The sequence below is a fragment of the Triticum aestivum genome, chromosome 1A (assembly GCF_018294505.1).
Source record: "Triticum aestivum cultivar Chinese Spring chromosome 1A, IWGSC CS RefSeq v2.1, whole genome shotgun sequence".
Lineage (NCBI taxonomy): Eukaryota > Viridiplantae > Streptophyta > Magnoliopsida > Poales > Poaceae > Triticum > Triticum aestivum.
In genome coordinates, this window is record NC_057794.1 from 584,147,306 (window position 1) to 584,219,394 (window position 72,089).

Consider the following 72,089-nt stretch of genomic DNA (forward strand, 5'->3'; position numbering starts at 1 on the left):
AATAATTTTATAAAGTTCCTGCCATTGGCTCTGTGCATTCATCTTTATTGTGTGAATCCTGTTCACGATTGTTGTTTTCATGCTGTTAAATACTGAGAAACTGTTGGAGTAGTGTTCCTCCCAAGGACTCTAATTGATTAGTGCATTTTCAAATTGAATCTAGCCCGGTTGGAAATGATGTGAACATGCTGTTTTTTGTAGTCATGATTAAAAGATACTGATTGATAGATCATTGTGTAGCTAGCCTTAAAACATGCTATGTAATGTCAGACTTCGTTGTGGAGGCAGCTGTTTGAAGATATCTACATTCATAGCAGATGGATCTTGCTGTTTGACCCTGTTCTTATATAGTACAGTTTTGTTTGGAAGATCTCACAAACTGATAGTAGAGTTAGAGCATATTCATGAGTGCCTTGACTTGTCCTATTGCCAGTAGATTTGTGAGAGATGTACAAGGTCATTAAGCTGTATTTGTCTTCCTGGCTTTTGCATAACTGTTGTAGGAGCCTTCCTGGTGGTTAGTGTCTTTGTTAGCTTTCTGAAATAGCATTAAGAACATGCTCACATATGAATAAACTGTTTGACTCTAATAGATTGGTGTCCCTTACAAGTTATGTTGCATGTTTCTGCTTCATTCTATGTTTTTATTGATGGTAGATCATTAGTCCCATGGTTATGGATGTTTATCTAGTTTATTGGTGTCTTTTCTGCAGTTTTGTTGGTTAGGTTTACTCTTTTCTTTATTACCATGCGAGTAATATTGTTGATGAGCCAGTAGTTTCAAGGCATTTGCAGTAGCTTCCGTTGTGATTTATGATAGTCAGCTAAGGTTCACCTGACTTCAAAATATTGTCTGTTTTAATGTGCTGATTCCAGCTGTTTTACTTGTGTGAAATCTAGATCATGAGATGTATTGTCTCTAATGTTTAATCTGGGTGCATCAGGCCGCTCTTTCCCAAGATCGTCGATTTGCTCATGGCGGAAACCCAAAAGCAGGAATTGAAGCAGGTTAATCGCTCCAGTAAGTTCATGAATGCCTGTTCCTTTAGTTTCTCCAGCACAACCTAGAGAGTTTGCTGGGTGCGAATCTTACCCCTCTAGTGTGTTGTGTTCACAGGGTCTCTACAGGGGTACTCTCGCTCAGCGTCGAGCTCTTCAGCGGGCAACCAGGCAGCACCTGCAGCTGGATACGAGGAATGTGGATTCTCTGGCAATGCAAGTTTACAGGGAGCTCAAGAAGACTGCTATCCTGGGTGACAAGGTCCTGTCCCCAGTTGACGTGGCCAGGGTCCTGAAGGCTGAGGCCGATGTCTCGGGCCTGCATCCTAATGACCTGAAGACGTGGAAGCTGATAAAGGCCTGCACGGGAAACATCAACAGCGTCTCTGGCGTGGTCAGTACTGCGGGTTCTGCTGGTGGAGCCATATGGACCCTACGTCAGTGGAACACGAGCTATCCCATGACTGAACTGCCTGAAGACTTCTTCTGGTAGAAGACTTGCCTTCGGTAGACTTCAGTTTGATCCTTTTGCTAGAACAGTCCAGAGCCCTTCTTAGCTTGCCAGACCCCCCATCATGCCAGGCGTAGGTACTTTTTGCCAGACCTTGATTTGGAAGCCTCATTTTGCTAGACTGATCTCTTTGTAGTTTGTCTAGACCCCATTATGCCAGACTTTGCCTCGTTTTGCAAGTATTGTTTCAGATATGTAAGACATGCTGCAGTTTTGCATCCGTGAAACATGGAGGTTTTAAGAATGGTGTACTAGTTTTTCTGGTCTGTGTTTTTGATTCAAAGCTGGTTTGTTGTTTGTCCAGATTGTGTGGTAGGCTGTCTCTGTTCACTTTGAATTCTCTAAAGCTGCAGTGAAGATATTAATCCCAAGGTTCTGAATCCTTCTCTGATGTTGGTTAAGACATCTCATAGATATGTAGGTTCCACTTCATTTGCTTCTCGATTGATATGGAAGATAGATCGAAAACTGGAGCATACCTCCTGAATCTCATAGCATATCTACTCTTGCAAAATTAGCCTCATTTAGCATTCGCACAACATCTTTTTTGATGATCACATTGAGGTGTCCCAAGATCTAGAGTAAGATGAATGCCATTACGGAGCGCCAAAGCACAAAGTCGATACCAAATTGCTTGTGCTTGAACTACCGCCAAAGCACAAAATCGATACCAAATTGCTTGTGCTCCAAAGGGTATATCTTGGGATTCTAGGGTAATGTGCATTAGTTCTTCCGGGTTAAAGTGCCACTATCACTATGTGTTGTTCTATATTCTTTGCAGATGAATTGGACAAATTGGAGCTTCAGAGTTACCAAGATATCCCTTGTTTTTTGATACATTCCCAATCTCTTAATCTCAAACTATTCTTGCTTTCTTCCCTCCACACCTTGCTATGCCCAACAGTAATACTGAGACCCTATGTTGCTACCATTGCAGTCTGCATAATCACGAGTGTTGTGGTCCGTTGACAAAATTGATACTAATCAAAATGCAGGTGGAAGTTGAATAAACGAAACTTCTCCAACTCAGTTAACAAATGCTTTCCTAAGGATGGCAATGGGTAGGGTATAGGCAGGGTAGAGCAATACCATACCCATACCCGTATAGTCAGGGTACAAAATTCTACCCATACCCGTATCCATGGGTATGAATACCCATACCCATACCCGACGGATACCCGTACCCATTGGGTACCCATCGGATAGAACAAATAGTACACGAGTTGTTCATATTTTTACACTCATTGATAGCACATTTGACAAAAAAACAATTATCTTAACTCAATAACAGGTAGATGAGTACAACATACTCATAAGTCAATAGGAATAGACAAGTCACATGACAAATTAATGATTAATTGATGAACACTCACATTATTTCACAAGCGGGCAGGGTATGGGTATACCCGCGGGTATAAGGTTATACCCGTACCTTACCCATGACTTAACGGATAGGGTATGGGTACTACCCATGGGTATAAAAGTGTGCCCATACCCTGCCCACGCGGGTACGGTACCCGTGGGTAAAATTGCCATCCTTGAGCTTTCCTCATCAATATGTATATCTTTTTGATGTTGTACAAGGATGGGTTTCTGCCGGTAGATTGGATTGATCGTGCTTGGGTTAAGATACCACTTCGGGCCCTGATCTACACATTATTTCAGGTAATTGTCCTTTGGGTTATATGCATTTCCTCCACATTCCTGTTTGAATCAAGTTATTCTGCTGTGTTTGAAATAGTTTCAATGACTGGCAGCAAACAACACACTAATTCCCATTTACCTCTTGAACACATCCTTTATAAAATGACTAGTTATAGTGCCTTTGAACTTATCTGATTTTCAGTAAATAGTCAAAATCTTCTCTCTTTCTTTTGTCAAAAGTAAGCTGCATAGAAAGCTCCATGTATCATTTGTCGTATGTCGTATTTGTTCTCTGCGAAGAGTAACGCGTACCTGATCATTCAAATGGAGCATTATAAAGATTATAGCAATATTTCACAATTTTTTTCCTGCAAGAAACAAATATACTTTAGTGCAAACCTTGATCCACTCACTGCAAAACACTGATGTTAATTACTCAACCAGCAAGTTCTACTAATCTTTTCTCTCTTATTTTGGGTCAATGGAAGATTGGAAGTTGTATAGTTGCCTGTTCTGATAAACAACAGTGAATACTACATATCTATGGGAATGGTCATTTCACAAATTAGTATGTTTCTGAATTATGCTACCATGTGACCTTTTTCTAAATATCAGATAGTCCAAGTCAATAGGCATTGAATAGCTGACATTTCTAGGAAAGATGTCATGTATAGATTAAACTATGTTGAGTTTTATTTTTATCGTTTTCAAACTATAACTAACCAAACTGTAGTAGTTGGAACAAGTAGCATTTTTTCAGACAACATAGCTAAAGCCAGACGGAGCTGTCTTTGATGCTATGTTTTCTTGCATTTTGTTCTCAAAACCCTAGAGAGCATTTTGTTTTTTCATCGCCTCTGGTCTTACCTAAAGCCAGCATAGCTGCAGTGTACATCTAGCTAGCAATCATGTGTCTGAGAATGATTAATTTGTCAGTTTCTGCTGATCTGGAGCCTCTGATTTTAAACTTGAGTTCCCATGTGCAGTTCTGCACTGGTAAGAGCAGAGACATTGCTTTGGCAAGTATGTAAATAGAGCCTGAACTTTTGATTACTTGATCTCTGTCGTGCTAATAGCCCATATTCATCCATTTTTCCCTATACATGACATACTTGATGAGTGACTAGTATTTTTTTTTTTTGCTGCTCTGAGTTGCGTTCTACGAAGCAAGGATGGAGGATTGGACTGGTGATTAATTTGTGAAACTAAGGTATTGTCATTGAGGGTGATAGTGCAACCAGACATTCCATTGTCAATTTAATGAAACTGCATAGAGGACCTGTTTTTGCTAATGACATGTTGGAGTTCGTTGGCAGCATGCCGATAGACACATCTGAAAGATAAAAGTTTAGTATGCTTACGTACATAAGGGCCAAATGATACATGATCATGGTGTCTATATTCTATCTGAATGTTGTTTTGCTCTATCACTAATTATGCACTACATTCCAAGTAAATATTTATTTCCTGTTTGAGTTTAATATTTGTCTTAATCTGACAAGCTAGATGAACAATAATTTTTAATTGCGATCAGAAATAACAGATGGAGCAAATATATATGTTAATTTTTTCATCATCCACCTATTGGTTTCTATTGATATTCATGTCAAATCTTGACAAGATAATTATTGTTGTGATTCAAACAAGACAATGTAGGACGTACCTGAAGTTCAGAACATAAGTGCAAGGAGGTCATCTTGCAGTTTCTGCATTTTTCAGTGTCGGATGAGAGAATTGGATCGCTCTTGCATGTTTTGCATATTTCTAAGGGACCTTTCTGCAGCAGTCTCAGACTCTCTGTATTGTCAAGTCCCAACGTTGAATGTTTCGGCCTCCATAATCTGACAGATCTGTATACATAACAGGAACTCGTACTGAATTTTGTTCTCCGACTGTATACATAACAGGAACTCAAAGGACCGCACATTATATTTCATACTATAAGTTATTTGTCGTCGGCCCCTTCATGATAAGCTCATCTCTGAAGCCTAGCTTTTGCTACACCAATGTCTTTCTGCAGATAAACATATTTCTGCAGTGAAATTTCTGATAAAGCTTCAGCCTTTTGTGATTTTTTAATTGTAAATAAGGGGTAAGACCTGTTGAAATGCTTTCTCCCTTGGTTCACCATTTGGCATCTACTCCCTCCGTCTCATAATATAGGACGTTTTTTGACAAAGTGTCAAAAAACGTCTTACATTATGGGACGGAGGGAGTACTTAATAATAACTAACCTAATGCATGGAGACCTCTGATAAAGCTTCTTGGAAGTCCTCGGTTGGTATCAGAACCTTAATTCATGCAGGCCTTCAGAATTATGTATGACCGTTTTCCTATGGGTTCTAGCATTTGCCATTGCTTAGGTGTTGGCAATGGTAAAGGTATGGGTTTGTCGGATCGGTAGTGTATATCATTGCTTTTCTTGAAGAGACTGTAAACTCAGTGTGTACTTGAAATGTTAGTGACACTGCAAGTCATATCGTGTTGTCGCTGCTTGTGAGTAAAGGTGATGTTCTGGTTGCTAAGTTGAATAGGAGGAGTATGACGGAACACTTAACATGTGTGACTCTCATCTCATGTCAAGCTAATTCAAGCTTGAGCGCGTACTCCCTCCCATCTGACTAATTCCCACAAAAGATCTCAAACAAAAACGACCAGACAAGGGAAAACAAACAAACAAAAGTTCAGATAGCAATACTGAAGACTAACATAAATCATCAATGAAGCCTAATTTCGGGCTGATTAGTGATCACTCCAGAATCCGGAATAATGTGGACTCTTCCTTATTTTTCTCATCCCCCATCGTCGCCTCTTCCCCAACTCGATCTGCCGTAGCGCCTGACCTTTCCCCGCGCTAGAGCTTTTATGCATGATCATGGTGTTAGCGCACTTGCCCTCCCGCAAAGGAAGACGATAGTGGGCGTCGGAGAGGGAGGACGCTCAGAGAAGAGGTGGCGGATGGCGGAGAGCGGCGGTGCTACAAGCTGACGTGACGTGACGTGGCATGCCCCCATGTTACCCCTACTTACAATCTTGTATCTTCAAAGATTTTATAAATCCATACTGATGCCCATGCACCAATTCCAAAATCCTCCCCTGGTGTCTATCCGCTGGCAGCTTGGTTAAAAGCTTCAGACAAGAATTTAACAATGAGATTGGCCTGTAATAGTTTGGTGACTCCGGACTTGCATTTTTTTGGGATTAAAGTGATTATCCAAGAATAAATACTCGACAAATCAACAGTGCGCTGATGAAAATCCCTACAGAGCTTGTAGAAATCCCCTGAAGGCCTTGTTCGGTTACACCCCTCCACAAGAGGATTGGAGGGGATTTGGGGAGGTTTTGACTTGCAGGGGATTAAATCCACTTCAATCCCTGCCAAACCCCCTTCGAATCCCTCTCAACCGAACACAGCCCAAGTGAAGTTAACACCCTCTACTTGATAGCTATGTTGATGCACTTCTGAAGCCTGAAGGAAATATACATGCATAGTGGCAGTGTTTTGTTTTAGTTTCTTTTCCTGCAACCTATATTTGTTCTTGTGATTCCTGTATTTGTTTGAACACTTGGAAGTCAAGGGTTTTGCAAGACTCCTACTGCCAAAAAGATGGCGGAATTCTTTATTTCAGCTGGGTTTCATTTTGGAAGTTATGTTCTTGTCCAAAGTTAATGTGTGGTTGTGATGTTTCATCCCGAGCAACATCGGTCCGGAGGACTACGTGAAGGATACATGCTCACAAAAATTGTTCATCAGGCTATGCAAGGCACCAGACTTCTCACACAAAGATGGAGTCGCCGCAACTGCAGAAACAATGGCATTGCCGGCATGGCGTGGTTGAGCTGCTGCAGGAATTCGATGATATTTGACCTATAGCCAATTACATGGAAGATAACCTAAAATTTAGAGTTCATATGTTCTTGTGATGGAAAAGTTTTATTCCACGTAATAACTAAGATACAGAAGGGATTTAGGATGATACAACAAGCAGAGAAATCAAATTTCAGAATGTTTCAACATTTGAACAAAGCTCACATGTTTCCATATAAGCAGGCATGACAATATATACTCAAGAGGACCAACCTGAAGTTTTCTGCTCACAAGAAATAAACATGACAAGTTACCTAAAGATATCGCTGGATTTTCTGTTCTCTTTCGTCACATAAAAGTTAATTACCACTCCAACTTCAGGCCGATTCTATTACCGTTGCCAGCATCCAGCAAAACCTACAACTACAACTAGATGTCATATTACTAATTACATAAGCTCAGGAGACTTTCTAGACTTCTAATATAAAGCTAGTTCATATCGTTCTTTGGCTCGGAGACGAAATTGGCTTCACTATTCTTGCTTGTAGCGCCATCTTCTTTCATGTTAGTTGCCACGCAGTAGGCGAGCAGACCAAAATATCCCAGAGGAAGACATATAGTGTTAAAATCGTTGAGTCTTCTTAGTTGTCGAAACCTGCGCCTGCGGGGTGACAAGAGCAGAAAAGGCTCTCAGACAAGAAATGGGGAAAATAGAGCATAGTCATGCATATGTTTGAGATTACATACCAAATTGGGTCATGAGGCCTAGGCTTCACTTGAGCAGCAAGGTGAGTGATGAGCCGATGAGTTTGGATGTCTTCCCAGGACAACTCTGGGTAAAGTTCAGAGCTTTTCACCGCTACAAGCAAATCATACATCTCTTCTTTCTTCTTATTGAATCGCATTTCCAGCAATTCCAGCTCGCCGTGAGGCGCTGCACTAGATGTCGGCTGGCCACAAGAGACACAACATGATTAAATTAATATTAATTAGCATAGTTTTCTTCACAGAATGTATCTGTCATATATTAGTGGTCTGCTGAAAGAAAATTATACATGGCCTTATGACATGGTAGAGGCTATCATCATTCTTAATTTCTCACAAGGTTGAGGTCTTAATCTCCAGCCAGCAACCGATTGCCGGATCTCAAGAGCAATCAATCAATGGCTGCAAGTGACTCCTGATCGCCGGCAATCAAAGATTTTTTTTAAAAAAATTCTTCGTCGCAAGTCATCAGGTGGCCGGAAACAAAGCCAACGCCGCTACTGCTTGAGAGGGCAGCCGTACCCTCGGAGGCCTCCGACGGCAAATCGGCTGGATCTGGGAGGGAGAGGGGTCGAAGGTCGGAGAAAAGAAGTACCTTGCCACTGATGGAGGAGGTGGACATGGGCCGGCGGGCAGGGGAAGCGCCGTTTAGCAAGAGCCGCCGAGGTCCCTCCGCCACGAACGAAGGCCTCACCAGCGCTCCTCACTGCTGGAGCGCACGCTCGCAGAGCCTCTTCGCCGCGTGCCGGAGCGCCGCCATCGCTCTCGCCGACTCGATCGATCCGCTTCTTCTTCGTCGGTTTCCTGCTGGGGATTGCTTTCGCTAGCAAAGTACAGGGGCGTGTCCGTCGATTTGGGGGGGCCTCCAGTGGATATAGGCCCGCCCCGGCCCGGCCCGGCAGTCCGTCTCTCTGTCTGTCTTGTTTTCGAAACGGAACTCTGTCTGTCTTGTCTTGGTGATTTTATGAATTGTGATCGGTTTGCAGCCTTGGCACGGAAGAAAGAGAACTCCGCAACCGGCTCGCTCTCCGTTTCCACTTTGGACCCGTGACTGTAAAGGTTTTTTTTTTCGCCTATAAAAAATTCTTAAAAACACGCGCCGGATACGTTTGTGGACGCAGATGCAGGAGCCGGTGACCCCAATCATGTGCACCAAACGTTCGTCTAGATATATTTTTCCTATGCGGGGAACGCTCAAAATATAACGAATAGAAAATAGTACAAATAATCCATTAATAGCATGCACATATTCTAGTGCCCCTTGAGCCAAGTGTTGTTCATCCATAGTTCAAAAATATATATTGCGCCCGGAATAATCGTAGGAAGACTACCAGGTAGAATTGGTGGAGAGAAATTCTTAGGATTGCATAGAAATGCTTTTCAGGCAGGCCCAACAGAAACCTCAAGACAAAGCAATTCCAAAGTTGCTTACACTGCCCTTCTTCATCACCATGAATCATTTTCATGGCCAACCTCCTTGCCCTCTGCAACTTCATCCTTCCACGTGTCATGTGCCATTCTTTTTGAAAAATCCTCGAAATTTTCATAAGGTTCATGTCTTGGTCTGCCCTAAAGCTCTCCAAATATTTATGTGCAAGTAAAGGAGCTGTGAAGGCCTTGATCTTCCAGTTCTTGTAGCAAGTGTGCTCATCCGCATATATCTTGATCATGAAAGCCTTTGTCCTGCTATCATATGGATCCTACAAGTACCAAGTGCAATCCTCATCACACTTTGCTTTCAACCTTAACATGTCATTCACTTGCATCTTCAAATCAACATGTTGACAAGAATGCTCTTTGATTGCTTTCCTCAATAGCTCCACATCTCAAAGACTTGTCCAACATGGAATCTTGGCCTGCGGAGATCCTCTGGTCTGAATGTTTTGAACTTAAACTATATCTCTTAATCATCTAAATCACATGCCACAGATCTTCCTCTTCAGACAAATCTTCATCAAAATTGTAGTTTTTTGCCTTTTATCTTGTCTTTTGACTTGTCCTTTATCTTCTGCTTTGTTCTTTCCTTTGTCAGTTGGTTTGGAGATTGGTTAATTCACCTTCTTCTGCTCAGGTTCATCCTCATCTACATTTTCTACATAAAGATCATCATCTCATGACCTATGTCATTGTCACTATCAATAAGTACATCAGGCTCATAGTCCTCATCATCTGAATCACTATCCATTTCTGCATCCTCTGTTTCCATGTGATTTGTGAAATTGCTTTGCATTGCACTCCTTCTTAGTCTTGTGATGCATGCATTCTCTTCCTCAATGTGCTCACTAGGCATTTGCTGAATAACCTGTAGTACAACGGGCTCCGGTTCAGTTTTGATGTTCCTCAGGTGCCTCAATGTTAGCAAATGTGGATGACCTTCTACTAAAGATAAACTAGGTAGTTCCTATCCACTTCTGGATACACAATCTGTATAGGTACATGTGCCACTTGCTCTGCTTCTCTTTGCTCTGCTTGTATGTACATCACTAGCTTAGATGGGCTCATCACTGTAGGAAGGGTTGCTCTTGGATTAAGAACAACATCATACACATTAAGGTGGGCATGGAAGCTATCATCATGATCCAAGTACAATTTGAATGATTGGTGTCCAAATGACAGGAACTGCATCATAGTATCTATATCTTCCTCGCTCCTAATTTCCTTCAGGCTGTTCCTGCCAATTGTAAATATAGGCACACAACGGTATACATTGACCCTGCTTGCCATCTCCCATCCAATCTCCTCAACAATGTTATGTACCATAATCTAAGACCAGGTGATGTTATATAGGTAATCATAAGAATCAACTCTGCCATTAACATAAGAATGGTTGTTGCCTTCACCAAGAAAATAATCACCATGGTTGAATTGCACAGAGAACTCATTGTTGCGAGGTCTTGTTGACGAACACATGCATCAGAATTGAAGCAAACATCATTTCCTCAAACCACCATAAACTCTAACCCCCAATCCTGCAAACCCTGCATATAAGCGAAGCCAAATGTGCGTTGTCAGTGAGCCCGAGAGGGCTTTTTTTGCAAAATATCAGAGCCTCCCATGCGCTTTTGCATACGTGGCGGGCAACAGAGGGTCATACCGGGCTCATAGGCGACATTTACATGCGCGTCAAATCATACATAGTGACCGTACCGGGCGTATTTTGAAGTGCAGTGATAGTGTGCATCGAGGATAAATTCATTGAGCGCGGTTGTATTTATCTCCTCACTTCCTCACAGAGGTGACACCGAACGGCACCCCCGTATGTTGATGATCAGTTCCCCGTGTGGTCGATGAACCGGAGGAGGACGAAGGAGGAGGCCTCATGGGCTCTAAGATCTCACCGTCGGCGAGGCTCAACACTGGAGGGCTGCAGTGGTGGCAACCTCCACCATGTGAAGCAATGGTGATCACGGCAGTCTTGCTTGGTCGTTTGAGTATTTATTTCATTGCAAGAGCTATGGCAAGGAGGCGATTGTTCCCTCGGTTGGATTAAATTCATTTTCTCTTCGGCCTCTTCTGTTGTTATGTTAAACAGAGTTCCTGGTAAAAAAAAGTGCTTGCATACGTGGTGTTAGGCAGGGGGGATCCGTTATCTCCATTACTTTTCGTTGTTGCTCCCATCACTTTCCTGGACATGAGTTTCCGGTGGTTCAGTATGCGGACGACACGTTATAGTACATGAAGCTTCGTTTTTTCAGCTGTGCGCTATAAAATATATTCTATTGGTATTTAGGAAGCCACAGGTTTGAAAGTAAACTTCAACAAATCATGTATGGTACCGATAAATGTGGATCCAAATCAAGCTAGGCTGTTGGCAGATCATTTTGGTTGCATTGTGGGGCCGCTGCCCTTCACTTATTTGGGTCTTCCCATGGGAAGCACCAAGTCGAGAATCAATGAGCTCTTAACCACTGGTTAGCACGTTGGAGAGGCGACTTGATGCTGCTTCAAAGTTTCTCAATTATGCTGGTCGACTGACCTACGTAAACTCTGTTCTTTCTACCCTACCAACATTCTTTATGTGCATGATCAAACTTCAAAAAACAGTTATTATTCATGTGGAACTTCATACATTTTTGGTGGAGCTGCGCATTGAGTCTCAGTCTGATGCCCAGCTAGATATTTAGCCGTTTAAGCGCACTCGATCGGGAAGTCTCTCTTCCGCGGGATACTACCAATTGATGTTTCCTGCCTTGAGGTTTGTCCATTGTATGATCTTATGTGGAAAAGCAAGTGCTAGCAGAAGGTATTCATGTGGCTTTTAACTGTCGATCGGCTTAACATGAGATATAGTATGATGGATCGACGACATTGGACGATCGAGTCTGGGGTAAATTGTGCTCTCTGCCAAATCAGAACCAGAGAGACTAGAGACCGCCTGTTCTTTAACTGCAGGTTCACTCAGCGATGCTGGAGAAGCATCAACATCCAATGGGGGTGGGGGTGGGTTCGGACATTATGGCTCTGCTTAAATCTGCAAAGGATGAGTTCAATGGCCCTTTGCTTCATGGGAATCATTTCTTCTGCCTTGTGGAACATTTGGAAACAGAGGAATGTATGTAAAATCCTTGTACTCGCTGTACTTAATGAAAATTATAACATAGGGGATTCCCCTACTGTTTGCCCATAAAAAAATCACTTCATATTTTGTCGATGCTGGATACACCCCAAAGCTACAGAATTTAAACTGATATCAAAAGTACAGACTTCACGTACAGCATCACTGCTTCCTTTTCTGAAAATAGATTCAGCCCCAAACAAGTTGGGGTAGGCTACAGTTGAAACCCATAATAAATCAAAACCAAGTCATGGTTCTGGCACATGGATAGGTAAATAGATAAACGGTAAGCTAAAGGGTGATATCACATGAACATAACTGTAAGCATAAGTAACTTATACTGTCAAAGATAAACAGGATTTGAACAATTGCTATCAAAAGTACAGATTTCGCAAACAGCAGCACTGCTTCCTTTTATACTCTATTGGACAAAAAGGGTAATGGTACCCAGAACAGCTAGAGGACTAAACTAAAGGGACAATTACGCAAACTAGGACACCCCCTTGAACTAGAACATGCGACAATGATAGTACAGTAGAAACTGGAAATGACTCATGCACAATGCCCTTTCAGAAAATTGATTCACAACCAATTGGAGACAATAGAACATGAAAACACCTCCGGCCATCCAATATATTTACAGTCATTTTGCTGTAGTGATGTTGTCGGTCCAGAATTAATTTCGAGTGTACTTGCTCGATACAGCGGGAACGGCATCACAGTCAGTTTCTCAAGTTCTTAACAATGCATGTATGCGTTAAGCAATCAGCAGAACTTGGTGAACTTGCATTTTTTACTGAAGTACAGATTGGAGCATAATTCAAATTTGAGTCAGACAGTACAGCAAGTAGAAATATTTTGGCAAAGATAAAGCAGGATGTCCCAGCAAACCTAGAAAGGAAAGAAAATGTTGAATGATAGTATTATACAAGCAAAGTAACAATTTATAAAAGGAACATTAAGCAAATTTGTACCTTCACATGGTTCTCTCTCTCTCCACTAAGTTGTGCAGGACTTCACATGTGCAGGTGGTGACTGGTGACACTGAAAAAAATGTTGGGATAACACAAACTAGTTCTAGCTCTCACCAACTGATTACACAACAGATATATGTGACTGGAACACAAATACCTCGACAATGAAATAGATTGCAGAGCAGAGAACATACAGAGAAGCAGTGGAATAAAAACCCAAACCTACAGAACGGAACTATGTAACTCATATAACTGATTTTTCAGCCTCCATTGTTTCTGTCCTAAAAAATCAGAATATTGTTCCAACAGCAGTGAGCATGACAGACCATATGGTGTGCACCAGAACCTAGCTTAACTCAATTGTGATGCCAAGAAAAAATTGATGAAGTTCTAAAGGAGTGCAGCTTCATAGTAGTAAATAATGTAGCCAGTACAAGATTCAGCCAAGGACCTGGTAGGCTGCTAAGTCCATCTCCCAGTCAAGCTGTAGAGTTTGAAACACAGATGCATATATTACACATGAGCAGTCCCAGTAGTCTCTACTCTCAAAGCATAAATAACAATATGCAGCAATGGAATATGCACAACATCTTCTGCGGTCTGAGACTCTCTATCTAAGAATGATCAACATTGTAGCATCATTTATTTATAGTATGACAATAGCAATACGATAGCATTACAGCCAGCCAAAACAGAGTAGAACCAGGTTCAGGACTGCATTACGGCCATTTCCATTTCCCCAATTTCCCAGTGCTTGGTTTAGGGTCCAGAGTACAGTTTTCATTACAATCACAATCTAATCCTGATAGTATCACGTAAAAAGATTCAACAAGTTAGCAAAATAACAGCCAAAGTGTGGCAGCAAAACAACGTAGAGTGAGCGAGACATGACACACAGAACCAACCAGAACAATAGCAATAGATAGCATTAGAACGGGATTCAGGACTGCATTACAACTTACCATAATCGCAATCTTAGCCTGGACTACAAGATTACACAAGATAGCAAGGCCGCAACGAAAGAGAGGCGGTAAGAAATAACTTAAGAGAGAACGCTGCTGCTTATTATCATTATTATCATCACGAGTTGAGGATTTCATCAGAGTACAACAAACTCATGCAACAAAGATTTGCAGCCAACGACAGTTTTAACCAACCATACACGATTAAGGCACAAGGATCCGCAGATGCTGCGAGCAAACAGGGTACAGACGCATGGCAATCGTGGTGGCGCCGGCGTCCCATCCCGGTGGCGGGGGCGGGATCCGGCGGCGCCTCTCCTGCTACTTCTTGGCGTCCTTGCCCTTGGCGTCCGTGGAGGTGCTCCCGGAGGCCTGCGCCGCCTTCTTGGCGTTCTTCTCCTCCAGCGCCTTCTTGTCCCTGCGGATCGGCGTCAGTCAGGCCAAGATTCGATCAATTCAGTCGACCGTGGCGCGGCGGATTGGATCCGATCGGGAAAGATAAGGGAAGGGGAAGGGGACGAACCTCTCGCGGCGCTGCTCCGGGGTGAGGCCGTCGCCGCCGTTCTTGGAGTTGGGCTTCCGCGCCGCGGCGCGCTCGCGGTCGCGCTCCCTCTGGCTGCCCCGTGCCCGCCCGCAGAGAAGAAAGTCAAGGAGGAAACAGATCGAGCATGACGAACAAGGAATATAGCAATAGCAAACAGTAATTCACAGATCCAAATTGTGATGGGAGATGGGGAGGATATGAGTCATCTTCTTGCTTGATTCCCTTCCGCCGGCGGCGACTCTCTTCTTGTTGGGGGTTCTTTCTCTCCTCTGTCTCTCCCTTCCTCCTGCTTGATTCCTTCCCTTCACGCGGATTGGGTTGTAGACCACCGCGGGAGAGATGGCAAGCGGCAGTAGCCGGGCCTGGGCCTGGCACGCTGCACCGAGGCAACAAACGTGGCCCAGCAGACACGAGCAAGCCCTCCCCGCTGAAGTATTTTTTGGACGAAATCACTAGTTATGGTTTAGGACATCTTCAGCGCCGCCCCTCAACCCATCTGCATCTGTCTGTGCCAAGTGACGAGGACGTATTTTATCATCCAACATGGGTATTCTATTGGTTCGCGGGCCGGTCAAAAGTCCGTTTGCCCATAAATAGGAGGCAAAGTTTGGGGGCCATTGCGAGACATGCCCGACCCACTTAAGTCCTCTCGGTTCACTTTTCTTTCACTCAGCCACTGCCTGCTCCCTCCTTCTTTGCATCCGCACCCTCCTCATCCGACATCGCCGATGTACCTCTTCGGCTGCCACGCTGGCATTGTAGGATATCCACGGCCCCTAGCAACGCGCTACCTGCCTTGGACTACGCCGTCGTCCACCCAGGATCCCTTCGCAGCCAAGTACCCTCCCCCGATCGACGACATCCATGATGGACACCATGCCCGAAGGTGTTTGGTCAAATGCCATTGAGCTCTTTTGTTGAACTTCTCGTCGTTTTCTAGAGTAATTTGGCGGCGTACTCGATGATGGAGAATGAGTTTCTATGCTATGTGTGGTTGGTCACATTTTTGAACTTGTAGGCAGGAACTCAAGGGGCTCACTCTTTTGGCAGCGCGTGCATGCTTCATTTCATGAGCAAAAGAATTTCGCACCCTGCGACATGCACATCATCCATGACCCTATAATTCACTGAGTGGAGACAATGTGGCCATTGGGCTCGTCAACCATAGAGATCGTAATATTTCCTTCATGTTGCTCTATATGTTGGCTAATTCATTCATTCACTCAATGTTGCTATATATATTGTATAGCATGCTCGCGTTGCAGTGATGTGATGTACTACAGGACCAAGGGCAAGCCATTCACGCACATACAGTGTTGGATGAATCTCAAGGGGCAGTATGTGTGGGATGAGATGTGCCGGCCCTGACTCTAGTGTCGTTGAATTTGAAATCGAAGAATTTGAAAAACTTGTTGAACATACAGTTATCTCAAATGTAATATTCACATTTGAACGATATTTGCATGTTATTTATGGATAAATTGTGTTAGTTTCTATAATTGTCGGATCAACATGGCTTCCAAATCGAGCTTAAAAGACTTCCTCTCGTTTTCCTCCCCTAACTCTAGGATGCTAGGGCAAACTCTCCCCTCCAGGCTTCACCGGCGAGAACGTGGATTCGCCTTCCCTCTGCCTGCCGCTCTGGCGGATGGTGACGGGGTGGGGGGGGGATCCCGGTTACTTCGCTCTGATTAGTAGTTTAGGTTAGGCTTTTTTAGTCCACGCAAGCCCAATGTTCGGGTAGATGGTACCAGTTCTTCTTCGAGTCTGTCTTTCGGGCTTCGATCCTCCTCTAGTTTGTCTTTCTGGATGTAGTCAACGAAGCTCCGACATAGATTCATGTCGCCTCCTTAGGACTGTGAGGTTAGGGTTTCTTGTCATGTGGTGAGATTTGGTGTCAGGTGCTTCAGATCTATGCAAGGCTCCAGGGCGCTGGTCCTTACGGGCACATGTACGAAGACTTCCCGGACGATTCCGGTAGGGGAGCGGTGACAACGACACGTCGGTGACTTGTTTTGACGGCAGTAGTGGTTGTTCGGTGGTCTTAAAAGCTCAATGTAAATTTTATTATGTTTAAGATGCTTTGTACTCTCTTCGATCCATATTACTTGTCTTAGATTTATCTAGATACGGATGTATCTAACGTGTCTAGGTACATGTGTATCTAAGCAAATCTAAGACAAGTAATATGAATTGATGGGAGTACCATCTTTATAATAGAATTGTTCCTTTTCAAAGAAAAAAACGCATGGCTTCCAATGGAAGGATCTTCTCCATCGAGCAACACGTGGATTCTTTTAGAGCATCTTCAATAACTTCCCAATGAATATCCCCCAATAAGTCCCTAATAACTACAACGCTCAGGAGATTTTCTAGACTTCTATCTAATATATAAAGCTACTTCATATCATTCTTTGGCTCAGAGACGAAATTGGCTTCATAGTTCTTGCTTGTAGCGCCATCTTCTTTCATGACAGATACCACGTTGTAGGAGAGCAGACCAAAAATCCCAGAATGGTGCATATACTGGTAAAATCATTGAGTCTTCTTGTTCCTCGAAACCTACGCCTGCATGCGGGGTGAGAAACAACAGACAAAACTCAAAAACAGAAAAAGGGTGGTGGGAATAGAGCATAGTTATGCATGCGTATGTTGAGATTATACCAAATGGGATCATGAGGCCTAGGCTCCACTTGAGCAAGTTGAGTGATCAGCCGATGAATTTGGATGTCTTTCCAGGACAATTGTGGGCAGTGGTGAATTTTGGAGGAAAATCAAGGGCAGGCTCAAAGTCAATGGCGTGAAGAAAAAGCCATCAAGTCTCAATTCTGTTGTTCAAAGAAGGCTAGAATTTGCCATAATACTACTAGGAACATGTACTATTAACTACTAATTTCCTTTTTTCATTGCTGGAGGGCAGACTCAAGCCTATTAAAGCCTGCCCAGTTCATTCGCCACTGATTGTGGGTAGAGTTCTGCTATTTTCACCTCTATGAGCAAATCAAACAACTCTTCTTTCTTCTTCTTGAATTCCATTTCCAGCTCGCATCGAGGCCTTGCACTAGATGTCGACTCGCGACACAACATGATCGATTCATATTAGTAATGGTTTCTAGACAGAATTGTATGTCTCACATTAGTATGGTTTCTAGACAGAATTGTATGTCATAGTATGAGATATATCGTCAGAAAAATATGTAAAAACAAACCCTGTCATACATAGTTTAGAGACAGTGGCTTTTTTTAGAGAAAAGGCATCATACCCGACTTAAAATTAATGAAGCCATCAACTGCCTAGGGGATACAATGGTGTTGCAAACATTGGTACAGACTTGATACAAGAGAGAAGAGAAGGCGGTTAGACCAAGATGCTGAGTAGAGAGAAGGTCACACACAACTGCCACTAAAGAAAATTACAGGATCAAGTCGAAGATGAACTCCAAGCCGCAGAGGATCAACATGAGAAGAGGCCGTAGAGACGCGCCAGATGGAGGGTGATAGGGCCGCCACCGCAGGAATGAGCACCGTCGCAAGATTCAGGGCAGCAAGAGCCAAGGACGGAGAAGAGACCACCATCTCTCCTCACATGTTGCCGGAGGGGAGACCTCATCTTCGGTCGCCCCACAGGAGTGCTGGGGAACGTAGCAGAAATTCAAAATTTTCTACGCATCACCAAGATCAATCTATGGAGTAATCTAGCAACGAGGGGAAGGAGAGTGCATCTACATACCCTTGTAGATCGCTAAGCGGAAGCGTTCAAGTGAACGGGGTTGATGGAGTCGTACTCGTCGTGATCCAAATCACCGATGATCCTAGTGCCGAACGGACGGCACCTCCGTGTTAAACACACGTACAGCCCGGTGACGTCTCCTACGCCTTGATCCAGCAAGGGGAGAAGGAGAGGTTGGGGAAGACTCCATCCAGCAGCAGCACGACGGCGTGGTGGTGGTGGAGGAGCGTAGTACTCCAGCAGGGCTTCGCCAAGCACCGCAAGAGACGAGGAGGGAGAGGGGTAGGGCTGCGCCAAGAAGGAGATTGAATCGTGTCTCTGGCAGCCCAAAACCTCAAGTATATATAGGGGGAGGGGAGGGGCTGCGCACCCACCTAGGTTTCCACCCCTAGGGGTGGCGGCCAGCCCTAGATCCCATCTAGGGGGGCGGCCAAGGGGGGTGAGAGGGGGGCGCACCACTAAGTGGGCCTTAGGCCCATCTGAGCCTAGGGTTTGCCCCCTTCCACTCTCCCTTGCGCCTTGGGCCTTGGTGGGGGGGCGCACCAGCCCACCTGGGGCTGGTTCCCTCCCACACTTGGCCCATGCAGCCCTCCGGGGCTGGTGGCCCCACTTGGTGGACCACCGGGACCCTCCCGGTGGTTCCGGTACATTACCGATAAAACCCGAAACTTTTCCGGCGACCAAAACAGGACTTCCCATATATAAATCTTTACCTCCGGACCATTACGGAACTCCTCGTGATGTCCGGGATCTCATTCGGGACTCCGAACAACATTCGGTAACCACGTATATCTATTCCCTATAACCCTAGCGTCATCGAACCTTAAGTGTGTAGACCTTACGGGTTCGGGAACCATGCAGACATGGCCGAGACAACTCTCCGGTCAATAACCAACATCGGGATCTGGATACCCATGTTGGCTCCCACATGCTCCACGATGATCTCATCGGATGAACCACGATGTCAAGGACTTAATCAATCCCGTATACAATTCCCTTTGTCTATCGGTACGATACTTGCCCGACATTCGATCGTCGGTATCCTGATACCTTGTTCAATCTCGTTACCGGCAAGTCTCTTTACTCGTTCCGTAACACATCATCCCGTGATCAACTCCTTGATCACATTGTGCACATTATGATGATGTCCTACCGAGTGGGCCCAGAGATACCTCTCCGTTTACACGGAGTGACAAATCCCAGTCTCGATTCGTGCCAACCCAACAAACACTTTCGGAGATACCTGTAGTGTACCTTTATAGCCACCCAGTTACCTTGTGACGTTTGGCACACCCAAAGCACTCCTACGGTATCCGGGAGTTGCACAATATCATGGTCTAAGGAAATGATACTTGACATTAGAAAAGCTTTAGCATACGTACTACATGATCTTGTGCTAGGCTTAGGATTGGGTCTTGTCCATCACATCATTCTCCTAATGATGTGATCCCGTTATCAACGACATCCAATGTCCATGGTCAGGAAACCATAACCATCTATTGATCAACGAGCCAGTCAACTAGAGGCTTACTAGGGACATGGTGTTGTCTATGTATCCACACATGTATCTGAGTTTCCTATCAATACAATTCTAGCATGGATAATAAACGATTATCATGAACAAGGAAATATAATAATAACCAATTTATTATTGCCTCTAGGGCATATTTCCAACAGTCTCCCACTTGCACTAGAGCCAATAATCCAGTTCACATTGATATGTGATTAACACTCAAGGTCACATCCCCATGTGACTAACACCCAAAGAGTTCTGGGTTTGATCATGTTATGCTTGTGAGAGAGGTTTCAGTTAACGGGTCTGCAACATTCAGATCCGTATGTACTTCGCAAATTTCTATGTCATCTTGTAGATGCAACTACTACGCTACACTTGGAGCCATTTCAAATAACTGTTCTACTTGGAGCTATTTTAAATTGTTGCTCCATTATACGTATCCGGTATCTCTATTCAAAGCTATCCGGATAGGTGTTAAGCTTGCATCGACGTAACTCTTTACGTCGAACTCTTTATCACCTCCATAACCGAGAAACATATCCTTATTCCTCTAAGGATAATTTAGACCGCTATCTGGTGATCTACTCCTAGATTACCTTTGTACCCTCTTGCCAGATATGTGGCAAGGCACACGTCAGGTGCAGTACTCAGCATGGCATACCGTATAGAGCCTATGACAAAAGCATAGGGGACGACCTTCGTCCTTCCTCTTTCTTCTGCCGTGGTCGAACTTTAAGTCTTAACTTCATACCTTACAACTCAGGCAAGAACTCCTTCTTTGACTGATCCATCTTGAACACCCTCAAGATCATGTCAAGGTATGTGCTCATTTGAAAGTACCATTAAGCATTTTTGATCTATCCTTATAGATCTTGATGCTCAATGTTCAAGTAGCTTAATCGAGGCTTTCCATTGAAAAACACTTTCCAAATAACCCTATATGCTTTCCAGAAATTCTACGTCATTTCTGATCAACAATATGTCAACAACATATATTCATCAGAAATTCTATAGTGCTCCCACTCACTTCTTTGGAAATACAAGTTTCTCATAAACTTCGTATACACCCAAAATCTTTGATCATCTCATCAAAGCATACATTCCAACTCCGAGATGCTTACTCCAGTCCTTAGAAGGATTGCTGGAGCTTTGCATACTTTTTAGCATCTTTCAGGATTGACAAAACCTTCCGGTTGTATCACATACAACCTTTCCTCAAGAAAATCGTCGAGGAAACAATGTTTTGACATCCTATCTGCAAAATTTCATAAATAATGCAGTAATCGCTAATATAATTCCAACAGACTCTTAGCATCGCTACGAGTGAGAAAGTCTCATCGTAGTCAACTCCTTGAACTTGTCGGAAAACATCTTAATGACAAGTCGAGCTTTCTTAATGGTAATACTTATCATTATTGTCCGCCTTCCTTTTAAAATCCATATGTACCTAACAGCCTTACGACCATCAAGTAGTTCTTCCAAAGTCTACACTTTGTTTTCAAATATGGATCCTCTCTCGGATTATATGGCCTCGAGCCATTTTGGAATCCAGGCCCACCATCGCTTCTCCATAGCTCGTAGGTTCATTGTTGTCTAGCAACATGACTTCCAAGACAGGATTACGTACCATTCTGAAGTAGTACGCATCCTTGTCATCCCACGAGGTTTGGTAGTGACTTGATCTGAAATTTCATGATCACTATCATAAGCTTCCACTCCAATTGGTGTAGGTGCCACAGGAACAACTCCCTGTGCCCTGCCACACACTAGTTGAAGAGACGGTTCAATAACCTCATCAAGTCTCCACCATCCTCCCACTCAATTCTTTCTAGAGAAACTTTTCCTCGAGAAAGGACCCGATTCTAGAAACAATCCCTTATTGCTTTTGGATCTGAGACAAGAGGTATACCCAACTGTTTTGGGTGTCCTATGAAGATGCATTTATTCACTTTGGGTTCGAGCTTATCTGCCTGAAACTTTTTCACATAAGCGTCGCAGCCCCAAACTTTTAAGAAATGACAGCTTAGGTTTCTCTAAACCATAGTTCATACGGTGTCTCTAAACCATAGTTCATACGGTGTCATCTCATCGGAATTACGTGGTGCCCTATTTAAAGTGAATGTGGTTGTCTCTAATGCCTAACCCATAAACTATCGTGGTAATTCGATAAGAGACATCATGGTATGCATCATATCCAATAGGGTGCAGTTATGATGTTCGGACATACCATCACACTATGGTGTTCCAGGCTGTATTAGTTGTGAAACAATTTCCACAATGTCTTAATTCTATGCCAAACTCGTAATTTAAATATTCATCTCTATGATCATATCATAGATATTTTATCCTCTTGTCACGATGATCTTTCAACTTCACCCTGAAATTACTTGAATCTTTCAATAATTCAGACTCGTGATTCATCAAGTAAATGTACTCAACATCTACTCAAATCATCTGTGAAGTAAGAACATAACGATATCCACTACACGCCTCAGCACTCATTGGACTGCACACATCAAAATGTATTACTTCCAACAAGTTGCTTTCTAGTTCCATTTTACTGAAAACGAGGCTTTCAGTCATCTTGCCCATGTGGTATGATTTGCATGTCTCAAGTGATTCAAAATCAAGTGAGTCCAGACGGTCCATTTGCATGGAGTTTCTTCATGCATATACACCAATAGACATGGTTCGCTGTCTCAAATTTTTCAAAAACGAGTGAGCCCAAAGATCCATCAACATGGAGCTTCTTCATGCGTTTTATACCGATATGACTTACGTGTCAGTGCCACAAGTAGGTGGTACTATCATTACTATCTTATATCTTTTGGCATGAACATGTGTATCACTACGATCGAGAAAAAAACATTCATTTTAGGTGCAAGACCATTGAAGGTATTATTCAAATAAACAGAGTAACTATTATTCTCCTTAAATGAATAACCGTATTGCGATAGACATAATCCAATCATGTCTATGCTCAACGCAAACACCAATCTCGATGGTAGAGGGAGCGTGCGATGCTTGATCACATCAAGTTTGGGAAAAACTTCCAACACATATCGTCAGCTCACCTTTAGCTAGTCTCCATTTACTTCGCAGCCTTTTATTTCGAGTTTACTAACACTTAGCAGCCGAACCGGTATCTAATACCCTGCTGCTACTAGGAGTACTAGTGAAGTACACATCTAATATAATGTATGTCCAATACATACTTCTTTCAACCTTGCCATCCTTCTCATCTACCAAGTATCTAGGGTGGTTCTGCTTCAGTGACCGTTCCCCTCATTACAGAAGCACTTAGTCTCGGGCTTGGGTTCAACTTTGGGTTTCTTCACTAGAGCAGCAACTGATTTGTCGTTTCATGAAGTATCCCTTTCTTGCCCTTCTTGAAACTAGTGGTTTTACTAACCATCAACAATTGATGCTCCTATTTGATTTCTACTTTCGCGGTGTCGCGAATAGCTCAAGGATCATATCTATCCCTGATATGTTATAGTTCATCACGAAGCTCTAGTAGCTTGGTGCTAATGACTTCGGAGAAACATCACTATCTCATCTGGAAGATCAACTCCCACTCGATTCAAATGATTGTTATACTCAGACAATCTGAGCACAAGTTCAACAATTGAGCTTTTCTCCCTTAGTTTGCAGGCTAAGAAAGTCGTCGGAGGTCTTATACCTCTTGACGTGGGCACGAGCCCGAAATCCCAATTTCAGCCCTCGAAACATCTCATATGTTTCGCGACGTTTCAAAACGTCTTCGGTGCCTCAACTCTAAACCGTTTAACTGAACTATCACATAGTTATCAAAATGTGTATGTCAGATGTTCGCAACATCCACAGACGACGCTCGAGGTTCAGCACACTGAGCGGTGCATTAAGGACATCAGCCTTCTATGAAGCAATGAGGACAATCCTCAGTTTACGGACTTAGTCCGCATAATTGCTACTATCAACTTTCAACTAAATTTTCTCTAGGAACATATCTAAACAGTAGAATTGAAGCGCGAGCTACGACATAATTTGCGAAGACCTTTTGACTATGTTCAGGATAATTAAGTTCATCTTATGAACTCTCACTCAGATAGACATCCCTCTAGTCATCTAAGTGATTACATGATCCGAGTCATCTAGGCCGTGTCCGATCATCACGTGAGATGGACTAGTCATCATCGGTGAACATCTTCATGTTTATCGTATCTACCATACGACTCATGCTCGACCTGTCGGTCTCTTGTGTTCCGAGGCCATGTCTGTACATGCTAGACTCGTCAAGTCAACCTAAGTGTTTCGCGTGTGTAAATCTGTCTTACACCCGTTGTATGTGAACGTTAGAATCTATCACACCCGATAATCACGTGGTGCTTCGAAACGACGAACTTTCGCAACGGTGCACAGTTAGGGGGAACACTTTCTTGAAATTTTAATGAGGGATCATCTTATTTACTACCGTCGTTCTAAGCAAATAAGATGTAAAAACATGATAAACATCACATGCAATCAAATAGTGACATGATATGGCCATCATCACTTTGCTCCTTTTGATCTCCATCTTCGGGGCTCCATGATCATCATCATCACCGGCATGACACCATGATCTGAAGGAAATATGCCCTAGAGGCAATAATAAAGTTATTATTTATTTCCTTATTTCATGATAATATTCATGCTATAATTGTATTAACCGGAAACATAATGCATGTGTGAATACATAGACAAACAGAGTGTCACTAGTATGCCTCTACTTGACTAGCTCGTTAATCAAAGATGGTTATGTTTCCTAACCATAGACAAAGAGTTGTTATTTGATTAACAGGATCACATCATTAGGTGAATGATCTGATTGACATGACCCATTCCATTAGCTTAGCACCCGATCGTTTAGTATGTTGCTATTCCTTTCTTCATGACTTATACATGTTCCTATGACTATGAGATTATGCAACTCCCGTTTGCCGGAGGAACACTTTGTGTGCTACCAAACGTCACAACGTAACTGGGTGATTATAAAGGAGCTCTACAGGTGTCTCCAATGGTAGATGTTGGGTTGGCGTATTTCGAGAATAGGATTTGTCACTCCGATTGTCGGAGAGGTATCTCTGGGCCCTCTCGGTAATGCACATCACATAAGCCTTGCAAGCATTGCAACTAATGAGTTAGTTGCGGGATGATGTATTACGGAACGAGTAAAGAGACTTGCCAGTAACGAGATTGAACTAGGTATTGGATACCGACGATCGAATCTCGGGCAAGTAACATACCGATGACAAAGGGAACAACGTATGTTGTTATGCGGTCTGACCGATAAAGATCTTCGTAGAATATGTAGGAGCCAATATGGGCATCTAGGTCCCGCTATTGGTTATTGACCGGAGACGTGTCTCGGTCATGTCTACATTGTTCTCGAACCGTAGGGTCCGCACGCTTAACGTTACGATGACAGTTATTATGAGTTTATGCATTTTGATGTACCGAAGTTAGTTCGGAGTCCCGGATGTGATCACGGACATGACGAGGAGTCTCGAAATGGTCGAGACATAAATATTGATATATTGGAAGCCTATGTTTGGATATCGGAAGTGTTCCGGGTGAAATCGGGATTTTACCGGAGTACCGGGAGGTTACCGGAACCCCCCGGGAGCTATATGGGCCTTAGTGGGCTTTAGTGGAAAGGAGAAAGGGGCAGCCCAAGGTGGCCGCACGCCTCCCCCCTCCCCTAGTCCTATTAGGACTAGGAGAGGTGGCCGGCCCCCCTCTCTCTCTTTCCCCCCTCAAGGAATCCTATTCCAACTAGGATTGGGGGGGGGGGGAATCCTACTCCCAGAGGGAGTAGGACTCTCCTGGCGCGCCCTCCCTTGGCCGGCCAGCCTCCCCCCTCTAGTCCTTTATATACGGAGGCAGGGCACCCCAAAGAACACACAAGTTGATCCACGTGATCTATTCCTTAGCCGTGTGCGGCGCCCCCAGCCACCATAGTCCTCGATAATACTGTAGCGGAGTTTAGGCGAAGCCCTGCTGCTGTAGTACATCAAGATCGTCACCACGCCGTCGTGCTAACGGAACTCTTCCCCGTCACTTTGCTGGATCGGAGTCCGGGGATCGTCATCGAGCTGTACATGTGCTAAGAACTCGGAGGTGCCGGAGTAACGGTGCTTGGATCGGTCGGATCGGGAAGACGTACGACTACTTCCTCTACGTTGCGTCAACGCTTCCGCAGTCGGTCTGCGTGGGTACGTAGACAACACTCTCCCCTCTCGTTGCTATGCATCACCATGATCTTGCGTGTGCGTAGGATTTTTTTTTTGAAATTACTGCGTTCCCCAACATGATCTCCATCATCATGATTTCCATCATCGTGTCTTCATGAAGTTGTCTCGCCAACTATTACTTCTACTACTACAGCTAACGGTTAGCAATAAAGTAAAGTAATTACATGACGTTTATGTTGACACGCAGGTCATAAATAAATTAAGACAACTCCTATGGCTCCTGCCGGTTGTCATACTCATCGACATGCAAGTCGTGATTTCTATTACAAGAATATGATCATCTCATACATCACATATATCATTCATCACATCCTTTGGCCATATCACATCACAAAACACTTGCTGCAAAAATAAGTTAGACGTCCTCTAATTGTTGTTGCAAGTTTTTACGTGGCTGCTATAGGTTGCTAGCAAGAACGTTTCTTACCTACGCCAAAACCACAACGTGATATGCCAATTTCTATTTATCCTTCATAAGGACCCTTTTCATCAAATCCGATCCGACTAAAGTGGGAGAGACAGACACCCGCTAGCCACCTTATGCAACTAGTGCATGTCAGTCGGTGGAATCAGTCTCACGTAAGAGTACGTGTAAGGTCGGTCCGGGCCGCTTCATCCCACGATGCCGCCGAATCAAGATAAGACTAGTAACGGCAAGTAAATTGACAATATCGACGCCCACAACAACTTGTGTTCTACTCGTGCATAGAAACTACGCATAAACCTAACTCATGATGCCACTGTTGGGGAACGTAGCAGAAATTCAAAATTTTCTACGCATCACCAAGATCAATCTATGGAGTAATCTAGCAACGAGGGGATGGAGAGTGCATCTACATACCCTTGTAGATCGCTAAGCGGAAGCGTTCAAGTGAACGGGGTTGATGGAGTCGTACTCGTCGTGATCCAAGTCACCGATGATCCTAGTGCCGAACGGACGGCACCTCCGTGTTCAACACACGTACAGCCCGGTGACGTCTCCTACGCCTTGATCCAGCAAGGGGAGAAGGAGAGGTTGGGGAAGACTCCATCCAGCAGCAGCACGACGGCGTGGTGGTGGTGGAGGAGCGTGGTACTCCAGCAGGGCTTCGCCAAGCACCGCAAGAGACGAGGAAGGAGAGGGGTAGGGCTGCGCAAAGAAGGAGATTGAATCGTGTCTCTGGCAGCCCAAAACCTCAAGTATATATAGGGGGAGGGGAGGGGCTGCGCCCCCACCTAGGTTTCCACCCCTAGGGGTGGCGGCCAGCCCTAGATCCCATCTAGGGGGGGGGGCGGCCAAGGGGGGTGAGAGAGGGGCGCACCACTAGGTGGGCCTTAGGCCCATCTGAGCCTAGGGTTTGCCCCCTTCCACTCTCCCTTGCGCCTTGGTCCTTGGTGGGGGGGGGGGCACCAGCCCACCTGGGGCTGGTTCCCTCCCACACTTGGCCCATGCAGCCCTCCGGGGCTGGTGGCCCCACTTGGTGGACCACCGGACCATCCCGGTGGTCCCGATACATTACCGATAAAACCCGAAACTTTTCCGGCGACCAAAACAAGACTTCCCATATATAAATCTTTACCTCCGGACCATTCCGGAACTCCTCTGACGTCCGGGATCTCATCCGGGACTCCGAACAACATTCGGTAACCACATATATCTATTCCCTATAACCCTAGCGTCATCGAACCTTAAGTGTGTAGACCCTACGGGTTCGGGAACCATGTAGACATGGCCAAGACAACTCTCCACGGTGGATGAAAAAACAAAATCAACACTATATGCAAGTTATTATTCCCGCGGTCAGAAACCCCCCACGGTGCACGCCCACCTGGCAGACAAGCCCCTTACACTTGACGGGGAGGGCGGACCCCTGATGGGAACGCCCCTGGTGGAGGGTGGCGAGTACTCCGATATACGATGGAGCAATGTTGAGGCTCAATGGATTCCTTGTTTTTAAAGTGCTCCAAATCACTGTTGAACCCAAATATTGTGTTTTTATAATATGAAAGAATAATCATATACTAGTGGAATTTCGCTTAAAAAGAGTTGCCTAAGAAGTACCGAGTTAGCGGCATATAATAGTGAAGTTTTCAAAAAAGTAAGTTTCCCGCGGCATGGATATTACCCTTAAAAAAGAAAGAAAATAAAAGATAAAAAATATTTTCTAAGAAAAAATGAAATAGTGGCCTTTTAGAAGAAAAAAAGAAAACACACACACACACAAAACGAACTAGTAAAGAAAAATAAAAATAAAAGCAAAACAGAAAGATAGAAAATAGGAAGGGGAAGGCTTGGTCACACCTGGTAATGGGTTCGGCCCGTTGGAATCGACTCGTCAAATACATCAGAGAATAAACCGGAAAAATGGGTGTGGCTAGGTCTCACTCGACTGATACTTAATCAAGTCTCAGTCAAATGATATAATATGTAAGAAAAAATAAAAATAATTGAGAAAAAATTAGACGGATCTCAATATAAGATCTGACAAATATAATATCGATTAAGATATAATTAAATCTTAGTCGACTGAGATTTGACGAGACTGAAAAAAATAACAGAATGTATAGTAAAGCAAGATCATTAACACACTAAACCGACCGACACAAAATAAAATTTCAGACGACATACATATAGCTAAATTAATAAATAAAATAAATGGGAAAGACGTTTTATATAGGAGTACTTAAGAAAAAGTAAGCAAGCTGGTGTAATACGATTTTTTCCACCGTGCGGGAGAGATGAAAAAACAAGGACGCCGATAACTGCCACACGTGTGGGCGTTAAGGAATCTGCCCAGACGTTCTGTGTGGTGCCTAAGAGGACCAGCCCACACGTCTGTATGTGGGCAAAACAATTAGCGCCCACACGCCTCCTTTTTTCCCTCCCGGTCCCTCTTACACGCGTGCGTGTGGGCGAAATAGATAACGCACACACGCCCGGTACGTCAGGCCTCGTACCTCGTGCTCCCGCACGCCCCACGTGACACTTTACCGCGCGCCCCGCAGTTGCCATGGGCCGGACCCTCGTCCATGTTCGTTTAAGTGCAGTTGCCATGTCGCTGAACTACGGTTGCCATGTCGGACAACTACAGTTGCCATGTTTGCTCAACTGCAGTTGCCATCTCAGGTCAAAGTTCCAGATTGCCATTTTTTGGACAACTACAGCTGTTGCCATGTGTGGTCTGGTCTACTGCAGTTGCCATGATTTCAAAACTTTAGGAGTTGACACCTACTAACAGTAGGCAGTTGCCATGTAACGCTACAACAAAAGGCATGGCAAAAAACATGTTCGGGTAAAAAGAGAGAGTTGCCATGTGCTCACAAGCACGCTAGGGCAGTTGCCATTTAAAAGGAAAGAGTTGTCATCTGCTTATGTGCACGCTAGGGCAATTTACCATGTACCATGCAAAACATATGGCAACTAAGAACTGACATGTTCGAGTAAAAAAAAGAGAGTTAGTCATCTGCTTGCAATCATACTAGGGCAGTTGCCATGTACACTGCAAAACGTATGGCAACTGGCAGCTTGGGTGTGAGAGAGGAGGCGGGTGTGTGGGCGAGATGGCAAACGCCCACACACCAGCCCTTGTGCGTGATTGAAAAACTGATGTGTGGGCGAACTGTATGCTGGGTGAGAAACGACAGACAAAACTCAAAAACAGAAAAAGGGTGGTGGGAATAGAGCATAGTTATGCATGCGTATGTTTGAGATTGTACCAAATGGGATCATGAGGCATAGGCTCCACTTGAGCAAGTTGAGTGATCAGCCGATGAATTTGGGTGTCTTTCCAGGACAATTGTCGGCAGTGGCGAATTTTGGAGGAAAATCAAGGGCAGGCTCAAAGTCAATGGCGTGAAGAAAAAGCCACCAAGTCTTAATTCTTTTGTTTAAGGAAGGCTAGAATTTGCCATAATACTACTAGGAACATGTACTATTAACTACTAATTACCTTTTTTCATTGCTGGAGGGCAGGCTCAAGCCTATTAAAGCCTGCCCAGTTCATTTGCCACTGATTGTGGGTAAAGTTCTGCCATTTTCACCTTTATGAGCAAATCAAACAACTCTTCTTTCTTCTTCTTGAATTCCCTTTCCAGCTCACCTCGAGGCCTTGCACTAGATGTCGACTCGCGACACAACATGATCGATTCATATTAGTATGGTTTCTAGACAGAATTGTATGTCTCACATTAGTATGGTTTCTAGACAGAATTGTATGTCATAGTATGAGATATATCGTTAGAAAAATATGTAAAAACAAACCCTATCATACATAGTTTAGAGACAGTGGCTTTTTTTAGACAAAAGGCATCATACCCGACTTCAAATTAATGAAGCCATCAACTGGCTAGGGGATACAATGGTATTGCAAACATTGGTACAGACTTGATACAAGAGAGAAGAGAAGGCGGTTAGACCAAGATGCTGAGTAGAGAGAAGGTCACACACAGCAACCACTAAAGAAAATTACAGGATCAAGTCGAAGATGAACTCCAAGCCGCAGAGGATCAACATGAGAAGAGGTCGTAGAGACGCACCAGATGGAGGGTGATAGGGCCACCACCGCAGGAATGAGCACCGTCGCAAGATTCAGGGCAGCAAGAGCCAAGGACAGAAGAGAGACCACCATCTCTCTTCACATGTTGCCGGAGGGGAGACCTCATCTTCGGTCGCCCCACAGGAGCACCACCACCGGCCAGCAACTCCACAACACTGCTCGAGAGCGAACCACAGCAACCGGAGCTGGAAGCTTAAGGCGGCTACACACCAACATCCCCAGCAACCGACAAAGAAGAAGCGAATCGAAGCAGGGGGTTTCTGATTCGCTTCTTCTTTGTCGGTTGCTGGGGATTGCTTTCGCTAGCAATGTACGAGTGTGGCGTATCTGTCGATTTGGGGGTGGGGGGCCTCCAGTGTATATATATGAAGAAAAAATAAGTAATTCCAAAAAAATGATGAAACATTTTGAGAAATAAACTTCACCTTCTGTTGTATTTGTATAAAAAATCGCTAAAACGGCTTTCACGGTATTGTGGATGAAAAAACAAAATCAACACTATATGCAAGTTATTATTCCCGCGGTCAGAAACCCCCCGCGGTGCACGCCCACCTGGCAGACAAGCCCCTTACACTTGACGGGGAGGGCGGACCCCTGATGGAAACGCCCCCGGTGGAGGGTGGCGAGTACTCCGATATACAATGGAGCAATGTTGAGGCTCGATGGATTCCTTATTTTTAAAGTGCTCCAAATCACTGTTGAACCCAAATATTGTGTTTTTATAATATGAAAGAATAATCATATACCAGTGGAATTTCGCTTCAAAAGAGTTGCCTAAGAAGTACCGAGTTAGTGGCATATAATAGTGAAGTTTTCAAAAAAGTAAGTTTCCCGTGGCATGGATATTACCCTTAAAAAAGAAAGAAAATAAAAGATAAAAAAAAATTCTAAGAAAAAAATGAAATAGTGGCCTTTTAGAAGAAAAAAGAAAAACATACCCACACACACACACACATAAAACCGAACTAATAAAGCAAAATAAAAATAAAAGCAAAACAGAAAGATAGAAAATAGGAAGGGGAAGGCTTGGTCACACCTGGTAATGGGTTCGGCCTGGCCAAATACATCAAAGAACAAACCGGAAAAATGGGTGTGGCTGGGTCTCACTCGACTGGGACTTGACATAACATGTAAGAAAGAAATAAAAATAATTGAAGAAAAATTTGCACGAATCTTAATATAAGATTTGACGAATATGATATCGACTAAGACATAACATAATCTCAATCGACTGAGATTTGACAAGACTGGAAAAAAATAACATAATGAATAGTAAAGCAAGATCATTAACACACTAAACCGACTGACACAAATAAAATTTCAGGCGACATACATACAGCTAAATTAATAAAATGGCAAAGACGTTTTATATAGGTGTACTTAAGAAAAAGTAAGCAAGCTGGTGTAATAGGATTTTTTCCACCGTGCGGGAGAGATGAAAAAACAACGATGCATGCATGCAGCATGGCAGCATTCGTATCCGTCCACCAGCCTCACCCATCTCTCTTCTCGTTCAACCAGCGATCGAGCGAGCGAGGCCCCAAATTAAGGATCCGTCCATGGAGCAGCTCCGGCAGGTGGGCGAGGCCCTCGGCGGCATCGCCGCCCTCATGGCCTTCCACCACGAGCTCCGCGTCAACCCGCGCCAGTGCCGCCTCCTCGCCGACGCCTGCGAGCTGGCCTTCGACGCCGTCGCCGCCGAGGTGCGCGCCAGCCTCCGCTTCGACGACCGCCTCGCCGGCCGGTGGAAGCCGCTCGAGTCCCCGCTCCGCGAGCTCTGCCGCGCCGTCCGCGACGCCGAGCACTACATCCGTCTCTGCTTCGGGGACCTGCACGGCGGTGGCGGCGGCGGTGGCGGGAGCTGGTGGGCGCGCGCGGCCGCGCTCACGCACGGCGTCGAGTCCGTCGAGCTGCACCTCCACGGCCTCCTCTGGTGCGTCGCCGTCGTGCTCGAGGCCGTCGAGGTCGTCGCTGAGGCCACCGCGGCGCTCAACCCCGACGAGCTCGCGCGGCGGCGGGTGCTCTTCGCCCGGGACTACGACGAGGACCTCCTCGATCCGGCGCTGTTCCGGCGAAGCAGGGTGGGCAGGGCGTATCTGGCCAAGCAGGAGCTCGCCGCCCGGATGGACACGGCGTGGGCGGAGGACAGGTGGCTCCTCTCGCAGCTGCTCGACGAAATGAGATCCAGGCCGTTGTCGCGGCAGGAGCACCGGATCGCCGACCTCCTGGCCGCGCCGCGCGGGGAGCCGCACCCGGCGGCCGCGCTCCTCCTCGGCGACTTCCACATGCGGCGGCGCCTCGGGGGCAGCCTGAAGGAGGTGCAGTGGATGGGGGAGGCCTTCGCCGTGAAGCACTACGTCGGGGTGGACGCCGACGACGCCGCGGTCGGCGCCGAGATGGAGTTGCTCACGTCGGTGGCGCACCCGAACGTGGCGCACTGCCGGTACTGCTTCCGCGACGAGGAGAAGCGGGAGGCGTACCTCGTCATGGACCAGATCATGAGCAAAGACCTCGGGAGCTTCTTCAAGGAGGCGAGCGGCAGCGCCAAGCGGCCGCGCGCGCAACTCCCGCTCGTCGTCGTCGTCGACGCCATGCTGCAGATCGCGCGCGGCATGGAGCACCTCCACTCCAAGAAGATCTACCACGGCGAGCTCAACCCGTCCAACGTGCTCGTCAAGACGCGGGGCAGCGCCGCCGACGCCTACCTGGTCGTCAAGGTCGCCGGGTTCGCCGCCGACCCCGGAGCTGCAGCCGTGACCAGCCCCGGCCGGAAGGCGTCGCACGCCGCCGCCGGCGCAAACGCAAACGCGAACGCCAGTGGGAATGGCAGCGTCAACCCATGCATATGGTACGCGCCGGAGGTGCTGGAGAACGACGAGCCCGGGCAGGCGACGGCGAGGCGCACGGAGAAGGCGGACGTGTACAGCTTCGGCATGATCAGCTTCGAGCTGCTGACCGGCAAGATCCCGTTCGAGGACAACCACCTGCAGGGCGACAACATGAGCAAGAACATCCGCGCCGGCGAGAGGCCGCTGTTCCCGTTCCAGGCGCCCAAGTACCTGACCGGCCTCACCAGGCGCTGCTGGCACGGCGACCCGGCGCAGCGGCCGCCGTTCAGCTCCATCTGCCGCGTCCTCCGCTACGTGAAGCGGTTCCTCGTCATGAACCTGGAGCAGCACGGCGGCCAGGCCGACGCGTCGACGTCGACGCCAGCGCAGCCGCCGACGCCGACGCCGCCGGTGGACTACCTGGACATCGAGGCGCTGCTGCAGAAGAAGCTCCCGGCGTGGCAGCAGCGGCAGGGGGGCGTGGCGCCGCGCGTGTCGGACGTGCCGTTCGAGATGTACGCGTACAGGGTGATGGAGAGGGGCAAGGCGGCGATCCTGCACGTCGGCAGGGGCTCCGACTCCGGCAGCGAGGCCAACTCGCTGTGCGGCGACGAGAGCTTGCACAGCGGCGCGACGGTGCCGGACGTCGTCGTCGAGACGGCCCCGACGTCGAGCCCGCGCGCCAAGGCGTGGTCGCGGTCGCCGTCCTCCAAGAGCAGCGGCGGCAGCAGGTTGGCGCCATCGGTGTCGTCGCCGCGCAAGCCGGCCGGCAGGGTCGCCGGCGCCAAAGCAGGCAAGTGTCTGTAGCTGCGTTCCTCCTTGGAGCTCGCCGTTGAGGATGATGACAATGGCGTGGGTGCATCTCTATGCAGGGTCGCCGCAGAAGTCGAGATCGATGGGGCTGGTCCGGCAAGCGGCGCCGTCGCAGCAGGTTGGAGCCCTACGACGGACGCCAAGGATAATGTCCGACGGGCAGCTGCAGGCCGCCGTGATTCCACAATCCCGGGGGTCACGCTTCAGACTCCGAGCTAGGCTAGCAACGCAAATGCAAGATTGTACTTCTGATGTACTCAGTAGAGAGCGAACACGCATCTTAGCAATAAGAAGAGCAGATTTTACACAAATAAATTCAGTCATGTGGCATTCTGTCAGTCATACATATGGAAACTACTCAGTGGATGTATGTAAACAAATGGGTCTTATATGTCACCCAACAAACAAACAGACTAGGAAATGCAAAAAAATCCCTCGAAGAAAAAAGGAAATGCAAATGCATGTTCAGATATAGCAGCACACTGTTGTAAAGAGTTTTTCTTCAGAGACATATCAATATATCAGCAGCAGCAACAGTCCACAAATGAGAAATGCCAAGTAACTAAAAAGATAGATGAGATGCAACAAAGAGTGAAGAAAAGAAGAGGATCATGAAAATCAACTATTAGCAGCACACAGCATGCAGCTTATGTTTCAATCAATCTCAATACAGGGTTCCTCACTGAATAAGACTTTATGAGTCAGGCAAATGCTTTAATGCTTTACAGCCAACTTATTACTTTCCGAAGCGAGAGTGCGGCAGCAATTAGGGTTCCGGAACCAGTAGTAGGATATATCGACATGGGCTGAGAGGGCCTTATGCTGAATGGAGCCTCGGTCCTATTGTCCTTCTACTCGCCCTGCCTAACAAAAAAAGGGAACTCAACACCTACAAAAATAGAAGTTGATAACACGGACAGCGCTAGGTCCGATTCTTCAGTCTATCCTCATCTCTACTCCTAGAACATCCTTCACAGCCTCATACGTGACAAACGCGATGGCGATGGAAGGCACCACCTGAAGAGCCAAAATACAGGGGCAGTGGATTAGATAAGAACAATAATGAGATATCCGGGAAGCTTATAGACATCTGCATTGCTCATTAGAAGCATTACCTTCACCGAGTTGGGCACAAGACCCTTGTACAGAGCACCAAATCCTTCGTGGCGGACAGTTTTCCTGAATGCATCAATCATACCATTGTACTGGAGTGCCTCTTTGCCTTCTCCAGTAACAATAGAAGCAGCGTGACTCCAGCCGACCATCTGCATCCTTCTCCTGACAACATCAAGAGGGTATGCCACAGTCTGGCCTATGGTTCCAGCCACAGCTCCGCATCCAAGCCTTGTTACTACGTGCAGCTCATTGTCCTTTGCAAGATCGAATGCATTTGACTGGAGGAGCCAGTCCTTCAGAGACTCGTACACAGCAAAGTTAAGGCCAACATAAGGGACCTGCAAGAAGACGAAAACAAAGCATTGAGAGGTAAGTGCCCATCAGCAAGACGCATCACACAAATAGATTACAGTACTAGGTAAGAGGAACCTACAACTCCAATCACTGATGGAAGCCAGCCTCTGTATAAAGCACGGAAGCCTTCTTCACGGTACACTGTGCCCAATGCATGAAACATACCACGGTACTGGTAGGGAGACTTCTCTGTCTGCAGAAGTGATATTATTCTCCATTAAAATAGAATATGGAATGAAATTTAAGCATGTAATAACATGTATTCAACTATTCATGTTCACAGTATCATGATGACAGAAAGCAATGAAATCTAGACAGTACCTGAACAGTAATCCTACCCCTAACCATATCCATGGGATAAGTGGCAGACATGGCTATGATACCAGCTGTGGCTCCGGCTCCAAGGCGCAAGATTGGACTAAGCTGAGCATTCTCTGTTCACAATAATTAACATTTGACCAAGCGTTAAATCTACAGGACTTCCAGCAATTTATATCTATATGTATGACAACAATTTCTAAAACAAAAATGTATGAAAAGACAGCCAAACATGAATTCTTTACTTAGTTGAGCAAAATCAGTCTGATATGTATGACAGAGGTCTTGAACTATATGTAACCACTAACACAAGGGTATTCAACCCGGGGACTTTTTGTTCCACATTAGCCTACCTATGGTTTATAAATTAACAAAAATACAATTTCACATTCAATTTGGTGAGCAGCAACCTTTATAATGCTTAGGCCTTGAGCAGTGACCAGAGTTGGATTAAAGCAACATGTTACTAAGGCGTAAACGCCATATAGGTCAAGAAACGAATGTTATGATAAAATAAACACTACTGGGACACGCAAGTCATGCAGAAATAATACTTCCACTTCCTGCATCGCAATAATTATTAATTTTAAGCAACTAGAGTGGTTCGATTCAGATTCAATGAAGTGCCTGTAAGATTAGATTAAATAATAAGAACCTAAACAATTTCATGACTTCTAGTTAATGATAGACAGGCCGCCAATGCCATGAGGTGGAGAATCTGAGTACACCAATTAAATTCCTCTTTTAATTATTACCACAAAATGGCACAGCAAGTACAGCTGCGATTGTAGACATGACCAAACACTAGAATCACGTGTGGTATAACATGAGGTATGTTTACACTTCTAAAGAGACGAAGATGCCAAACTCGGGAAACTTAATTTATGTAGTAAGGACAAGAGAAAATGGCATACCATCCCCAGTCTGTTGCCGGTACAGATACAAAATACCCCTGTAAGAATGGTACAGAAGGAAATAACATATCAAATAGAGCTTACATGAAACAAGAACATGTCAATACATGGTAATAAAGAAATGCTCCTAACCAATTTCAGGTCAAAACTGTCTCATCGTGCAACAGAGATAAGTTCTGCAAATTGCAAACTACAAATAACTAGGTGGTGGAACGCAAGTGGTTATGCAAGGCAAGAGTAATTGCAACCAAAAACCCACCTTGATGCTTGCTCATAGCTGAAGAATTTCACAGCAGAATTTGGGACAATCCTTGCACAGTTAGTTCCATTGCCCTTAAACAGTCCACGAAGGCCTTCTGTTCTCCATATATACTTAAGCCCTTGAACGGTACCATTGTACTTGATACTGTGAGGATTTTGAACCTGCAAGGAAGGTGATATAAGAAAAGGTCCACACAGTGAATTTAACAAAACATTTCCTTTTCAATTTTAGTAACAAAAGTATTGGGATCCGGTAACAAGGGTGAACGGAATATTATTAGCATTATTTTCTCATGATGTCTCAGAACTGAAAACGTGAGCAATTAATGTGCACTCAAAGAAGTTTAGTTTGAGTGGCCACCACAAATTAGAAATGGTTCCATGACTGCAACAAATGTTAATAACTAGCTATAAGACAAAACATGGCTTGAATTATAATAGACAGACCATATCTAACACACTGATATGGTGGATATGTACATTGCATCACATTCACATGTTAGCTGATATCATTAATAGAAGAAACTTTTGAAATAATCAAAGAATATAATATTGCTATTAATTTAGTCATCTGATGTCTTAGTACATGGTAAACAGAACAACTTAGGCAAAGACAATTCCATCAATTTATCATTCAACCAACATGAACAACAACATGCCACAAGATAAAAGCAAAAATGATGATCTACACCTGAAGCAGGATCTTCAATCGCTCAAGCGGAGCAACAGCAGTCCTCGATCTGTGCAAAACAACAAAATAAACAAAACTTATAAGCATACACACCTACCATATCATTGACACGCAGTAGTTGGTAAGTATTTTTTTAAAGATAAAACAATTATGCATAACATAATCATGTAAATAGCTTGTAACCTTTCATGTGTGTTTCAAGTATGTTTGCAATGTTCTTAATGGCCAGCACAACAACAGAAGAAGAGGAATTCAAGCTTTGACTTCAGCGAATTATAACAACATTTTCTAGCTAGAGTACTAACCAAGGAAGACAAGATCAACTCGGCATAGTCGTGTACCCAACAAATATACTATAACATCACATCATGTAACCACAGATAGGCAATCAGGGGCTTGGCTTTACATTCATGACATCATGGAGAATCACATGCTTGCAAGCGCACCACTGATTAACACATCAAATTAAGAATGCACCAGTAATTAACATTAAATCCAGATTCTTAAAGCCTGTGGTTAATTGATACTTCTGTGTGTGTTGGAGGGGGTGTACTTCTGTGTGTGTTGGAGGGGGTGTAGTTTAGCAACTTGTTCTCAAGAACGCAATGTTTCCAAGTGGCTAAAAAGCAAAGCAAAAGGCAAAGCCAGCTTTGACTCCAGCAACTATAACAACGTTTGATAGCTAGAGCCCCAACCAAGGAAGACAAGATCAACTAGCCATAGTCCTGTACCAACCAAATATATATTATTACATCAAGTAGGCACTTAGATGCTCAGCTTTAGATAATGGGATTTCATGACATCATGAAGAAGCACATACTTAAGAAGGTGCCAATAAAGAATGAGCCAATAATTGACACCTCAAATAAAGAATGTGCCAGTAATTAAGATCCAGATCATAAAGCCTGGTGAATCGACTTATTAGGGGGGTTTAGCAGCTTGATACACTAATCTTGGGTATAAAATGTCCAGCCCCAAAGTAGCTCCAATTAAAGGAACTCATTGCGCAGAATATTAGGGATAGCATTTTAAAGACAGTGAAAAACAACAACATACAAATTTGACATTGAATTGACGGTAACAGGATGACGAGAAATGCTAATATAACCCCGTCCAGTGTTTTTCACCTCAGACTAATGGTATATCGCTAGGGTTTAAGCGTCAGCAAACTGATCCAAACAAAACAATTAGCATTAGTCAAAATGCTCGACAGCAGATTCTGCCTACGAAGCGGTCGGTCATGTGTGCAGAGGGAAATGGTATAGATCATAGACGAAACTAATCAATCAGATGCGAATTTTAATCGAGACCAACAACTCTACCAAACGAGATCTGAGGGGCGCGCGGCAAGGGTTTAAGCGTCCCGAATCCCAGCAGCACAGATCGCCCTCGCGCCCACCTAACTCCATGCATCGACTCGCATGCCAGGCGAATCACGCACATACCAATCGCGTCCACCTGGAAACCCCAATTGGCCCGGGGGACACGCGATTCCGACACAGACCAAACGCCAATCTAATTACAGGAATCGCCACGAAATTGCGCCGAATCTGGGAGTCGGCGCCCGTCGCGAGAGACGCCGCGGAGGGGAGCGAATCGAGGAAGGGGAGAGGGGGGAAGGGAGGAGGAAGGGGGGACTCACAGGCCACCGGCGACGCCTCCGGCGAAGAGGGACTTGCAGACGGTGAGGACCTGGTGGCCGGGGCCCTTGACGCCCTCGCGCGCGAGCTTGGCCTCCTCGGCCAGGTTGACGATGGTGTTGACGGCCGTGTCGCCCCTGCTCTTCCCCACCACGTCCTCCGATGCCATCTCCTCTCCCGCGTCCGCCTCCCCTCTCGCCCTCCCGGATCGCGCGCGGCGGGGACGACGGCGACGACCTCCCCTCGCCGCGCCTCGGAGGAAGATGCCTGCCCGGGGTTTTTGCGGCGGCGGCGCGAGGGGGGAGGGGGCGCGTGCGTGGGCGTGGGCGTGCGGTGGGGAGAGGCGCTGGTGGCTGGCTCCCTCCCTCTATTAACGCATTCCCGGCGTCTCGTTGCGCTATTAGCGCCGCCGCTGTTACGTGCACTCGACTCACCACCAGCTCATCTCCCACTGCGGATGGGACCGACTTGTAGAGGGGACCCACGCGTCATGCAGGGAACGTTTAACCTTGCGTGTGCGTGCTGCATTTTACAGTGGCTCGCTGTGTTTGTGGGAGGTGACGGGCGGGTGGATCCTCGCCGTCCATGCTTATCCCCCGAAAGCGCCGGCCTCGGGATCAGCGACTGGGGCCCAGCTGTCGGCCAGCGAGAGCGAATAGTGTATTGGCGATACAGATCATCACCAGGGGGAAAAGAGAGAGAGAGAGAGAGCGGGTTAACGGAAACCTAGATCCGTCGCGATGGAGAGGAGAGGGGGGGAAGCTGCTGCTGCTGGGCTCCGATCCCATCGCGCACGTCCATCACTTTTTTTTCTCTTTGGTGTTTATTACGTAAAATATAAAATAATTTTGGTTTCGAATTTATTTCCGGGCTGGTCATTTCGACCTTGCTTTGCTTGGGTCGAAATAATGGCCGTGTACTGAAAACAGTGGTGATGGCGAAGAATGGTTGGTCTGGTTTGTGTGTTTGTACTGCGTCGGGAAAAATGTGGACAGGCTCCCTCCGATGGACGGATGTGGACTGTGTATTTGGCCTTTCCTGCACGCGCCGGGCCATCTACGCGCCCGTGCAACCTCCTTCACGTATCTCATGTCCTTCATCCGTGGTCGTGGCTGGCGATAGTGAGGTTTTCGTTGGACCACCGGCGCAACCTCTGCTGGAGGTGCAACCGCGATCACACAACACATGGCGGTGCGACGGGAACCGGCCTGGGACAAAAGAGTGGTGGCTTCACTTGGTTTATATGTAGATGGACTGTTTCGCAACTCCTGTCCACGAGCCCGGTCCGGGGCCGAGTGTTGTAGACCAAGTAGTTGATCACGTCACAATGCAAAAAGTAGATGAACACATAAAAGGGGAGCCTTTTTTCCTTATTATAATGACGATTGGTGAATTGTGTGCAACTATTGCTCCTCACCTAAATATATAATGATGATTGATGAATTGTGTGCAATAAGGGATAAGTACCCACTTAACATAAAGTATGAAACCAGGAGGGCTAGGCGGTGCGCCCACACCATACCTCTAATAGTCCTGGTTTTCTAACATTCCCTTCTGGGTACTTAGCTGTATATTGATGTCTCAAAACTCCGAAAACCTCAATTAAAAAATATATGAAGGAAGAGTGCATACTATACTATACGTTGTTGTATTGCATGAATTGCCTCGTCAAAAACCTCGTGTGAGAAACATCAAAATAACTAATTCAAGAAAAAAGAAGTACAATTCACTCAACCATCAAGTTGAGTACTCGATCATCAAGATAGATATTATAACGACGAGTTTGTGAAGTTTCTTTTCCTGAACCTTGCATCTCCCTAGTCTCATCATGCCGATTCCACGCATATCTCTCTCGAAGGATGATGCCTATAATGATTTAGTTAACAAATCGGCAAAATTTTCACAAAACTTGGACCCCGTTCAGAACCTCACTGGCTTCCCAAGCTAGCCAGCTTCATGAAAAGCCAGCGCTAGCCAGCTTCACGAGGAAGCCAGAAGCTTTTGGCAGCTCCGGCTGCATGGGTTGGCAGCCAAGGAAGGCAGCCTGAAGCCCATCCGGGTGGGCTGTGAGGTGCCCCAACTCTGTGGGGAAGGCAGGATGGGCTGGAAAGAGAGCTACATGCCAGATTTTGAAGCTCTTGTATATTTTCTATGTAGTTTCTGTGATTTTGGTTGTACAAATAGTTAAAGAATCGCAAGTGCAAATAGTGCAGTTTTGGGTTGTCCAAGTGCAAATCAACCTGGGCAAAAGACATTGTACTGGATGGCATGATTCCTGATCAAGACCGTGGAAAATTGATCACAATCATGTATGCGATTTGGACATCACGCAACTGATGGACACATGATCAGCCTGTCTTTGATCCGGTCCAGTCGGTGAAGATGGTTAGGGATGACCTGTTGATGCTTGAAACACCCACACGGCGTCATGGTATTCTTGATGGACAGTGCTGGAGGCCTCCCGACGTTGGATGGATCAAAATTAATACTGATGGGGCTATTAGTACTGAACATCATTCTGGAGGAGGCGGTGGTGTTGCTCGTTCTCACCTAGCCTTCGTTGGAGCTTGGAGTAAGCCGTTCGCCGGGATATCTGATCCACTGATCGCCGAAGTTTAGCTCTTCGAGAGGGTGTAATCTTTGCACAACTCTGGGGTTTCTCACATGTGGTGATGGAAGTGGATTGTCTGGTGGTTGTTAACCTCTGTTCTTCGCGCAACAATGTTCGTTCCATTGTAGCCCCTATCTTAGATGAAATAGGGGAGAAGTCTTCTAGTTTTATTTCCTTCTCTGCTAGACATGTCCTAAGGGATGCCAATAGTTCGGCAGATCTCTGTGCAAAGAACGCATGTACTTTGTCGGTCTCCGAGTGCTGAAGAGAAGAATGTCCGAATTTCTTAGTTAGCAGCCTTCATGCTGATTGTAACAGGACCTTGTTAAAGCAATAAAGCTCCCCAATGTTTCGAGGCAAAAAAAGTGCAAATAGTGAAACGAACATGTATATTTTTGAATTTCATCAAGTTTAGATAAAAGAATCACAAGGTTTGAGATATGTCCTATGACAAAAGCTTCATCAAATTTAAATATGTCTGCAAATCAAAAAGGGGACACATATCTATGCAACACAAGCATGACTTCACCAACATAGGCATAAATATTTGCATATTCGCGCACGTTCTCCCAATGTACCTTATTTCCTGAGGCCCTTCAGGAATAGAAGCTCTTAGATGAGTCACATCAATTGCACCAATGCAATCTTTCAGATGCGCATAAGCCCTTCTATCTGTCTTAATGATATCATGCAAAAGGTGGAAGTTTGGTTCTTGTGGCTTAAGGTAGGAGTGGGATGCCATGTTGACCACACATTGAAGAACCTCATGGAATTTACGATTGGTTGTATTCGCTGAATGTTTGAAGCGGTTTTGAGTTCTTCTGCTTGATTCAGAACCTCCAATGTCCACAAGAACATAGTGAGGGAGTCCTGGATTAGGGGTCCGGACAGCCTGACTATATCCTTTGGCCGGACTGTTGGACTATGAAGATACAAGTTTGAAGACTTCGTCCCGTGACCGGATGGGACTCTACTTGGCGTGGAAGGCAAGCTAGGCAATACGGATATGTATATCTCCACCTTTGTAACCGACCTTATGTAACCCTAGCCCCCTCCGATGTCTATATGAACCGGAGGGTTTTAGTCCGTAGGACAACAGACAATCATACCATAGGGTAGCTTCTAGGGTTTAGCCTCTTTGATCTCGTGGTAGATCAACTCTTGTAATACTCATATCATCAAGAACAATCAAGCAAGAGGTAGGGTATTACCTCCATCAAGAGGGCCCGAACCTGGGTAAACATCGTGTCCCCTGCCTCCTGTTACCATCCGCCTTAGACGCACAGTTCGGGACCCCCTACCCGAGATCCGCCGGTTTTGACACTGACACATAGCAAGAGACTCGTAAGTGCTAACAAAGCATGTCTCTTTTAGACCATAATTGCGTACCAACAAGTCATGAAGATCAAAGAACACACTTGCCGTCATTCTCAACATTGTGTAGGTCTCTCCGGGTGTGGCAATAGTCTCTTGAAGCCAACAAAATCCACTCAAAAAAGATTTCTAGGCTCGGCCTTCATCACCCAACTTTCACAATACTTGCTAAATATGGCTTCCGCACCCGAACAAAAGCATGTACATATTATGTTGTTGACGCATAACCAAATTCCTTATTGTTTCATAACTATTGTCATCATCACTCTCAATATCTGATGACATCTGCACACACTACTAGGAAAATGCTTATACACAGTAGCATAGTAGTAGTGCTGGAAAAGAGTAAATGCTGCTGCTACTTAGTAGTAGCGCTGTTGCACTACAAGCCCTGCTACTATGGGCATAGGAGTAGCGCTGGAAATGGAAAACGCGCTACTACTAAAAAATGACAGACCGTTCCAGGTATGCTAGGAATACTAGTAGCGCTGGAAATGAAAAACGCGCTACTACTAAAACTGACAGACCGTTCCAGATATGCTAGGGATACTAGTAGCGCTCATGGGGAAAAAGCGCTACTACTATTGATCTTAGCAACGGCGCTTTTTCCCTTACAAGCGCTACTGATATATTCAGTCCCCTCCTAATAATACCAAAGTTTAGTCCCACCTCGCTCCGCGAACAGAATTTTTACCATCTTAAATATGGTGCTTCTCAAACAATCACAACCACTTGGTCGTCATTGAACTCTATGCGTAGGATCTGTGGAAACCAGAGAAGATTCCTATTGACAATTTAGATTCTACAAAAAAAGATCACTGATGACCAATGTATTTTTGAAAAAAATTACATGCTTAGCGTTAGCAGTAGCGCTTTTATACAGAGAGCGCTACTGAAAAGCGTTACTGCTACAGATTTTAGCAGTAGAGCTTTTTATGGATAAGCGCTACCACTAAGGGCCCTTATCCAAATTAACCAACCCGCGCGTCCTCTCACTCTCCCCCTCACACTCTTTGTCGCCTCCGTCGCCTCACTGTCGCCTTTGTCGCCCTTGCTGCCATCGTCTTCGTCCTCCTCCTCCACCCCAAGGTCGATCCCTCCCTCCTCCTCCCTCTCCGCTGGCGGCCCCCTCCTCCTCCTCCCTCATCCCTCTCCCGCTCTCTCCTTCTCCCCCTCCTGCTCTCTCCTCCTCCTCCTTCCCCTCCTTCTGGCCTCCTCCCACACCTCCTCCTTCCCCTCCTCCTGGCCTCCTCCCACACCTCCTCCTCCCCCTTTCTGTAAATAGATGTTAGTTTTTGTTAAATGTAGGTTTTTGTTTTTAGTAACTGTAGGTTTTTAGTATATTTTGTTTTTAGAAAATTTGAATAAGTAATTTGAAAAGAATAAGTAAATGTAGGTCTTTTGAATAGAATAGGAAATTTTTACAAAATTTTGAATAAGTAAATTTGAATAGAATAAAATATGAAATTGAAAAAATAGGTCTTTTGAATAAAATAGGAATTTTTTAGAAAATTTGAATAAGTATATTTGAATAGAATAATTTAATGTAGCTTATGGAGTTTCACTAAGTCCTAAGATAACGATAATAATGTTTTTGTTTATATTCTGTTTTTGCAGAAATCAAGGAGCCCCTGCATCATCCCCGCCGTCGTCCCCCGCACACCGCCGGCCTCCTCCACCACCGTGAGGTACTCCTCCTCCCTCCATTTAGTTCATTAGGTTAGGTAACTTAGGTGAATATAGTCAATTTACTTAGGTGAATTTAGTTAATTAATAGAACTAGTTTATTTTTTTTAGTTAAACCAATTATTCCCGCATCGACGTCGACGATGCCTATCCCGCATCCCTGTCGTCGAATCGGCGGAGGAGGCCTGGGATTGGTGAATATAAACATGTATATCTCAAGTTTGAATGCTCATATTATGTAGATATAAACATGTATATCTTGTGTTGCTCAAATAGGATATGTGCTTGCCCAAGTGGCCGGCCATGTTTGCAGGTTACACCTCCTATAGTAGCCTATATTTTGCCAGAATGTTGATTAATTTTCGTTCCGGCAAATTTCAGGCGCTCGATATGTCCTTTTTTAGCAAAGGTCATGCCAGATTTTTCCGTGAATTTTGGCATGACTTGTGCTAGAATATGTAGGAAATATTGAGTGGCCTGGATTTTCTCGAAAAATAATTAAATGGCATTTCGGGTTGACTTTAAGTCTGTCGAGGCTCCATCACCGACGGTCGAAAAATCAGTGAGGGAGTGTATCCACCATATATGAGAGAGGACGAAGAAGACCGGCTGTTGTCGTGGGGGTCGCTTTTCCTTCTCCTTGTGCTAGACCTTTGTTATGCACTAGGGGAAGGAGGAATAACGACCATCACCGACGGTTGAAAAATCTATGAGGGAGTGTATCCACCATATATGAGAGAGGACGAAGAATCCCGACTGTTGTCGTGGCGGTCGTTTCTCCTTCTTTTCCTTGCGCTAGACCTTTGTTATGCACTAGGGAAAGGAGGAGTAACGACCATCACCGACGGTCACAAATGTCAGAGAGGAATAAGTGAGGGAGAGTCTCCACCATATAGACTCGGCAGACCGATAGTCAACCCGTGATGAATAATAATGATCTAATTTAATTTTTATAGTACATATATTGAATTGTACAAGTTTAATCTTTGAATTATGAACATAGGAAATGTCGTCATCGGACGACGAAAGTCTCCCGGGGGAGTGCAGCTGGTGCAACGACGATCGAGGTCTGTGCGACAGGCCTCACCTGGACGAAGATCGGTGCTTTAGCATTAAACTCCAGGAGACCTTCAACGTTGAAATGGTACGCAAGGACGAAAAGTTTTTTTTCGTAATTAAGCATGACTTCAACTATTTCAACGTGTAATTTTCATCTTTTACAATTTGAGTAGCTTATCCCATGCCATGCAAGACGCTATGTCTTGGAGAGGATGGGTTTTGAAGACCATGAAAATTTCGAAACAAAGAAAATTCACGTCAGGACCCATCATGATGTGGATTTTGAAGTAATCTGTATAATTCTAAGAGCGTAACCCATTTTGATTGCAAAAATTGAAAAGCACTTTGCAAGATGTATGGTTTTTTATGAGGGTATGCTTGTCACGATGGATCTTGGTGATCCTGACATCGACCAAGACAATATGGGCATTTGGGTCCTCGTTGATATGCTTCCAATTCTACCCCTATGTGAGTTTCTCAAACATAGTTATTAACTTATTTCTATTGTTCATTTTAAAATAGTTGACAGCTTATTTCCATTGATAGCTTATTTTGATTGTTCAAACAATGTGCGGAACATGGTAGACAGAACCTACTACACCGATGGCTCTGAGTTAACTTATCAGGAGAAAAATCATCTGGTCGCATTTTGTACTGATCTTGAAAATTACAATATCTATTATAAAACTCCTCCACATTATGGTCAATATGTGTCATTAGTGCGCGTGTTGAACTACTAACATCCATGGAGATGTCATGGTAAGATTTTTTTGTATTACGACATCCGTGCATCTTTTGCATAAATTCTTTTAGAACTTAACTACATTTCTAACTACTAAGTTATTACTATGTTTTCCAACAGAAAATCCCGAGTGATTGTGTACCTCATCTGATGTATCAGAATGGTCGCCTTGATGTTTTGAACATACGACCAGGTCATCATACGAATCTCACCTGTCCATATTGGATTTCTAAAAGAAGTGGAGACATGAAAATCAAAGAATGAAAAAAATGTATGGACAGTCGTAAGGAGGTACTTGGAAGCAACATTGTGCGAAAGGCAAGAATTGAAGACAGGATAATCACCATTCTCCATAATGGAGAGTCAGGCCTATCTTGTTTTATGCTATTTTACCTAAGAGAAGGTAGTAGGTCCTAGTTAATAATACTCATGATCATGTGCCAAGAACAACTAAGTAGGATTGGTTAGATGACTGTGATGATAATGTGGTATCGAGTAGAAGTTGTATGATCGATGATGATGAGTATGACTTGTTATTATGATACCAATGATAAATTATTTATTGTTATGATCGATGATGCATGATGCTAAGTTGTTATATGAGCATGGTTACTTATTATATATAACAGTGGGTGAAATGAATCTGGATTAGATTCAAGTGAAGCCAACATGTGGTGCACATCGAAAGTACTACTAATCCAAACTAGATCAAGTTTGGATTAGAGTAGTACTAAGGTCCACAAACTAGATCAAAAGCATGCACATGTCCTAAGGGATGCCAATAGTTCGGCAGATCTCTGTGCAAAGCATGCGTGTACCTTGTCAGTCTCCGAGTGCTGGACAAAGGAACGTCCAAATTTCTTAGTTAGCAGCCTTCGTGCTGATTGTAATAGGACCTTGTTAAAGCAATAAAGCTCCCAAATTTTTCGAGGCAAAAAAAGTGCAAATGGTGAAACAAACATGTATATTTTTGAATTTCATCAAGTTTAGATAAAAGAATCACAAGGTTTGAGATATGTCCTATGACAAAAGCTTCATCAAATTTGCATATGTCTGCAAATCAAAAAGGGGACACATATCTATGCAACACAAGCATGACTTCACCAACATAGGCATAAATATTTGCATATTCGCGCACGTTCTCCCAATGTACCTTATTTCCTGAGGCCCTTCAGGAATAGAAGCTCTTAGATGAGTCACATCAATTGCACCAATGCAATCTTTCAGATGCGCATAAGTCCTTCTATATGTCTTAATGATATCATGCAAAAGGTGGAAGTTTGGTTCTTGTGGCTTAAGGTAGGAGTGAGTTGCCATGTTGACCACACATTGAAGAACCTCATGGAATTTACGATTGGTTGTATCCGCTGAATGTTTGAAGCAGTTTTGAGTTCTTCTATTTGATTCACAACCTCCAATGTCCACAAGAACATAGCAAGATACTCGTAAGTGCTAACAAAGCTTGTCTCTTTTAGACCATAATTGCATACCGACAAGTCATGAAGATCAAAGAACACACTTGCCGTCATTCTCAACATTGTGTAGGTCTCTCTGGGTGTGGCAATAGTCTCTTGAAGCCAACAAAATCCACTCAAAAAAGATTTCTAGACTCGGCCTTCATCACCCAACTTTCACAATACTTGCTAAATATGGCTTCCGCACCCGAACAAAAGCATGTACATATTATGTTGTTGATGCATAACCAAATTCCTTATTGTTTCATAACTATTGTCATCATCACTCTCAATATCTGATGACATCTGCACATAGACAGTCAATGCCATATCAAACAATAGTTAGCATCAAACAAAACAACAGGTTCACCAACATAGGCATAAATATTGTTCCCAATGCACAACATAACAATAGGTTCACCAACATAGGCATAAATTTTGTTCCCGATGCACAACATATAATAGGTTCACCAACATAGGCATAAATATTTGTTACCAACCCACAACATATAATAGGTTCACCAACATAGGCATAAATATTTGTTCCCAACGCACACCATATAATAGGTCCACAAACATAGGCCTAAATATTGTTCTGATAACTTACAACTTTTGTTTTTTTCACCACTCATTATCTTGTTTCACGATGTTTTTCTCAAAGTCCCACCCCCTCCAGTCTCGTGCAACTTGAGCTTCTTGAATAGGTTGTACTCACGTTTTAAATTGTCCCATTTGTTTCTCACCTGCTTATGCGTGTACTCAAGTCCAGTTCTCTTCGGGAATTCCTTTCCCACATTGTCATATGCATTTGGTGTCAAGTTAGTGTTTGGCATATTTCCATCCTCAATTGTTTCACAGATAATTCGAGTGTTCTCATCGGCCCATTCGGCAGCCATACTCAACACTTCTCTATAAAATAGACTAGCAAATTCATGTGTCAACATACATAACCAACGATCAGGTTAGCACACACACACACACACAACTACACATACCATGTTTGTTGTCCAAATTACATTAGCATCAAACATATAAAAATAGAGCATGTCACCTAAAGTATACTAGCATTCCTACTAGCATGGCTGATTGCGGCTTGAGCTATGTCGGTATTTCCCCAAAGAGGAAGGGATGATGCAGCACAGCGACGGTAGGTATTTCCCTCAGTGATAAGACCAAGGTTATCGAACCTATAGGAGAATCACGCAACACTATGTAAATAGTACCTACACACAAAGGATAAATACTTGCAACCCGGCATGTTAAAGGGGTTGTCAATCCCTTTTGGGTAACGGTGCCAGAAATTGTCGAGTTGTCGGGCAACGATGCACCAACAGCCGCGAAGACCCTCCACCCAACTTTTTCAAGTTGCCCGAAGGCTCGGAGGCTACACCCAGCGGGTGCGCTTGTGTGCCCCCAGCGTAAGCAAGCCGTGCCGGCTGCGGTCTGCAGCCGGCCGTCATCGACATATTCTACATCAACACTCGCTAAAAAACCTCCGTCCAACTTTGCCAAGTTGCCCGGAGGCTCGGAGGCTACCGTCGGCGTAATTGACCACGGGTACCCCGAAGACGGCGAGACAATATTTCAAAACATCGGGGCTAGCAAAGCACCCTTAGTCCGACTGCTCAGGCCGCTCAGATGACCCCGTGTTCTACTGCCCGGGCCGGCTCACCACCCGGTTGTCCGGCCTGCTCTCCGTTCGGCTGCTCCAGTCGACCTGCTATGTGAAGTCAACTACTATGTCCCATCAGACACGACACGGACGAGATGGCTGTACCCGACACTATTGGCGAATAGTGGCGCATTGTAGCAGATGTAACACGCCACATCGATGTCTCCCGAATAGTGTAGTTGGTGGATGGGCCAACACCCACCATACCCATGCCCACATAGCTTACATACCAAGCTAGCCATGCCAATATATATGGGCACACATCCATCCATTCAGAATGGACTCTCTCACGCATGGACACCCACATGCTCACGGCCACAAGGCCACTCACGGGAGCATGAGGCTCTCACGCCATACACACTAGCTAGCTAGCTCTCTGCTAGTACTCTTAGTCCAATACAGCTTCAGGAGCAACTCTGTACTGCCAGACATGTACACCACATATATTCGGACATGCAGGAGTAGGGGTATTATCTCTCTGGAGAGCTCCGAACCTGGGTAAACCAGCGCGTGCTACTCGCATACCCGTCCCTGGATATTCCACGGCAGTCTTGCCCTCACCTCAAGTCACCCCGTGGCATCTGTCGACTCGCGATATCCCCTGCCGATTGACGCGAGCAGCCGCAGCCACACTTCTTCTTGCCTTAGGGATTCCCTGAGTTTTCTGAGTTGTTGCCAACTCCTCCGTCGAAGGCCTGATACGTCTCCAATGTATCTATAATTTTTGATTGCTCCATGCTATATTATCTACTGTTTTGGATGTTTATGGGCTTTATTATATACTTTTATATCATTTTTGGGACTAACCTATTAACCCAGAGCCCACTGCCAGTTTCTGTTTTTACCTTGTTTTAGGGTTTCGAAGAAAAGGAAAATCAAACGGAGTCCAATTGACCTGAAACTTCACGGAACTCATTTTTGGAAGGAAAGAAGCCCAGAAGACTTGAAGTGCACGTAAGGGAAGCTTCGAGGAGGCCACTGTTGGAAATATGCCCTAGAGGCAATAATAAAATGGTTATTATTATATCCTTGTTCATGATAATTGTCTATTGTTCATGCTATAATTGTGTTATCCGGAAATCGTAATACATGTGTGAATACATAGATGAGAACACGTCCCTAGTGAGCCTCTAGTTGACTAGCTCGTTGATCAAAAGATAGTCATGGTTTCCTGACTATGGACATCAGATGTCATTGATAACGGGATCACATCATTAGGAGAATGATGTGATGGACAAGACCCAATCCTAAGCATAGCTCAAAGATCGTGTAGTTCGTTTGCTATAGCTTTTCCGAATGTCAAGTATCATTTCCTTAGACCATGAGATTGTGCAACTCCCGGATACCGTAGGAGTGCTTTGGGTGTGCCAAACGTCACAACGTAACTGGGTGACTATAAAGGTGCACTACGGGTATCTCCGAAAGTGTCTGTTGGGTTGGCACGAATCGAGACTGGGATTTGTCACTTCGTATGACGGAGAGGTATCTCTGGGCCCACTCGGTAATGCATCATCATAATGAGCTCAATGTGACCAAGTGGTTGATCACGGGCTCATGCATTACGGTACGAGTAAAGTGACTTGCCGGTAACGAGATTGAACAAGGTATTGGGATACCGACGATCAAGTCTCGGGCGAGTAACGTACCGATTGACAAAGGGAATTGTATACGGGATTGATTGAATCCTCGACATCGTGGTTCATCCGATGAGATCATCGAGGAGCATGTGGGAGCCAACATGGGTATCCAGATCCCGCTGTTGGTTATTGACCGGAGAGTTGTCTCGGCCATGTCTGCATGACTCCCGAGCCCGTAGGGTCTACACACTTAAGGTTCGATGACGCTAGGGTTATAGGGAAAGTATGCACACGGTTACCAAATGTTGTTCGGAGTCCCGGATGAGATCCCGGACGTCACGAGGAGTTCCGGAATGGTCCGAAGGTAAATATTGATATATAGGAAGTATGGTTTTGGCCACCGGAAGTGTTCCGGGCATCACCGGTAGTGTACCGGGACCACCGGAGGGGTCCGGGGGTCCACCAGGTGGGGCCACCAGCCCCGGAGGCCTACATGGGCCAATAGTGGGAAGGGACCAGCCCCTAGGTGGGCTGGGGCACCTCCCACCAAGGCCCAAGGCGCCTCCTAGAGGGGAGGGGGGCAAACCCTAGGGCAGATGGGCCTTAAGGCCCACCCTAGGTGCGCCTCCTCTCTCTCCCCCTTGGCCGCAACCCTAGATGGGTTTTGGGGCTGTCGCCACCCCTAGGGAGGGAACCCTAGATGGGGGCGCAGCCCCTCCCCTTCCCCTATATATACTTGAGGTATCGGGGGCTGCAACATACATGAGATCCTCTCCCTGTTGGCGCAGCCCTACCCCTCTCCCTCCTCATCTCTCGTAGTGCTTGGCGAAGCCCTGCTGGAGTCCCACGCTCCTCCACCACCACCACGCCGTCGTGCTGCTGCTGGATGGAGTCTTCCCCAACCTCTCCTTCTCCCCTTGCTGGATCAAGGCGTAGGAGACGTCACCGGGCTGTACGTGTGTTGAACACGGAGGTGCCGTCCGTTCGGCGCTAGGATCATCGGTGATTTGGATCACGACGAGTACGACTCCATCAACCCCGTTCACTTGAACACTTCCGCTTAGCGATCTACAAGGGTATGTAGATGCACTCTCCTTCCCCTCGTTGCTAGATTACTAGTTGTGGGCGTCGACATTGTCAATTTGCTTGTCGTTACTAGTCTTATCTTGATTCGGCGGCATCGTGGGATGAAGCGGCCCAGACCAACCTTACACGTACGCTTACGTGAGACCGGTTCCACCGACTAACATGCACTAGTTGCATAAGGTGGCTGGCGGGTGTCTGTCTCTCCCACTTTAGTCGGATTGGATTCGATGAACAGGGTCCTTATGAAGGGTAAATAGAAATTGGCAATTCACGTTGTGGTTTTGGCGTAGGTAAGAAACATTCTTGCTAGAAACCTATAGCAGCCACGTAAAAACTTGCAACAACAATTAGAAGACGTCTAACTTGTTTTTGCAGCAAGTGTTTTGTGATGTGATATGGCCAAAGGATGTGATGAATGATATATGTGATGTATGAGATGATCATGTGCTTGTAATAGGAATCACGACTTGCATGTCGATGAGTATGACAACCGGCAGGAGCCATAGGAGTTGTCTTAATTTATTTATGACCTGCGTGTCAACATAAACGTCATGTAATTACTTTACTTTATTGCTAAAGCGTTAGCCATAGTAGTAGAAGTAACAGATGACGAGACAACTTCAAGAAGACACGATGATGGAGATCATGGTGTCATGCCGGTGATGACAATGATCATGGCGCCCCGAAGATGGAGATCAAAAGGAGCAAATGATATTGGCCATATCATGTCACTATTTGATTGCATGTGATGTTTATCATGTTTTGCATCTTATTTGCTTAGAACAACGGTAGCTTAAATAAGATGATCCCTCATAATAATTTCAAGAAAGTGTTCCCCCTAACTGTGCACCGTTGCGAAGGTTCGTTGTTTCGAAGCACCACATGATGATCGGGTGTGATAGACTCTAACGTTCGAATACAACGGGTGTAAGCCAGATTTACACACGCAATACACTTAGGTTGACTTGACGAGCCTAGCATATACAGACATGGCCTCGGAATACGGAAGACCGAAAGGTCGAGCATGAGTCGTATAGAAGATACGATCAACATGAAGATGTTCACCGATGTTGACTAGTCCGTCTCATGTGATGATGAGACACGGCCTAGTTGACTCGGATCATGTTTCACTTAGATGACTACAGGGATGTCTATCTGAGTGGGAGTTCATTGAATAATTTGATTAGATGAACTTAATTATCATGAACTTAGTCTAAAATCTTTACATTATGTCTTGTAGATCAAATGGCCCATGCTAATGTTGCCCTCAACTTCAACGCGTTCCTAGAGAAATCCAAGCTGAAAGATGAGGGAAGCAACTATACAGACTGGGTTCGGAACCTGAGGATCATCCTCATAGCTGCCAAGAAAGATTATGTCCTAGAAGCACCGCTAGGTGACGCACCCATCCCAGAGAACCAAGACGTTATGAACGCTTGGCAGTCACATGCTGATGCTTACTCCCTCGTTCAGTGCGGCATGCTTTATAGCTTAGAACCGGGGCTCCAAAAGCGTTTTGAGCAACACGGAGCATATGAGATGTTCGAAGAGCTGAAAATGGTTTTCCAAGCTCATGCCCGGGTCGAGAGATATGAAGTCTCCGACAAGTTCTTCAGTTGTAAGATGGAGGAAAATTGTTCTGTCAGTGAGCACATACTCAAAATGTCTGGGTTGCATAACCGCTTGACTCAGCTGGGAGTTAATCTCCCGGATGACGCGGTCATTGACAGAATCCTTCAGTCGCTTCCACCGAGCTACAAGAGCTTTGTGATGAACTTCAATATGCAGGGGATGGAAAAGACCATTCCTGAGGTATATTCAATGCTGAAATCAGCGGAGGTGGAGATCAAAAAGGAACATCAAGTGTTGATGGTGAATAAAACCACTAAGTTTAACAAAGGCAAGGGTAAGAAGAACTTCAAGAAGGACGGCAAGGGGGTTGCCGCGCCCGGTAAGCAAGCTGCCAGGAAGAAGCCAAAGAATGGACCCAAGCCCGAGACTGAGTGTTTTTATTGCAAGGGAAGTGGTCACTGGAAGTGGAACTGCCCCAAATACTTAGCGGACAAGAAGGCCGGCAACACTAAAGGTATATCTGATATACATGTAATTGATGTGTACCTTACTAGTACTCGTAGTAGCTCCTGGGTATTTGATGCCGGTGCGGTTGCTCACATCTGTAACTCAAAGCAGGAGCTGCGGAATAAGCGGAGACTGGCGAAGGACGAGGTGACGATGCGAGTCAGGAATGGTTCCAAGGTCGATGTGATCGCCGTCGGCACGCTACCTCTACATTTACCTACGGGATTAGTTTTAAACCTCAATAATTGTTATTTAGTGCCAGCTTTGAGCATGAACATTGTATCAGGATCTCGTTTAATTCGAGATGGCTACTCATTTAAATCCGAGAATAATGGTTGATCTATTTATATGAGAGATATGTTTTATGGTCATGCTCCACTGGTGAATGGTTTATTCTTAATGAATCTCGAGCGTAATGTTACACATATTCATAGTGTGAATACCAAAAGATGTAATGTTGATAATGATAGTCCCACATACTTGTGGCACTGCCGCCTTGGTCACATATGTGTCAAACGCATGAAGAAGCTCCATGCAGATGGACTTTTGGAGTCTCTTGATTACGAATCATTTGACACGTGCGAACCATGCCTCATGGGTAAAATGACCAAGACTCTGTTCTCAGGAACAATGGAGCGAGCAACCAACTTATTGGAAATCATACACACTCATGTGTGCGGTCCAATGAGTGTTGAGGCTCGCGGTGGCTATCATTATGTTCTCACCCTCACTGATGACTTGAGTAGATATGGTATGTCTACTTAATGAAACACAAGTCTGAGACCTTTGAAAAGTTCAAGGAATTTCAGAGTGAGGTTGAGAATCAACGTGACAGGAAAATTAAGTTCTTGCGATCAGATCGTGGGGGAGAATACTTGAGTCACGAATTTGTCACACACTTAAGGAAATGTGGAATAGGTTCACAACTCACGCCGCCTGGAACACCTCAGCGTAATGGTGTGTCCGAATGTCGTAATCGCACTCTATTGAATATGGTGCGATCTATGATGTCTCTTACCGATCTACCGCTGTCATTTTGGGGCTATGCTTTAGAGACTGCTGCATTCACTTTAAATAGGGCTCCTTCGAAATCCGTTGAGACGACATCGTGTGAATTATGGTTTGGGAAGAAACCTAAGCCGTCGTTTCTAAAAGTTTGGGGATGCGATGCTTATGTCAAGAAACTTCAACCTGAAAAGCTCGAACCCAAGTCGGAAAAATGCGTCTTCATAGGATACCCTAAAGAAACTATTGGGTATACCTTCTACCTCAGATTCGAAGGCAAGATCTTTGTTGCCAAGAATGGATCCTTTCTAGAGAAAGAGTTTCTCTCGAAAGAAGTAAGTGGGAGGAAAGTAGAACTTGATGAAGTATTACCTCTTGAACCGGAAAGTGGCGCAACTCAAGAAAATATTCCTGAGGTGCCTGCACCGACTAGAGAGGAAGTTAATGAAGATGATCATGAAACTTCAGATCAAGTTGCTACTGAACTTCGTAGGTCCACAAGGACACGTTTTGCACCAGAGTGGTACGGCAACCCTGTCTTGGAAATCATGTTGTTAGACAATGGTGAACCTTCGAACTATGAGGAAGCGATGGCGGGCCCAGATTCCGACAAGTGGCTGGAAGCCATGAAATCCGAGATAGGATCCATGTATGAAAACGAAGTATGGACTTTGACTGACTTGCCCGATGATTGGCGAGCCATAGAAAATAAATGGATCTTTAAGAAGAAGACAGACGCGGATGGTAATGTAACCATCTATAAAGCTCGGCTTGTCGCTAAGGGTTATCGACAAGTTCAAGGGGTTGACTATGATCAGACTTTCTCACCCGTAGCGAAGCTGAAGTCCGTCCGAATTATGTTACCAATTGCCGCATTCTACGATTATGAGATATGGCAAATGGACGTCAAAACGGCATTCCTTAATGGTTTCCTTAAGGAAGAATTGTATATGATGCAGCCGGAAGGTTTTGTCGATCCTAAGAATGCTGACAAGGTGTGCAAGCTCCAACGCTCGATCTATGGGCTGCTGCAAGCATCTCGGAGTTGGAACATTCGTTTTGATGAGATGATCAAAGCGTTTGGGTTTGCGCAGACTTATGGAGAAGCCTGCATTTACAAGAAAGTGAGTGGGAGCTCTGTAGCATTTCTCATATTGTATGTGGATGACATACTGTTGATGGGAAATGATATAGAATTCTTGGAAAGCATAAAGGCCTACTTGAACAAGTGTTTTTCAATGAAGGATCTTGGAGAAGTTGCTTACATATTAGGCATCAAGATCTATAGAGATAGATCGATACGCCTCATTGGTCTTTCATAGAGTACGTAGCTTGAGAAGATATTGAAGAAGTTCAATATGGATCAGTCAAAAAAGGGGTTCTTGCCTGTGTTGCAAGGTACGAGATTGAGCACGGCTCAATGCCCGACCAAGCCAGAAGATAGAGAAAAGATGAGTGTCGTCCCCTATGCCTCGGCCATAGGGTCTATCATGTATGCTATGCTGTGTACCAGACCTGATGTAAACCTTGCCGTAAGTTTGGTAGGAAGGTACCAAAGTAATCCCGGCATGGAACACTGGACAGTGGTCAAGAATGTCCTGAAGTACCTGAAGGGGACTAAGGATATGTTTCTCGTTTAAGAGGTGACGAAGAGCTCGTCGTAAAGGGTTACGTCGATGCTAGCTTTGACACAGATCTGGATGACTCTAAGTCACAAACCGGATACGTGTATATTTTGAATGGTGGGGCAGTAAGCTGGTGCAGTTGCAAGCAAAGCGTTGTGGCGGGATCTACATATGAAGCAGAGTACATGGCAGCCTCGGAGGCAGCACAAGAAGCAATCTGGGTGAAGGAGTTCATTACCGACCTAGGAGTCATTCCCAATGCGTCGGGCCCGATGACTCTCTTCTGTGACAACTCTAGAGCTATTGCCCTTGCCAAGGAGCCCAGGTTTCACAGGAAGACCAGGCATATCAAGCGTCGCTTCAAATCCATTCTTGAAAGTGTTCAAAATGGAGACATAGATATTTGTAAAGTACATACGGACCTGAATGTGGCAGATCCATTGACTAAACCTCTCCCTCCCGTGACACCTCTCCCTCTCGCTGAGCTTAGCGAAACCCTGCCGAGATCACTGCAGTTTCCACCACCACGCCGTTGTGCTGCTGGATCTCCATCAACCTCTCCTTCCCCCTTGCTGGATCAAGAAGGAGGAGATGTCTTCCCAACCGTACGTGTGTTGAACGCGGAGGTGCCATCCGTTCGACGCAAGGTCATCGGTGATTTGGATCACGACGAGTACGACTCCATCAACCCCGTTCTCTTGAACGCTTCTGCTCGCGATCTACAAGGGTATGTAGATGCACTCCCCTCTCCCTAGTTGCTAGATGACTCCATAGATTGATCTTGGTGATGCGTAGAAAATTTTAAAATTCTGCTACGTTCCCCAATAGCCACGAGGTAGGGGGGCGTGCCCTCCACCCTCATGGGCCCCTCGTGGCCCCCCTAATGTACTTCTTCCGCCTATATATCTCCATATACCTTAAAAACATAGAGGAGCACAATAGATCGGGAGTTCCGCCGCCAGAAGCCTCGTAGCCACCAAAAGCCAATCTAGACCCGTTCCGGCACCCTGCCGGAGGGGGCAATCCCTCTCCGGTGGCCATCTTCATCATCCCGGTGCTCTCCATGACGAGGAGGGAGTAGTTCTCCCTCGGGGCTAAGGGTATGTACCAGTAGCTATGTGTTTGATCTCTCTCTCTCTCATGTTCTTGAGGTGGTACGATCTTGATGTATCGCGAGCTTTGTTATTATAGTTGGATCTTATGTTTCTCCTCCCCCTCTTCTCTCTTGTAATGAATTGGGTTTCCCCTTTGAAGTTATCTTATCGGATTGAGTCTTTAAAGATTTGAGAACACTTGATGTATGTCTTGCCGTGCGTATCTGTGGTGACAATGGGATACCACGTGATTCACTTGATGTATGTTTTGGTGATCAACTTGCGGGTTCCGCCCATGAACCTATGCATAGGGGTTGGCACACGTTTTCGTTGTGATTCTCCGGTAGAACTTTGGGGCACTCTTTGAGGTTCTATGTGTTGGTTGAATAGATGAGTCTGAGATTGTGTGATGCATATCGTATAATCATACCCACGAATACTTGAGGTGACATTGGAGTATCTAGGTGACATTAGGGTTTTGGTTGATTTGTGTCTTAAGGCGTTATTCTAGTACGAACTCTAGGGCTGTCTGTGACACTTATAGGAATAGCCCAACGGATTGATTGGAAAGAATAACTTTGAGGTGGTTTCGTACCCTACCATAATCTCTTCGTTTGTTCTCCGCTATTAGTGACTTTGGAGTGACTCTTTGTTGCATGTTGAGGGATAGTTATGTGATCCAATTATGTTAGTATTGTTGAGGGAACTTGAACTAGCGAAAGTATGAACCCTAGGCCTTGTTTCAACGCATTGCAATACCGTTTACGCTCACTTTTATCATTAGTTACCTTGCTGTTTTTATAATTTCAGATTACAAAAACCTTTATCTACCATCCATATACCACTTGTATCACCATCTCTTCGCCGAACTAGTGCACCTATACAATTTACCATTGTATAGGGTGTGTTGGGGACACAAGAGACTCTTTGTTATTTGGTTGCAGGGTTGCTTGAGAGAGACTATCTTCATCCTACGCCTCCTACGGATTGATAAACCTTAGGTCATCCACTTAAGGGAAATTTGCTACTGTCCTACAAACCTCTGCACTTGGAGGCCCAACAACGTCTACAAGAAGAAGGTTGTGTAGTAGACATCAAGCTCTTTTCTGGCGCCATTGCCGAGGAGGTGAGTGCTTGAAGGTATGTCTTTAGATCTTGCAATCGAGTCTTTTAGTTTCTTGTTTTATCACTAGTTTAGTTTATAAAAGAAAACTATAAAAAATGGAATTGAGTTTGTCTCATACGCTTCACCTTTTTAATATCTTTCGTGAGTATGATGGAAAGGATAATTGTGCTCAAGTGCTAGAAGAAGAAATCTATAAAATGTTTGGCACTAAATATTTGAATGATGAGAATGATTGCAATGTTGTTAGTATTAATTCCTTGAATATCCATGATGCTAGTGATATGCAAAGCCACAAGCTTGGGGAAGCTATGTTTGATGAAGATGATATTTTTTGTCCCCCAAGTTTTGATGAGCAAATTTATTATGATAAAAGCATGCCTCCTATCTATGATGATTATTGTGATGAAACATATGCTTTAAAGAATAATTATAACCATGAATCTTGTCATCTTGATCTTAATTTTCAATCACATGATAGTTATTTTGTTGAGTTTGCTCCCACTATTATTCATGAGAAGAATTTTGCTTGTGCGGAGAGTAGTAAATTTTCTATGCCTGTAGATCATGAAAAGAACGCTTTAAGTGCTGGTTATATTATTGAATTCATTCATGATGCTACTGAAAATTATTATGAGGGAGGAATATATGCTTGTAGGAATTGCAATAATATCAAGTTTCCTCTCTATGTGCTTAAAGTTTTAAAGTTATGCTTGTTTTACCTTCCTATGCTAGTTGATTATTGTTCCCACAAGTTGTTTGCCCACAAAATCCCTATGCATAGGAAGTGGGTTAGACTTAAATATGCTAGTCATATCCTTTATGATGCTCTCTTTATGTTTCAATTCTTATCTTTTATGTGAGCATCATTGAAATCATCGTTCCTAGCTAGGGCGTTAAACGATAGCGCTTGTTGGGAGGCAACCCAACTTTATTTTTATTCCTTGCTTCTTGTTCCTGTTTAGTAATAAATAGTTCATCTAGCCTCTGTTTAGATGTGGTTTTCTGCTTTTAATTAGTATTTGTGCCAAGTAGAACCGTTGGGAAGACTTGAGGAAAGTCTTGTTGATCATGCTGTAAAAAACAGAAACTTTAGCGCTCACGAGAATTGCTGTCATTTTTATTTGAAGAGTGCTATTTGGTTAATTCTTTTTGAAGATGGTTAATAGATAAATTCCTAAGGTCCAGCAATTTATTTGAGAATTTTATGAGTTCCAGAAGTATACGTTTGATTCATATTACTACAGACTGTTCTGTTTTTGACAGATTCTGTTTTTCATGTGTTGTTTACTTATTTTGATGAATCTATGACTAGTAAAATAGTTTATAAACCATATAGAAGTTGGAATACAGTAGGTTTAACACCAATATAAATAAGTAATGAGTTCATTACAGTACCTTGAAGTGGTGATTTACTTTCTTATACTAACGGAGCTTACGAGTTTTCTGTTAAGTTTTGTGTTGTGAAGTTTTCAAGTTTTGGGTAAAGACTTGATGGACTATGGAATAAGGAGTGGAAAGAGCCTAAGCTTGGGGATGCCCAAGGCACCCCAAGGTAATATTCAAGGACAACCAAGAGCCTAAGCTTGGGGATGCCCCGGAAGGCATCCCTTCTTTCGTCTTCGTTCATCGGTAACTTTATTTGGAGCTATATTTTTATTCGCCACATGATATGTGTTTTGCTTGGAGCGTCATGTTATTTTATTTAGTTTTGCTTGCTGTTTGAATAAAATACCAAGATCTGAAATTATTAAATGTTAGAGAGTCTTCATGTAGTTGCATAATTATTCGACTACTCATTGATCTTCACTTATATCTTTCGGAGTAGTTTGTCATTTGCTCTAGTGCTTCACTTATATCTTTTAGAGCATGGTGGTAGTTTTATTTTGAAGAATAGATGAACTCTCATGCTTCACTTAGATTATTTTGAGAGTCTTAAATAGCATGGTAATTTGCTTAAAATCCCAATATGCTAAGTATTCAAGAATAATAAAATTATCTTATGAGTGTGTTGAATACTAAGAGAAGTTTGATACTTGATGATTGTTTTGAGATATGAGGATGGTAATATTAGAGTCATGCTAGTTGAGTAGTTGTGAATTTGAGATATACTTGTGTTGAAGTTTGTGATTCCCATAGCATGCACATATGGTGAACCGTTATGTGACGAAGTCGGAGCATGATTTATTTATTGATTGTCTTCCTTATGAGTGGCGGTCGGGGACGAGCGATGGTCTTTTCCTACCAATCTATCCCCCTAGGAGCATGCGTGTAGTACTTTGTTTCAATAACTAATAGATTTTTGCAATAAGTATGTGAGTTCTTTATGACTAATGTTGAGTCCATGGATTATACGCACTTTTCTCACCCTTCACCTTTGCTAGCCTCTCTAATACCACGCACCTTTCGCCGGTATCATACACCCACCATATACCTTCCTCAAAACAGGCACCATACCTACCTATTATGGTATTTCCATAGCCATTCTGAGATATATTGCCATGCAACTTCCCACCATTCCGTTTATTATGACACACTCCATCATTGTCATATTGCTTAGCATGATCATGTAGTCGACATCGTATTTGTGGCAAAGCCACCATTCATAATTCTTTCATACATGTCACTCATGAGTCATTGCACATCCTGGTACACCGCCGGAGGCATTCATATAGAGTCATATCTTGTTCTAAGTATCGAGTTGTAATTCTTGAGTTGTAAGTAAATAAAAGTGTGATGATGATCATTATTAGAGCATTGTCCCAGTGAGGAAAGGATGATGGAGACTATGATTCCCCCACAAGTCGGGATGAGACTCTGGACGAATAAAATAAAATAAAATAAATAAAAGAGGCCAAAGAAGCCCAAATAAAAAAAAGAAAAGATGCCATAAAAAAGAGAAGGCCCAAAAAAATAAAAAAAATGAGAGAAAAAGAGAGAAGGGGCAATGCTACTATCCTTTTACCACACTTGTGCTTCAAAGTAGCACCATGATCTTCATGATAGAGAGTCTCCTTTGTTATCACTTTCATATACTAGTGGGAATCTTTCATTATAGAACTTGGCTTGTATATTCCAATGATGGGTTTCCTCAAAATGCCCTAGGTGAAGGAAATATGCCCTAGAGGCAATAATAAAGTTATTATTTATTTCCTTATAATCATGATAAATGTTTATTATTCATGCTAGAATTGTATTAACCGGAAACATAATACATGTGTGAATACATAGACAAACAAAGTGTCACTAGTATGCCTCTACTTGACTAGCTCGTTAATCAAAGATGGTTATGTTTCCTAACCATGAACAATGAGTTGTTATTTGATTAACGGGATCACATCATTAAGAGAATGATCTGATTGACATGACCCATTCCATTAGCTTAGCACCCGATCGTTTAGTATGTTGCTATTGCTTTCTTCATGACTTATACATGTTCCTATAACTATGAGATTATGCAACTCCCGTTTATCGGAGGAACACTTTGGGTACTACCAAACGTCACAAGGTAACTGGGTGATTATAAAGGAGTACTACAGGTGTCTCCAAAGGTACATGTTGGGTTGGCGTATTTCGAGATTAGGTTTTGTCACTCCGATTGTCGGAGAGGTATCTCTGGGCCCTCTCGGTAATGCACATCACATAAGCCTTGCAAGCATTGCAACTAATGAGTTAGTTGCGAGATGATGTATTACAGAACGAGTAAAGAGACTTGCCGGTAACGAGATTGAACTAGGTATTGGATACCGACGATCAAATCTCGGGCAAGTAACATACCGATGACAAAGGGAACAACGTATGTTGTTATGCGGTCTGACCGATAAAGATCTTCGTAGAATATGTAGGAGCCAATATGGGCATCCAGGTCCCGCTATTGGTTATTGACCGGAGACGTGTCTCGGTCATGTCTACATTGTTCTTGAACCCGTAGGGTCCGCACGCTTAAGGTTACGATGACAGTTATATTATGAGTTTACGCATTTTGATGTACCGAAGGTTGTTCGGAGTCCGGGATGTGACCACGGACATGACGAGGAGTCTCGAAATGGTCGAGACGTAAAGATTGATATATTGGAAGACTATGTTTGGATATCGGAAGTGTTCCGGGTGAAATCGGGATTTTACCGGAGTACCGGGAAGGTTACCGGAACCCCCCGGGAGCTAAATGGGCCATGATGGGCCTTAGTGGAAAAGAGAAGAGGCAGCCCTAGATGGGCTGCGCGCCTCCCCCTTCCCCTAGTTCTATTAGGACTAGGAGAGGTGGCCGGCCCCCCCTCTCTCTTTTCCCCCTCCGCGAATCCTATTCGAACTAGGATTGGGGGGGGGGGGAATCCTACTCCCAGAGGGAGTAGGACTCTCCTGGCGCGCCCCTTGTGGCCGGCCAGCCTCCCCCCTTTGGTCCTTTATATACTGAGGTAGAGGCACCCCAGAAACACACAAGTTGATCCACGTGATCTATTCCTTAGCCGTGTGCGGTGCCCCCAGCCACCATATTCCTCGATAATACTGTAGCGGAGTTTAGGCGAAGCCCTGCTGCTGTAGTACATCAAGATCGTCACCACGCCGTCGTGCTGACGGAACTCTTCCCCGACACTTTGCTGGATCGGAGTCCGAGGATCGTCATCGAGCTGAACGTGTGCTCAAACTCGGAGGTGCCGTAGTTTTGGTACTTGATCGGTTGGATCGTGAAGACGTACAACTACTTCCTCTATGTTGCGTCAACGCTTCCGCAGTCGGTCTGCATGGGTACATAGACAACACTCTCCCCTCTTGTTGCTATGCATCACATGATCTTGCGTGTGCGTAGGAAATTTTTTGAAATTACTACGAAACCCAACAGTGGTATCAGAGCCAGGTTATTTATGTTGATGTTATATGCACGAGTAGAACACAAGTGAGTTGTAGGCGATATAAGTCATACTGCCTACCAGCATGTCATACTTTGGTTCGGCGGCATTGTTGGACGAGACGACCCGGACCAACATTACGCGTACGCTTATGCGAGACCGGTTCCCCCGACGTGCTTTGCACACAGGTGGCTTGCGGGCGACTGTCTCTCCAACTTTAGTTGAACCAAGTGTGGCTACGCCCGGTCCTTGCGAAGGTTAAAACGGAGTCTATTTGACAAACTATCGTTGTGGTTTTGATGCGTAGGGGAGATTGGTTGTTGCTTAAGCTCGTAGCAGCCACGTAAAACTTGCAACAACAAAGTAGAGGACGTCTAACTTGTTCTTGCAGGGCATGTTGTGATGTGATATGGTCAAGACATGATGCTGAATTTTATTGTATGAGATGATCATGTTTTGTAACCGAGTTATCAGCAACTAGCAGGAGCCTTATGGTTGTCGTTTTATTGTATGCAATGCAATCGCGATGTAATGCTTTACTTTATTACTAAGCGGTAGTGATAGTCGTGGAAGCATAAGATTGGCGAGACGACAATGATGCTACGATGGAGATCAAGGTGTCGCGCCGGTGACAATGGTGATCACGACGGTGCTTCGAAGATGGAGATCACAAGCACAAGATGATGATGGCCATATCATATCACTTATATTGATTGCATGTGATGTTTATCGTTTATGCATCTTATCTTGCTTTGATTGACGGTAGCATTATAAGATGATCTCTCACTAAATTATCAAGAAGTGTTATCCCTGAGTATGCACCGTTGCCAAAGTTCGTCGTGCCCAGACACCACGTGATGATCGGGTGTGATAAGCTCTACGTCCATCTACAACGGGTGCAAGCCAGTTTTTGCACACGCAGAATACTCAGGTTAAACTTGATGAGCCTAGCATATGCAGATATGGCCTCGGAACACGGAGACCGAAAGGTCGAGCGTGAATCATATAGTAGATATGATCAACATAACGATGTTCACCATTGAAAACTACTCCATCTCACGTGATGATCGGTTATGGTTTAGTTGATTTGGATCACGTGATCACTTAGAAGATTAGAGGGATGTCTATCTAAGTGGGAGTTCTTAAGTAATATGATTAATTGAACTTAAATTTATCATGAACTTAGTCCTGGTAGTATTTTGCAAATTATGTTGTAGATCAATAGCTCGCGTTGTTACTTCCCTGTGTTTTATTTTGATATGTTCCTAGAGAAAATTGTGTTGAACGATGTTAGTAGCAAAGATGCGGATTGGATCCGTGATCTGAGATTTATCCTCATTGCTGCACAGAAGAATTATGTCCTTGATGCACCGCTAGGTGACAGACCTATTGTAGGAGCAGATGCAGACGTTATGAACGTTTGGCTAGCTCAATATGATGACTACTTGATAGTTTAAGTGCACCATGCTTAACGGCTTAGAATCGGGACTTCAAAGACGTTTTGAACGTCATGGACCATATGAGATGTTCCAGGAGTTGAAGTTAATATTTCAAGCAAATACCCGAGTTGAGAGATATGAAGTCTCCAACAAGTTCTATAGCTAAAAGATGGAGGAGAATCGCTCAACTAGTGAGCATGTGCTCAGATTGTCTGGGTACTACAATCGCTTGAATCAAGTGGGAGTTAATCTTCCAGATAAGATAGTGATTGACAGAATTCTCTAGTCACCATCACCAAGTTAGTAGAACTTCGTGATGAACTATAATATGCAAGGGATAATGGAAACAACTCCCAAGCTCTTCATGATGCTGAAATCAACGAAGGTAGAAATCAAGAAAAACATCAAGTGTTGATGGTTGACAAGATCACTAGTTTCAAGAAAAGGGCAAAGGGAAGAAGGGGAACTTCAAGAAGAACAGCAAGCAAGTTGCTCCTCAAGTGAAAAGCCCAAATCTGGTCCTAAGCCTGAGACTAAGTGCTTCTACTGCAAAGAGACTGGTCACTAGAAGCGAAACTACCCCAAGTGATTGGTGGATAAGAAGGATGGCAAAGTGAACATAAGTATATTTGATATACATGTTATTGATGTGTACTTTACTAGTGTTTATAGCAACCCCTCAGTATTTTATACTAGTTCAGTTGTTAAGATTAGTAACTCGAAACGGGAGTTGCAGAATAAACAGAGACTAGTTAAGGGTGAAGTGACGATGTGTGTTGGAAGTGGTTCCAAGATTGATATGATCATCATCGCACACTCCCTATACTTTCGGGATTAGTGTAGAACCTGAATAAGTGTTATTTGGTGTTTGCGTTAAGCATGAATATGATTTGATCATGTTTATTGTAATATGGTTATTCATTTAAGTAAAAGAATAAATTGTTGTTCTGTTTACATGAATAAAACCTTATATGGTTACACACCCAATGAAAATAGTTCATTGGATCTCGATCGTAGTGATACACATAATCATAATATTGAAACCAAAAGATGCAAAATTAATAATGATGGTGCAACTTGTTTGTGGCACTACCGTTTAGGTCATATTGGTGTAAAGCGCATGAAGAAACTCCATGCTGATGGGCTTTTGGAATCACTTGATTATGAATCAGTTGATGCTTGCGAACCATGCCTCATGGGCAAGATGACTAAGACTCTGTTCTTTGGAACAATGGAGCGAGTAACAAATTTGTTGGAAATCATACATACTGATGTATGTGGTCCGATGAATATTGAGGCTCGCGACAAGTATCATCATTTTCTGATCTTCACAGATGATTTGAGCAGATATGAGTATATCTACTTAATGAAACACAAGTCTGAAATATTTGAAAAGTTCAAAGAATTTCAGAGTGAAGTGGAGAATCATCGTAACAAGAAAATAAAAGTTTCTACGATATGATCGCAGAGGTAAAATATTTTGAGTTACGAGTTTGGCCTTCAGTTAAAACAATGTGAAATAGTTTTACTACTCACGCCACCTGGAACACCACAGCATAATGGTATGTCTGAACATTATAACCGTACTTTATTAGATATGGTGCGATCTATGATGTCTCTTTTCGATCTACCACTATCATTTTGGGGTTATGCATTAGAGACAAATGCATTCACGTTAAATAGGGCACCATCTAAATCCGTTGAGACGACACCATATGAACTATGGTTTGGCAAGAAACCTAAGCTGTCGTTTCTTAAAGTTTGGGACTGCGATGCTTATGTGAAAAAGGTTTCAACATGATAAGCTCGAACCCAAATCGGAGAAGTAAATCTTCATAGGATACCCAAAAGAAAAATGTTTGGTACACCTTCTATCACAGATCCGAAGGCAAGACTTTTGTTGCTAAATTCGGAAACTTTCTAGAGAAGGAGTTTCTCTCGAAAGAAGTGAGTGGGAGGAAAGTAGAAAACTTGATAAGGTAATTGTACCTTCTCCCTTATTGGAAAGTAGTTCATCACAGAAATCTGTTCTTGTGACTACTACACCAATTAGTGAGGAAGCTGATGATGATGATCATGTAACTTTAGATCAAGTTACTACTGAATCTCGTAGGTAAACCAGAGTGAGATCCGCACCAGAGTAATACGGTAATCCTGTTCTGGAAGTCATGTTACTAGACCATGACGAACTTGCGAACTATGAGGAAGCGATGATGAGCCCAGATTCTGCGAAATGGTTTGAGGCCATGAAATCTGAGATATGATCCATGTATGAGAACAAAGTATGGACTTTGATGGATTTGCCCGATGATCGGCAAGCCATAGAAAATAAATGGATCTTCAAGAGGAAGACGGACGCTGATAGTAGTGTTATTATCTACAAAGCTAGAATTGTCGCAAAAGGTTTTTCGACAAGTTCAAGGTGTTGACTACGATGAGAGATTCTCACTCGTATCTATGCTTGAGTCTGTCCGAATCATGTTAGTAATTGCTGCATTTTATGAAATCTGGCAAATGGATAAACAAAACTGCATTCCTTAATGGATTTATTAAAGAAGAGTTGTATATGATGCAACCAGAAGGTTTTGTCAATCTGAAAGGTGCTAACAAAATGTGCAAACTCCAGCGATCCATCTGTGGACTGGTGCAAGCATCTCAGAGTTGGAATATATACTTTGATGAGTTGATCAAAGCATATAGTTTTATACAGACTTGCGGTGAAGCCTGTATTTACAAGAAAGTGAGTGGGAGCACTACAGCATTTCTGATAAGCATATGTGAATGACATATTGTTGATCGGAAATAATGTAGAATTATTCTGTAAAGCATAAAGGAGTGTTTGAAAGGAATTTTCCAAAGAAAGACTTCGGTGAAGCTGCTTACATATTGAGCTTCATGATCTATAGAGATAGATCAAGACGCTTGATAAGTTTTTTTCAGTGAGTACATACCTTGACAAGATTTTGAAATAGTTCAAAATGGAGCAGTCAAAGAAAGAGTTCTTGCCTGTATTACAAGGTGTGAAGTTGAGTAAGACTCATAGCCCGACCACGGCAGAAGATAGAAAGAGAACGAAAGTCATTCCCTATGCCTCAGTCATAGGTTCTATAAAGTATGTCATGATGTATACCAGATCTATTGTATACCCTGCACTGATTAAGCAAGGAAGTACGATAGTGATCTAAGGAGTAGATCACTGGACAGCGGTCAGAATTATCCTTAGTGAAATAAGGATATGTTTCTCGATTATGGACATGACAAAAAGGTTCGTCGTAAAAAGTTACGTTGATGCAAGTTTTGACACAGATCTGGATGACTCTAAGTCTCAATCTAGATACATATTGAAAGTGGGAGCAATTAGCTAGAGTAGCTCCATGCAGAGCATTGTAGACAATGAATTCGCAAAATACTTACGGATCTGTATGTGACAGACCCGTTGACTAATATTATCTCACAAGCAAAACATGATCACACCTTAGTACTCTTTGGGTGTTAATCACATAAACGATGTGAACTAGATTATTGACTCTAGTAAACCCTTTGGGTGTTGGTCACATATCGATGTGGACTATGGGTGCTAATCACATGGTGATGTGAACTATTGCTGTTAAATCACATGACGATATGAACTAGATTATTAACTCTAGTGCAAGTGGGAGACTGAAGGAAATATGCCCTAGAGGCAATAATAAAGTTATTATTTATTTCCTTATAATCATGATAAATGTTTATTATTCATGCTAGAATTGTATTAACCGGAAACATAATACATGTGTGAATATATAGACAAACAAAGTGTCACTAGTATGCATCTACTTGACTAGCTCGTTAATCAAAGATGGTTATGTTTCCTAACCATGAACAATGAGTTGTTATTTGATTAACGGGATCACATCATTAAGAGAATGATCTGATTGGCATGACCCATTCCATTAGCTTAGCACCCGATCATTTAGTATGTTGCTATTGCTTTCTTCATGACTTATACATGTTCCTATAACTATGAGATTATGCAACTCCCGTTTACCGGAGGAACACTTTGGGTACTACCAAACGTCACAACGTAACTGGGTGATTATAAAGGAGTACTACAGGTGTCTCCAAAGGTACATGTTGGGTTGGCGTATTTCGAGATTAGGTTTTGTCACTCCGATTGTCGGAGAGGTATCTCTGGGCCCTCTCGGTAATGCACATCACATAAGCCTTGCAAGCATTGCAACTAATGAGTTAGTTGCGAGATGATGTATTACAGAACGAGTAAAGAGACTTGCCGGTAACGAGATTGAACTAGGTATTGGATACCGACGATCGAATCTCAGGCAAGTAACATACCGATGACAAAGGGAACAACGTATGTTGTTATGCGGTCTGACCGATAAAGATCTTCGTAGAATATGTAGGAGCCAATATGGGCATCCAGGTCCCGCTATTGGTTATTGACCGGAGATGTGTCTCGGTCATGTCTACATTGTTCTCGAACCCGTAGGGTCCGCACGCTTAAGGTTACGATGACAGTTATATTATGAGTTTATGCATTTTGATGTACCGAAGGTTGTTCGGAATCCTGGATGTGATCACGGACATGACGAGGAGTCTCGAAATGGTCGAGACATAAAGATTGATATATTGGAAGCCTATATTTGGACATCGGAAATGTTCCGGGTGAAATCGGGATTTTACCAGAGTACCGGGAGGTTACCGGAACCCCCCGGGAGCTATATGGGCCTTAGTGGGCTTTAGTGGAAAGGAGAAAGGGGCAGCCCAAGGTGGCTGTGCGCCTCCCCCTTCCCCTAGTCCTATTAGGACTAGGAGAGGTGGCCGGCCCCCTCTCTCTCTTTCCCCCCTCAAGGAGTCCTATTCCAACTAGGATTGGGGGGGGGGGGGGAATCCTACTCCCAGAGGGAGTAGGACTCTCCTGGCGCGCCTCCTATGGCCGGCCAGCCTCCCCCCTCTAGTCCTTTATATACTGAGGCAGAGGCACCCCAGAAACACACAAGTTGATCCACGTGATCTATTCCTTAGCCGTGTGCGGTGCCCCCAGCCACCATATTCCTCGATAATACTGTAGCGGAGTTTAGGTGAAGCCCTGCTGCTGTAGTGCATCAAGATCGTCACCACGCCGTCGTGCTGACGGAACTCTTCCCCGACACTTTGTTGGATCGGAGTCCGGGGATCGTCATCGAGCTGAACGTGTGCTCGAACTCGGAGGTGCCGTAGTTTCGGTGCTTGATCGGTTGGATCGTGAAGACGTACGACTACTTCCTCTATGTTGTGTCAACGCTTCCGCAGTCGGTCTGCGTGGGTACGTAGACAGCACTCTCCCCTCTCGTTGCTATGCATTACCATGATCTTGCGTGTGCGTAGGATTTTTTTTGAAATTACTACGAAACCCAACACTAGGTCTTCGTGAGCAAGCAAGTTGGATGCACATCCGCTTAGTTTCTTTTTGAGATTTCATACATTTATAGCTCTAGTGCATCCGTTGCATGGCAATCCCTACTCACTCACATTGATATCTACTGATGGGAATCTCCATAGCCCGTTGATACACCTAGTTGATGTGAGACTATCTTCCCCTTTTTGTCTTCTCCATAACCAGCACTTTATTCCACATATGGTGCTATGTCCATGGCTCACGCTCATGTATTGCGTGAAGATTGAAAAAGTTTAAGAACACTGAAAGTATGAAACAATTGCTTGGCTTGTCATCGGGGTTGTGCATGATTTAAATATTTTGTGTGGTGAAGATAAAGCATAGCCAGACTATATGATTTTGTAGGGATAACTTTCTTTAGCCATGTTATTTTGAGAAGACATAATTGCTTAGTTAGTATGCTTGAAGTATTATTACTTTTATGTCAATATG

General features: G+C 44.3%; 5 protein-coding genes across 5 annotated transcripts in view; 2 read left to right on the plus strand and 3 right to left on the minus strand.

Annotated features, from left to right (window-relative positions):
- Positions 1–1,754, plus strand: part of LOC123069920 (uncharacterized) — a 3,269-nt gene extending 1,515 nt beyond the window's left edge. Inside the window, exons 3-4 of the mRNA XM_044492899.1 lie at positions 945–1,021; positions 1,118–1,754. Coding sequence (XP_044348834.1) covers positions 945–1,013 — 69 coding nt within the window. The 3' untranslated portion in view covers positions 1,014–1,021; positions 1,118–1,754. The remainder of the gene's footprint in view (positions 1–944; positions 1,022–1,117) is intronic.
- A 5,390-nt stretch (positions 1,755–7,144) lies between these two features.
- On the minus strand, positions 7,145–8,655 carry LOC123182729 (uncharacterized). The gene is made up of 3 exons (XM_044595391.1): positions 8,323–8,655; positions 7,710–7,912; positions 7,145–7,623 (listed from the first exon to the last, which is right to left on the minus strand). The coding sequence occupies exons 1-3, from the start codon at positions 8,347–8,349 to the stop codon at positions 7,452–7,454; spliced, it is 402 nt and encodes a 133-aa protein (XP_044451326.1). The 5' UTR covers positions 8,350–8,655; the 3' UTR covers positions 7,145–7,451.
- A 5,639-nt stretch (positions 8,656–14,294) lies between these two features.
- Positions 14,295–15,208, minus strand: LOC123069925 (uncharacterized). Its single transcript, XM_044492908.1, has 3 exons — positions 14,962–15,208; positions 14,742–14,841; positions 14,295–14,636 (listed from the first exon to the last, which is right to left on the minus strand). Exons 1-3 carry the CDS (start codon positions 14,966–14,968, stop codon positions 14,540–14,542), a joined length of 204 nt encoding a protein of 67 aa, XP_044348843.1. The 5' UTR covers positions 14,969–15,208; the 3' UTR covers positions 14,295–14,539.
- A 17,139-nt stretch (positions 15,209–32,347) lies between these two features.
- Positions 32,348–34,646, plus strand: LOC123069932 (uncharacterized). The gene has a single exon (XM_044492917.1). The coding sequence runs from the start codon at positions 32,375–32,377 to the stop codon at positions 34,448–34,450; it is 2,076 nt and encodes a 691-aa protein (XP_044348852.1). The 5' UTR covers positions 32,348–32,374; the 3' UTR covers positions 34,451–34,646.
- A 402-nt stretch (positions 34,647–35,048) lies between these two features.
- On the minus strand, positions 35,049–40,105 carry LOC123069936 (mitochondrial adenine nucleotide transporter ADNT1). Its single transcript, XM_044492925.1, has 8 exons — positions 39,753–40,105; positions 38,111–38,159; positions 37,418–37,581; positions 37,159–37,196; positions 36,248–36,360; positions 36,006–36,119; positions 35,572–35,910; positions 35,049–35,473 (listed from the first exon to the last, which is right to left on the minus strand). The coding sequence occupies exons 1-8, from the start codon at positions 39,917–39,919 to the stop codon at positions 35,393–35,395; spliced, it is 1,065 nt and encodes a 354-aa protein (XP_044348860.1). The 5' UTR covers positions 39,920–40,105; the 3' UTR covers positions 35,049–35,392.
- Positions 40,106–72,089: the final 31,984 nt, after the last annotated feature.

Excerpts from the sequence above, each read along its gene's own strand:
- LOC123182729 (XM_044595391.1), bottom strand. The coding sequence starts at position 8,349 with ATGTCCACCTCCTCCATCAGTGGCAAG. Across the intron at positions 7,913-8,322 it reads CCTCCTCCATCAGTGGCAAG|CCGACATCTAGTGCAGCGCC; the intron begins GTACTTCTTTTC and ends TCTTGTGGCCAG. Across the intron at positions 7,624-7,709 it reads AGGCCTCATGACCCAATTTG|GCGCAGGTTTCGACAACTAA; the intron begins GTATGTAATCTC and ends GTCACCCCGCAG.
- LOC123069925 (XM_044492908.1), bottom strand. Across the intron at positions 14,637-14,741 it reads CCGGAGCAGCGCCGCGAGAG|GGACAAGAAGGCGCTGGAGG; the intron begins GTTCGTCCCCTT and ends GCCGATCCGCAG.
- LOC123069932 (XM_044492917.1), top strand. The coding sequence starts at position 32,375 with ATGGAGCAGCTCCGGCAGGTGGGCGAGGCCCTCGGCGGCATCGCCGCC.
- LOC123069936 (XM_044492925.1), bottom strand. The coding sequence starts at position 39,919 with ATGGCATCGGAGGACGTGGTGGGGAAGAGCAGGGGCGACACGGCCGTC. Across the intron at positions 36,361-37,158 it reads CCGGCAACAGACTGGGGATG|AGAATGCTCAGCTTAGTCCA; the intron begins GTATGCCATTTT and ends TATTGTGAACAG. Across the intron at positions 36,120-36,247 it reads GGGGTAGGATTACTGTTCAG|ACAGAGAAGTCTCCCTACCA; the intron begins GTACTGTCTAGA and ends TCACTTCTGCAG.